Source organism: Mustela nigripes, chromosome 3 (genome assembly GCF_022355385.1).
Source record: "Mustela nigripes isolate SB6536 chromosome 3, MUSNIG.SB6536, whole genome shotgun sequence".
In the NCBI taxonomy this organism is placed as follows: domain Eukaryota; kingdom Metazoa; phylum Chordata; class Mammalia; order Carnivora; family Mustelidae; genus Mustela; species Mustela nigripes.
In genome coordinates this window covers 60,986,460-61,047,407 of record NC_081559.1, presented here as the reverse complement: position 1 = coordinate 61,047,407, position 60,948 = coordinate 60,986,460, and the positions used below count along the sequence as shown (strand labels likewise).

The window sequence follows — 60,948 nt, the reverse complement described above, 5'->3', positions numbered from 1 at the left end:
GTCAAGTAAATAAATAAAATTAAAAAAAAAAAAAAAAGACTGATGAATGACTGAATTCTACTTCTAAAACTAATAATGCACTGTATGTTAATCAACTGAATTTAAGTTTAAAAAAATAAGGGAAAAAAATAAATACTTAACTATTTTCATAATTAGGGTCAAAATAGGTTTAAAACACCAATACATGGGCGCCTGGGTGGCTCAGCCAATTAAGTGTCTGTCTTTGGCTCAGTTCATGATCCCAGGAACCTAGGATTGTGTCCCACATTGGGCTCCCTGCTCAGCTGGGAGCTGGCTTCTCCCTCTGCCCCTCCCTTCCTACTCATGATCTCTCCCCCTTCTCCCCACCCCCCACTAATGGTCTCTCTCCTTCTCTCTTGCAAAAATAAATAAAATCCTGGGGCACCTGGGTGGCTCAGTGGCTTAAGCCTCTGCCTTTGGCTTAGGTCCTGATCTCAGGGTCCTGGGATAAAGCCCCACATCGGGCTTTCTGCTCAGTAGGGAGCCTGCTTCACGCTCTCTCTCTGCCTTCCTCTCTGCCTACTTGTGATTTCTCTCTCTCTGTCAAATAAATAAAACCTTATAAATAAATAAATAAAATCTTTAAAAATAAATAAAACTCCAAGATATAACTATTTCAAATTGGATCCACCTATTAAACTGATCTTTAAAATACACAAGGCAAAAAACCGTTCAATCGCAAGGAGAAATAGACAAATCTATCACATAATAAAGAAATTAACATACTTCCCTGAATAACTGATAGCTCAGGTGGACAGAAAAACCTAAAAGAATATGCAAATTATGATTACAATTAACAGCTTTATCTATTAGGCACACAAAGAACTCCACAACATTTGAAAAAGTCTCTGGATTTTTTTTTAGTGTACATGTTACATTTGTTAAGATGCATTAAATGAAATACCAAAATGCATTTCATATAATTGGTATCAAACAGAGAACACTATATTCTCTAATTCGAATACAATTAGGGGTGCCTAGGTGGCTCACTGCTTAAGCATCCAACTCTTGGTTTCAGCTCAGGTCACGATCTCAGGGTTGTGAAATCAAGCCTGAATCAGCCTCTGCACTGGGCATGGATCCTGCTTAAGACTCTCCCTCTCATGTGGACAAAGGGGAACCCTCCTACACTGTTGGTGGGAATGCAAGCTGATGCAACCACTCTAGAAAACAGCATGGAGGTTATTCAAAAGGTTGAAAATAGAGCTTCCCTACAACCCAGCAATTGCACTACTGGGTATTTACCCTAAAGATACAAACATAGTGATCTGAAGGGGCACGTGCACCTGAATGTTTATAGCAGCAATGTCCCCAATAGCCAAACTATGGAAAGAACCTAGATGTCCATCAACAGATGAATGGATCAAGAAGATGTGGTATATATACACAATGGAATACTATGCAGCCATCAAAAGTAATGAAATCTTGCCATTTGCAACAACGTGGATGGAACTAGAGGGTATTATGCTTAGCAAAATAAGTCAATTGGAGAAAGACAACTATCATATGATCTCCCTGATATGAGGAAGTGGAGATGCAACGTGGGGGGTGGGAGGGTAGGAAAAGAATAAATGAAACCAGATGGGATTGGGAGGGAGACAAACCATAAGAGACTCTTAATGTCGCAAAACAAACTGAGGGTGGCCAGAGGAAGAGGGGTAGGGAAAGAGTGGTAGGGTTATGGACACTGAGGACGGTATGTGCTATGGTGAGTACTGTGAAGTGTGTAAACCTGGCGATTCACAGACCTGTATCCCTGGGGCTAATAATACATTAAATGTTTATTAAAAAAAAATTTTTAATTAAAAATTTTCTAAAAAAAAGATTCTCCCTCTTTCCCTCCCCTACTGTCCCTTCCCCACCTCTCAAAAAAAAAAAAAAAAAAAAAAAACGCAATTAAATTAAGAATCTAACTTTTTGGAATATTTGAGAGCTTAAAAATGTACATCTAGTTTCCAGTCCTAGAAATGGTGAGGTAGCTAATATCAGACCAGTGCTCCAAGAGGTAACAACTACAATTTTGAACAAAATACACTTATCTTGAGGTACTAGAGATTAAACCCCAAAAGCCAGAAAACTGGAAAAGAAATGGCACTAGATGAGCTTCCTGTTTATTATGGCTTTTGTCTGAGTTCAGGACCAGTTAGTAGTGAACTGAAATTCAGATAAAAATCTGCAGTCTTACTTACTGAGAACTCAGAGAACAGAGTTTAAAACAACCATAGCAGCTGAAGAATTACAGAAGCATAGGTGGGAAGCCCCAGATTCAGCATATGAACTGAATTATCTGGCTGATTCTTGAACTTTGCATATGTGGTCTAGATTTAAAGCAGTCGTTGCCAAGGCATACAGATTCAGAGTTTCCAGTTATTGTCCACTTAAGAAGATAGAGTCTAGAGTTAAGTTCAGCCAATATTCTTCAGAGGAACAGAGAAGAAACCAGATAATCTGCAAGACTTCTTTCACAATACTCAAAAGAAAAGGCAAACAAAGGAGGCCCAAATGTTAAGATTTAATAGGCAGGAATTCCAAAGGGATTTAATTACCATCAAGAATTGTAAAGGAATACATGCTCATAATGAACAAGCAGATAGGAAGTATCAGAAGAAAAAAATACAAATTATAAAATGAATCTAAAGAAATCAGATGGGAAATTTGAGAATTGAAGAATATAATATCTGATATAATCTAGGATATTAAAAATATGAGAAGAAAAAGGTAAGGAACCTGAAGATCAATAGAAATTAACAAATCTGAAAATACAGTTCTTTATAACTGAAGAATATTAAAAGAAATTAAATGAAGGTTCCTTTTTCTCCACATCCTTGACAACACTTGTTTCTTGTGCTGTTGATTTTAGCCATTCTAACGGGTATGAGGTGATATCTTACTGTAGTTTTGATTTGCATCTTCCTGATGATTAGTGATGTTAAGCATATTTCTATGCGTCTGTTGGCCATCTGTATATGTTCTTTAGAGAAATATCTGTTCATATGCCCATGTTTTAACAGAATTATTTGGTCTTTGGTGTTGAGCTGTAGTTCTTTTGGATATTAACTCCTTATCGGATATTTCATTTGGAAATACCTTCTCCATTCAGCAGGTTGTCTTTTAGTTTTGTTGATTGTTTTCTTCACTGTGCAAAAGCCTTTTATTTTGATGCAGTACCAATAGTTCATTTTTGTCTTTGTTTCCCTTGCCTTGTATCTTGAACTCTTACATTATGATACCTCCAGTTTTGTTCTTCTTTTTCAAGACTGCTTAGCAATTCCACCATTGGGTATTTATCCAAATACAAATTCATAAAGATACATGTACCCCTATGTTTATTGCAGCATTATTTACAACAGTCAAGATATTGAAGCAACCCAAGTGTCCATTGATATATGAATGGATAAAGAAGATGTGGTATACACATACAACAGAATATTACTTAGCTATAAGAAAGAATGAGATCTTGCCATTTGTAACAATATGGATGGATCTAGATAGTATAACGTTAAGTGAAATAAGTCAGTCAAAGAAAGATGAATACCATATGATTTCTTTCATATGTGGAATTTAAGAAACAAAACAAATACAGAAAGAGAAAAAGAGACAAACAAACAAAAGACTGTTAAATATAGAGAACAAACTAGTGGTTGCCAGAAAGGAAATGGGTAAGGGGATGGGTGAAACAGGTGAAGGGAATTAAGAATACAATTATCTTAGTAGCACTGAGTAATGCAGAGAATCGTTGAAACACTGTATTGTACACCTGAAACTAATATAACATCATATGTTAATTATACTGGAATTCTAGGGTAAAAAAAAGCACAAGTCTTATTTACTAAAATATACACAACATTGCTGAAAACAATTAAAATTCTAAGTATAAAATTTTTAAAAATTTTTAAATGAAAACTAGAAAAGAGTTTGATAATAGAAAATCACTACACCGTAGTAATTGTGAAATGAAGCTAAAGTGGTACTCAGATAAATTTATAAATAGAAAATGAAGATGGCTAAAACTTAGTGAGCTTGGGGATAATTTAAAAACAAGAGAATAATTTCAAGGCAATTAGAAGCAAGATGATAGAAGGAAAACTTCATGAAATTAAAAAATATGTATCAGAATGAAAAAAGACAAAATGAATAAAAATAAAGTTGGTTCTTAGAATAAAATTAATATATTTTAAACCTCTGGCAAGACTGACCAAAAAAAGTAAACAATATGAGTAATAAAAAAGGCACAAAATCACAGGTATTGCTGAGATTACAAATAATAATAATGGAATAGAATGCAATAGACTGCTTTACACAAAAGTTTTGAAAAATAGGCAAAATAAAAACATTCGGAGAAAATTAGCACAGCAACAGTGAAAGTAAAATAGTAACAAAAATATTTGTAAAATTTTTAACTTTTAAGAAGTTTAATTAATAGTTAAAATCACCCCCCCAACATACAGAGACTAGACACATATGGTTTCAAATTGTAAGCAAATTTCAAGTAAAAAGTAATCATATAAAAACTCTTCCACAGATTAGAAAGAGGAAAAAAAAAAATGCCCAAACCCATCTTAGAAGCTAAACTGAATGTTGATACCAAATCTAGACAAGGACAGCAGCAGAAAGAAAAATTACTGGCCAATTTTACTCTTACATATATAAAAAATATATAAATATAAATATATATATATTTTTATATAAAACCCAAATCCATCAATATATTAAAAATGTAAAATAGATGTATTTTTTAGAATGTCAGAATAAGAGACTCAGAGGACTCTCCTACTAGCAAAACAACTATCTGAATGGCAAAATTTATTAAGAACAATTATTTAAGTTCTGGACATTTTCTTAAGAGTATACAGTGAAGTGAGACATTTCTTCAAGAAAATCTACTAAATATCATTAAGAACAGTGATGGTCTGTGGCATTTGAGCCACAACTCACTGTCTCCCCTTGCTCCCAGTTCCATGTTACAAAAGCTTTCTCCTGGGCACTCCAAGAACACAGGACTCCCTCTACCCCAGTGCCCCGTCAGAGGAGGAACAAGCTGCCTTCATTTCTCATCCCCATCCTCATTCCCACCCCCAGAGACATACTGCAGAAACTCTATTCCAAATAGGCCTGAGAGGACTGGGTAGCCCTTCCCCATCCCAGTCCCATCTGCACTGCAGAAGCACTACTCCATGCTTGGCAGGCCAAAATCCTAGCATCCGAATGGTCCCCATTACAGCTTATTCACAGGGTACTGTTTCCTCTCCAGGAGGTTAAGTCTTTATAAGAGGCTGTCACTCACCATAGAGTGCCCACTCCTCAAGCAGGACTCTGCTTTCAATTCAGCTGCAGTGGTATGGGGGTTGTGTCCAAAGAAGGAGGAAGGAGACAAAGAGCTCCATTTCTGAAAGGACTGACTTTATTTGGGACAGAAAGTGCAGAACTCCATGTCTAAGAGTGTTACAGAAGACCAAGGATACCTTGGTGGACATTTATTAAGAGAATGCTAGTAGATCCATGTTATTAGGAGCTAGTTGGACAGTTAAGTAGTCAGGGCCAGGGTCCCTAGCAAGAAAACATGGAGTCAAGACAGCTAACAGACTGTTTTGCAGCTAGACAGGATCGCACTAGCATTCTGTTTTGCATCCTCTGCAGAAACAACTTGTGTAAAACATCCTAAAATAAGATAAAATAAGACAATTAACCACAAAGCATTTGCTAATATCATGAACATAAGCCCCCAGATGACAGCAAAAAAGACCATCGTAATGTAGACATTAACCTAACAGGTAAACAGATACATGACCAAAGCCCTGATTGCATGACTTAGCATACCCTGACTGCTTAAGATAGTTCCCCAAAAGAGCTCATAAAAATTGCTACACTTAGAAACTCCAGGGGCAACCCTTTCAGGGCACCCTCCCTCTCCAGGAGCTTTATACTATGGCTCAATACACTTTGCTTTGGTGCCCACGGCTCTTTGGCCTACCACTTCATTGTTTGAAGCAGCCATTTGATCAGTAACTGGTGGCACTAAAGGCACAGAATCCCTGTAACAACGTTACAAGCAAAACAGCAAAACAGCCAGAAGTTTAATAGAGTGAACCAAGAAAAAGAAAGCTGATGCAGAACCTGGGTGGCTCAGTGGGTTAAAACCTCGGCCTTCAGATCAGGTCATGATCTCAGGGTCCTGGGGTTAAGCACCACATTGGGTTCTCTGCTCAACAGGAAGCCTACTTACCCTCCACAACCCCTCTCCCCCACCCGCCCGCCTGCCTCTTTGGCTACTTGTGATCTCTGTCAAAGAAATAAATAAAATCTTTTTTTAAAAAAAGAAAGAAAGAAAGCTAAAAAGGACCGTCTTGAGGTCACAGCCAATTCTGTGGGTCAAGAAGGCTATATGCATGCGCTAAGCTTAAGTCATTCAGAACAAATCTGAACAAGACGTGAGGCAGACATTAAAGCACAAAAACCCATCAACATGGGACACAAGGTTCACCTGCTAAAGGGTTTTAAATACAACCTCTGACCAAATACCGAACAATAAACTATTCTAACTCAAGGGTGATTATTGTTTACTAAAAATAAATTCAGAATCATTCCTGGCAGTCTGAAAGACTTTGTGCATGTCCAAGGTTGTACTCCCTCAGGATAAGAGAGGAGAATTTCAAGTTACTAGTCCCTGTCTGAACATGAAGCCCAAACCCCAAAATCCCTGAACAGGGACAACAGCCTAAGCCACATATGCATTCAACAGCAAAGAGTAAAAATCTAACTGGATAAGGGAGCCTAACTACAATCTTTGATTAATAAGTAGTTAATGCTGACCCAAGGGCAACACCAAGGTATCCAGGCTAAGAAAGAAAAATAAGGGAAAACAATCTGAACAGGAAAATCAGAGACTGCAAACTAAAGAGGAAATAGACTTTACAAAACTTGCTCAGTCAAATTTTTAAAAATAAAAAACAAGCAACCAAACAATAACAACAAGCTCAGAGGGCAGGAGGGATCAGAAATCCTAGATTGGAAAGGCACAATAACTAGAGTGAAAAATTTATTCAAGGGGTTCAACTGAGTTTCAGTTTCAAGTGAATTCAACTGAGGTTCAGATTCAAGTGAATCTGAGCTGGTAGAACAAAAAGTCAGCACAGTTGATTAAAGATCATCAGCAATTACACAAACTGAAGAGAGAGAAAGAAATGTCAACAGCCTCAGAGAAATGTGAGACACCATTAAGCACACCAACACCTGTAATGGCAGTGCCAAACAGAGAGAAGAAAGAGAAAAAAAAAGTATTTGAAGAAATAATGGCTGTGAACTTTCCTAGTTTGATGAAAAACATTCATCTACACATCCAAGAAGACAAGTATTGGCGAGCACACAGTGAAATTGGAACTCCTGCACAATATGGTGGGAATGCAAGAGGTACTACTGCTATGGAAAACAATATAAGTTTCCTCAGAATATTAAAAATAGAACTATTAGGGCACCTGGGTGGCTCAGTGGGTTAAAACCACTGCCTTCAGCTGGGGTCATGATCCCAGGGTCCTGGGATCAAGCCCCACATTGGGCTCTCTGCTCAGCAGGGAGCCTGCTTCCTCCTCTCTCTCTGCCTGCCTCCCTGCCTACTTGTGATCTCTGTCAAATAAATAAATAAATAAAATATTTTTAAAAATAGAACTATCATATGATCCATCAATCCCACTTCTATTTACCCAAAAGAATTTAAATCAGGATCGTAAAGATATCAGCACTCCTGTTTCCACTGAAGCACTAATCAATATAGCCAAGTGGTAAAACAACCCAAATGTCCATTGACAGATGAGTGGATAGAGAAAATGTGGTGAATGTGCAGGAATGAAGTTCTGCAATATGAGATAACACAGATGAACCTTGAGGACATCACACTAAGCGAAATAAAGGCAGTCACAGAAAGACTAACACTGCCTAATTCTACTTTTATGAGGTATCTAAAAATAATCAAATTCATAGATTCAAAAATTGGAACAGTGCTTGCCAGGGTCTGAGGGAGGGGGGAATAGGGGAGTTATTAATCAACAAACAGTTTCATTTAAACAAGACAAATAAGCTCTAGAAATCTGCTGTACAACACTGTACCTATCATCAGCAATAATGTATTATACACTTCAAAATTTGTTAAGCACACAAATCTCATGTTAAGTGTTCTTACCACAATAAAATAAAATTTTAGAAATAAATAAAGTTTGTTCGGACCTTTTAAGTGACATGTACAGTTGATCCTTCAACAACACAGGTTTGAACTGCATTGAATCTGTGGAGGCCAAGAAAAACAGGGCTGCACCCACCTCAAGTCTAGCCCTGACAGAAGTACAGCCATCTTGGCAAAGCAAAAGCTGGTACCTTGCACCCCCTCTCCACCCGCTCCCCTCCCCCTGGCAGTATGTGTGACATTCCTCAGCCTCCTCTAACTGCCCTAAAAAGAAAACAAATAGTTAACTTGCAGAGATCACAATCCTGCAAAACAGGAGTCTCCCTTGGTTTACAAATGTCCTAGAGATCTACAAAGAAGCTATCTAACAATAGCACAATTTCCAGAGGCAAATAACTCAGTTCCTCAAGCCCTAAATAAAGTTAAATTTCTTCTAAATCCAAATCTCACTAACAAGGACGCTTGACAAGAATGTGACATTCCACCAGGAAACTCCCAATTGTCTTCATGCTAGTGCCTCATTAAAGCAGAAAACGGCCTTGGCTTGATAGTAACCAGGCCTTCAATATCCTGACAGTCTTCTTTACCCTGAGAGCCCTTCTGAAAACCCCCTTTGTCCTCACCCACCTCCGAGTCCACCCCTACTCTGTCTTTAAAAACTCTAACTATAATCTGGCTTGGGGTCCAAGTCCCTACTCCGCTGTGTCGGGTATACTTGGGCCCAAGCTTAAGCTTGTCAAATAAACCCTTGTGTGATTGCACCGATGCTTGGCTCCCTGGTGGGCTCTCAGATGCAAAGACTCAGGCATAACAGAGTTCACTTATATGCATCGTTTTCCTCTTAAGTGCAGTATAGTATTATTTATAAATGCATTTTCTCTTCCTTATGGCTTTCTTAATACCATTTTCTTTTCTCTAGCTTACCTTATTGTAAGATTACAGTATATAATACCTATAGCGCGCGGTTTTATATCAGTAAGGCTTCCAGTCAACAGGAGGCTATCAGTAGTTAAGTCTTGGGGTCGTCAAAGTTACAAACAGACATTACTGAGGGGCGTGTCAGGGGCTCTAAACCCAGAGCTCTTCACAAGTCGAATATAGTCTTTTTCAGTAAATGATATGCATATGCTTAAAAACAGTGGCTATTCCGCTATTGTCTATTCTGCTCCGGTGAGGTAATGATCTACATATTTAGCGTTTAATCAACTCTGGTTTTGGTCTGCGTATTCTATTAGTTACCGAGAACAACAGGTAAAAATTCCTACGCAATTATTAATTTCTCTCTTTCTCTTTTAAATCTGGTCACTCGCACCCGGTCCAAGATTCAGAAAAGCCAGAAGAGAGGTTCCAGATGGTGAGTGAGATGTGGGAGAAGCGAGTCCTCGGTGACACGGAGCTCCATAATCAGCCGGATCCAGAACCCCGGGTCCAGAACCCAAAGAAGGTAAAGAAGGAGACCTGCCTGGGGCTGGAGAAGTCACAGGCCCCAGGGATACCCTGCGCCCATAAGTGAATCAGCAACACGCCCAGTTCAGCCCCTTGCTCCAGGCCATACAGCGCCTTCAGAGCAAAATATGGCAGCCTTACCTTTGCGCGTGTGCAATGCTGAGATAAGGGCGTACGGAGAAGGGCATTCTGGGAACTGTAGTTCTAGCTTATCTAAATTCATTCTACATAAAGCCACAGTACGCACCCAAGGAAGGGTCCAGGACAGTTATGATACAATTGTAATTCATTTGATTCAGGATGCTAGTTGAAAACCACAAAACTATAAGAGACAAAGCATAACCGGGGTCGCGGGAGGGGGTGGGGAGATAGAATTGAGGGAAGATTATGGTACCAGCCCACTACCATTATCAGCTATAGCCACGGGGGCGGGGGGGGGGGGGGGGACACAAAACCCACAAAATCCAACAGTCTTATTTTTTTAGAAACAGACTTTATTTAAAGGAATAAGAATATATGTAAAATATTGCTGAGAATTTGCAGCAAATGTAAACACCCCTAATGAATTAACTTGATAAATTTAGGTATAATGTATATGGCATACATCCATACTGTCTAAAGGTAAAACAGGTTTTTTTGTGGGGGGCTGCAATTTACAATTATGCTGATAAGGCTGTTAAAACAAGGCGTAAAGACATTTTTCCCTTTCAAATATCCATGATGTATAACAACAATATTCCCAGGCTCAGGCTGTGTTTGGGTTTCCAAAGATCATTAATATTTAAATCATTTCAGAGAATTGGAGAACTAGAGACAAAGTTAAAGTTAACCCAAAAGGGGTAGGGAAATGTGAAACTATGTACCAGATGCTAGAAAAATCCTTGTGATGTGCACATTTTTGTTTATACAATAACGTTTTAGGTGAGTGGCTTTTGGATATCAGCATTATGTAGAAACGTAGCAAAAAAAAAAAAAAAAAAAAAAAAGAGCGAGAGACACAGAGAGAGAGAGAGAGAATATTAAGGAAATTACTAGATAAAGGGAAAATGAGGTGAGAATTTCCTCAGAAACGGCCCCTCCCCCAGCTCTCAGAAGGTCTTTAGCTAAGAGCAGCTTCCCGGAGGACACAAGGTTGTCATGGAGACAAAGGAGGCTTCCTCCTCTGCCCTGGAGCAGAAGCAGCAGGGCTGGTTGAACAAGCAAAGGAACACAGTGGTAAGCCCTTTCCTCGCTCGCAGTGGACACCAAGCAGTGACCTAATCCACTGAAAGAAAGAAATGAAAAAGAATGCAAATTCCACACTCTCCCTACCCCCAGCACACACATCTGACACAATGATTTTAGGAACAATAAGAATACTCTTTGATCACCCATTTCCTTAGCTAAAATTTAAGTAGATCAAAAAGCTATTTCTAGAAAAGCCATTTATTTCTTCTAAGGTTCAATAAAAGCAAAACTATTACTATTCCAGTATAACTCAATCTTTCTATACAATAACAAGTTATTGGTAATAAGAATAAACAAATAATGTTATAATAACATGTAAATTCTTCAAGAAAGTTGCATACCATTTTAGTTACATGAACCTTTCAGTGAATACCAGTAATGTGTACAGAAAGACAAGCATAAGTTAACAAATTTCTTAAAATTAAAAATGACTAAAACAGGCATAAATAGAATTGTAGATTCAATACTTATAAAGAATCTCTTCTATTTTATAAGATTGTCCTAGTTATATTATGAAACAGAGCAAATTAATTCAACTGGAATTCAAAAAGTAATTAAAAGTGAAAATGTGAGTCAGTGATATACAATAGCGTTCTTTATATTTCAATTGTCTGAATATATATAAATAACATTATTTCTTTTATTCTGTAAAATATATTTAGGTATTTCTAAATATACAAGTATTATTACTTAATACTTAAGTATTATTAAGTACAAAGGACAGTTACTTTGTCTAGAAAATCTACAGTCACACCTTTGGTTTACTTTCATATCCTGTGTCCTTTAGCAGAAAATGAGAACAGGAAAAAAGTGTGTAAATGAAAAAGTTAATAAACAATAAATTTACATGTAATTGATTCTTTCAAGCTAATTCCCTTCTTGGATTTTTTTAAGTCCTTATATAAAATTGCTGTGAATGCCTTGGTTTATATATTATTCATGAACTATATACATTAAAGTTACTAGTGTGGTTTTTTTTTTTAAACATTTATATGATAGATAATACAGATGGAATTTTTGACCTTTAAATAAGGAAACAGATATTTATTCACTGGAGAGTTTATGCCTCTGGATTCTGAGAGCACAATCAAGCATATAAATAGAAGAATTTATAACATCATGCCATCCTGTTTGTTTCTGGAAAAAAAAAACATGGAAAACAAACTAGAAATGAATAAATGTTACATAAAAATGGATATTAAGCTATGAAAAGGCAAAATAAACTTTTTAAGGGATACTCATTCTTGCCTAACTTTCTGAAAAGTGGTATCAATATTTAAGTTCTTTCTGACTTTGGTGACATATTACGACAATACTATTAGTCATCACAATAAAAGACCAATGTAAATAGATAGCAGCTTATCTTCAGCAAATTAGTTGATGTTCCCGGACTTTTAGGACTACCCTAACTTTTTACTTTGAAGGTTGAAAGAATTGAAAGTTTTCCTTCTAGTTTCTGTTTATTCCCTCTGTCCCCCTTTATCTCTCTTAAGGACTATGTGTGTGTATGTATACATATACTTATTTATACAAACATTAAAGAGAAAATACATGTATGTACATATACACATACACATGTATATAATGTGTATAGAAAGAGAGATGAAATAAAAATATATATTACACAATAGTATTGGGCAATATAAAATACACACACACACACACACAGGGTCCTCATGTTTTCACAGAAGAAATTCCAAACCATTCTCCCTGAGAGAAAAGTGTGGGCAGAGTATTGTTCTGTTCGCTTCTTTGGTCCTTCCAGGGGAGGAAGAGTGAGATACATGATAGGGGTTTAAAAGAAGAAACCATGAAAATGTACTTCCACCTTCTCGGCAATAATCCTGGGTCTTCCTGCCTACAGAGAGATGGTCTGATTTGCTTCTAGCTGCAGTAAGTCTCATGGGCTGGCCTTACTCCAGCCAAGAAGACCTGCAACTCTCCAGCTGTATCTGTGACGAAGGAGAGCAAATCTGGCCCCCAAACTCAAACATGTGTGTGTGCGTGTGTGTGTGCGTGTGTGTGTGTGTGTGTGTGTAATTTTTCCCTCTCTTTATTTTCAAATTGTACTTCAAGAAGTAAACCCAGCTTCACATATTTTATGATTTCTCAATTTGTAGTTATACAGGAAACAAAACAGCAGAACTTAATCAACTCTCCCAGATTCTATTTTTAATTAATTCTGAAACAGAGAATGCCATAGAAATTGAACACTAGAATTAAGCTAGTTGTTTTGCTTGTATTATGTGCAAGATTATTTTGAGTTCTAATTTCCTCATTTACATAGAGATATAACGATAAAGCTCAAGGACCAGATTTTTCAGGCACTTCATTTCCAACATCGGTCGTGACTCCAAATAACATGATTTCAATACTGCTTTTTTTAAAAAAACAAAAGTACATATATTAAAAGACTTCATTTCCAACTTTAAATATTGTGCTTTGAAAAGTATATCATTAAAGCAATCATTTTCTTTATAATAAAATGACATATCCTACATTCCAGTTTAAAATGGCCAACTCTCTTTAACTTAAATAGGAATTTCTGTAACTCATTTTGAAATTGGAACTTCTAAGTGGCCAGCTGATTGAAAGTAGGCTATTGGCAGAGTTGTATCCTCCCAACATTCTGGTCCAGTCTCCGATTTCTCCATCTCTGGAAGCTGCAACATAAAATTCATTTGTTTATTGTACATACTCCTAGATGCCCAGAATTATAAAAGCCTGGAGAGCTTTTATACTTATTTAATATCTCTTTTTTGTAAAAGAAAATACACCAGTAAATATATAGGCATGATATATGAATGTGAAGAATCTTTTATTTTATCTTAACAAAGGCTATAAATTGGTGAGAAAGAAAATAACAAAACAACTACTATAGACCACTGTACTATATGTCCCACGTTTATCAAATTTTATCCTATTTGTTCCTCACAAGACCCCCCAGTGAAGTGAGTAATATTAGTCCCATTTTAAAGATGGAAAAAACTGAGGCACGGGATCACAAAGTCAACAGCAGCACCAACGTTTAAATTTAGGTTGGCTGATGCCAAACCTGTCCAAACAAGCTCTACTTAGTACATTGCCCCATTAGACATGTTTGCTGTTCCACTGCCATCTTTAGTCAATATTTTCTCTGAAATCACATTTTCTATTACTTAATATTTATTGAATATACTGTTATGTAGAAAATCAGAAGGTATGAGAGATGAAAAAAAACTGTAGCTCTGTCCTTGAACTTAAAATAATTTAATCTTGGAACCAATTGTTTTAAGTTTAAAGCCTTGATCACATGAACTGTTCTGTTATGGACATGGGGAAAGATGGATTAAACAGACAATGTCTTACCCAATTAGGATCAGGCAGCATGGACATATACATAGAAGAAAATGAACCAAAAATATAAACAGGAACAGTAGAAAGGTCAAAGCAATATTCAAGCAAGGTGATGATTAGTTCAGTTAACATATACATTGCACACCTACTGTGCGTGGCACAGTGCTAAATGCTGACAAAACATCAGCCAGGGATACACACGCCCTGCTTTCATGGAGTTTACTGACTAGCAGGGGATACCGAGACAAACAAGCAATTCCAGCACTGTGCGAGAAGCTAAGTGAAGGGGGACGTACAGGGTTCTCTGTGAACAAAAAGTGGGCACTTAAGCCATTCTTCACTAGTTTCCTGTACCAAGGGAAATGTACGTGAACCTGAGAAGTAAAAAGGAGGTAACTAGGCCACAAGACTAGAAGCCACATGAGGGAACAAAAACAATACCACAAGGCCCAGGGCCAGGAGCAGATCCCTGGCCAAAAGTGACTTCCCAAACTAACCCAATAAATGAAGAGAGAGATCATCTCGATTCAACTAAGGAAGGGATGATAAGCTAGCGTAAGAGCTTGGGTTTGAGGGGAGGGTGCTAAAATATTATTTTATTTTAAATCTGCTTTTGATATCTTAAACTCAGAATAATTTTCTAGCTTTTCCTATTACAAACAATGCCACAATGATTAATCTTATACTTCTGAAATAATGTTCTTTTGCAGGGTATCTGTGGGATAAATTCCTGACAGCATAGATTTTTCAATAAAAAGGCATGATATAAAATAATATTACTTTATGATCTGAGTCTGGCGAAAAAATGCACAAATAATTTACGCCTTTGTATACAGAAACATACATAAGCACAAACATACATGTATGAGAATATCTATGGGTCAGGATTTAAAAGAAACTGGTACCATTAGCATGTACATGCTTAGAAGAGTTATTTTTTCATGTTTATTTCATGTTTCTGATTTTTTAAAAAATTCCTATAATGAAGCTCCTCAAAACACACAGTCACACCAAAGATGTATTTAAATATGCAAGCTGACATTGATGAATCATGATTACCAGTCTGCTGAAGAAAAAATATACTCAATGTTAAGGTTTTAGTTAAGTTAAATAATATATATACCAGGGCGCCTGGGTGGCTCAGTGGGTTAAAGCCTCTGCCTTTGGCTCAGGTCATGATCCCAGGGTCCTGGGATTGAGCCCTGCATCGGGCTCTTTGCTCAGCAGGGAGACTGCTTCCTCCTCTCTCTCTCTGCCTGTCTCTCTGCCTACTTGTGATCTCTCTCTCTCTGTGAAATAAATAAAATCTTAAAAAATATATATAAATACCCCCTGTTCTGACAATGATTATTTTAATTGTATATAAGAAAGGGAAAACTACCCCTCATAAGAGTATAAAAATGGAGGTATTCTGGGGTGCCTGGGTGGCTCAGTGGGTTAAAGCCTCTGCCTTTGGCTCTGGTCATGATCCCAGAGTCCTGGGATGGAGCCCCACATCCGGCTTTCTGCTCTGTAGGGAGCCTGCTTCATGCTCTCTCTCTTAGAAGATAGTTGAATACACTCCAAGCTACTAGAAACAGAACCAATCTTCTAAGAGCATTCTTTCATTTGACCAAGTCTATTACCCCTATTATCCTAATTAACAACTTCCCAAGTGTGAGGGATCTCTTGGTAATACTTAAGCACCCAAGAGTATGAGATGGCAACAGAAATGGGATGCATGCCTACAAATGGTTTCTATTTGTGAATAACCAAAGGTTGGCATCTAAATAAAAAAGACTAGTTATCTTTCAAATAGTGGAAGACTATTATAACTGGCGACACTGTTAAGAAGGAAACCAAGATTATATATTCTGTAAATGTTTTCAAAAGTTGCTTTAATTGGCAGAAAGTTTTCCTATCAGCTATGGTTGTTTACCTAAATAAGGGCAAATTTAAAAATTAGAATTACTACTACTAATACATAGAAATGACATTTCCATTAAAAGTCTATTCCAAGGGGCGCCTGGGTGGCTCAGTGGGTTAAGCCGCTGCCTTCGGCTCAGGTCATGATCTCAGGGTCCTGGGATCGAGCCCCGCATTGGGCTCTCTGCTCAGCAGGGAGCCTGCTTCCCTCTCTCTCTCTCTGCCTGCCTCTCTGTCTACTTGTGATCTCTCTCTGTCAAATAAATAAATAAAATCTTTAAAAAAAAAAAAAAGTCTATTCCAGGAAAAGATATTTTACAATGGAGGCTGGGTGCTGCCTTGTCAGTTGGCAAGAGGGTCAAACATTTTAGCCTTGGAATTAAGTATTAAATGAGACCTGGAGGGGATGGTGCTTGTTAAGCCACACTCATCCCTACCATTTAGACCAAGGTTAGAAAAGATGCACTGAAGCATATTTTTGAAAGGGTAGTGGTAGTCTTTTAGTCTACACAGTTTCTTCATTGCTTTTGAAATGCAAATTTTGTTTTGAACATTTTTCCTGCTTTTTGTCTCTTCATAAAAGAAAAGATACAAACTTTACCATACTTAGAGATGAAGTACTCAAATCTACCAGTGAAAGTGGTAAGATTTACTTTGTCCAGCAGAGGAAGTTTTAATTTGTTTTTCCTATGTTTTTCAGTTTTGCAAAGATGTTGTATCCATACTGGTTTGTCACTCACATACAGTGCAAGACTTGTTCTTCACTTGATTTTAGAGCTTGTAGTAAAGATTAAAGAGTGGTAAGAGGCTATTGAGTGTGTGGTATGTTAACATCTTCTTGTGAAATGGCCTACTAATGAGTAAAAATTAGGATTAAAAAAATGTAATGATAAGGGCATTCTTGGGAGGGTTGTCCCAAGAGGGCAAGAGACTTCATATACAAGCTCCAGACAGCTAGTCTACAAAGTTTATGATTTGGAATCCTACCCAGGCAGCAGTTTCTGGACAGAGACACAAACAAGGTCACCAACATTGAAGTGCAGCCTGGAGAGAAGCTTATTCTCTTGCAATCCAGCCTTCCTCTGTGCTCTGTATTTCTACTGGAATAACTGGTATATAAAACTGACGTGACTGTGACAGCTGAGCAAAGAAAGAGAAAGTTCAATTCCAAGAAGCTCAAGCTGGTGAGATTTTAAAAGGATAAGCTGAATTGAAACCATAGAAAATATTGGCTAATTTTTGCCTATCATGAAATAACAGCATAAAAATGAAATAGTAAAAATGATAATAACATCTAACACATAATAAATTCTACTATTTGGGAAGCACCCTGTTAAGGCTTGTTTAATTGGGTCATTTAATCCTCATAAAGACCCTATAAGGTAGGGGCAGTTGCCACCTCCATTTTACAGACAAGGAAAATGAGATTTGGAAAAATCTAAGAAATGTCTCTCCAAGATCACACTATTTGCGAAGACAAATTCCTTTTACCCCTCCTGTTGAGAAGGGGGTCTATGAATCTGTATGAGTTCTGTGATTGCTTTGCTCAGGAGATCACAGCAGAAGTGATAGTGTGCCAGTTTTTTGTACTGGAGCTCACGTTCCTATCTCTTAGAAGACTCTTTCCAGGAAAAGCCAGGCACCATGTTGGAGAATCAACCACCCTAAGACTGTTACGCTGTGAGGAAGCCCATGCTAGCCAAATGGAAAGGCCACAATGAGAGCAAGATGCTCAGTCTTCCTTCACCTGTTCCAACCCAATCTCCTCAAGCAGACATGTGAGGGAGTGTGATGGTTAATTTTATGTGTCAGCTTGACTGGGCAAAAGGATGACCAAATAGCTGATTAAACATTATTTCTCAGTCTGTCTCTGGAAGAGATTGACAATGGAATCAGAAGACTGAGTAATGAAGATCCCCTCAAAAATTCGGGCAGGCATCATCCAATCTTTTCAGAGGTGAAGAGAGCAAAAAGGCAGAGGAAAGGTGAATTCTCTATTTCTTCTTGAGCTAAGATGGCTATCTTTTCCTGCCTTCAGACATCGGCGCTCCTGGTTCTCAGCCTTTTAAACTCACACGGGGACTTGTACCGTCAGACCCCTGATTTTCACAGACATTGAATTTCAACCCTGACGTTTCCAGTTCTCTGGTTCACAGGTGGCAAACTGTGGGCCTTTTCAGCCTCCATAGCACGGGAGCCAATTCCAATAACAAATGTCTTCCTCCGTATATCTATACATATCCTATTGGTTCTGTTTCTCTGGAGAATCCTGACTAGCACAGAGAGGAAGTCTTTGGATGACTCCGCCCCAGCTCACGACCTCAAGTGTTTTAGAAACCTTCAGTAAAAACCTCCCTTCTGAACTGAATCAATTCACAGAATTATGAGAGAAAACGCTAAATTGTCATTTTAAGCCACTAATTTTTAGATGGTTTTCTACGTGGCAATAGATAACAAGAACACTGTAATAAAGTGTTAGATTTAGACAGTTGCACACAAGACCTCTGCAGGGAACCTACCATTTTCATAATACTAAGTCACCCAATAATGTAATATGATATTTGCCTTTTTCACTATGTTGACATTTGCACTGATGGTGCCAAACCATTGGTAGATAAAACTGGGTATGTCTTAGCCTGAATCAACGGAATGACACCAAATGATATGAATAAGCATTATGTTCTCACTCAGCCACATATAACTTTTTAATTTTTTTTTAAATCCAAGTTTACTTAACAATGTGCTAGATGAAAGAGTCAAAATTATTAATTTTATAGAATCTTGACCCTTGTGTATATGCATTTTGAGTATTGCGTGACAATATGGGAGGACCCAAAAAAGTCTCTGCTTTCTACCTGCCATTTTGAGGAAAAGCAACTGGTGATTGAACATGGAGATAAGCTAGCTGCATTTTTCATGAAACACCATTTTCACTTGAAAGAACAACTGACAGATAAGCTATGGTTTTTCAGACTTGGGTATCTGACAGGCATTTTCTTGGAAAGGAATGAAATAAGCTTGTCACTTCAAGTCAAACAACTGACACTATTTTTGCCAGAAATAAAATTCAAAATTTCAAGCAAAAATAAAAATTTTGAAAAACTTGTATCTGCCATAAACCTGGCAGCTTTACAATACTTACAAACTTTTCTGATGAGTTCAGTGATGTTATAAACACATGTGATTTTTTCTGTATTAAATAATGAAGTGTGTTAATATAGGGAAGGTCTGCCTAATTCAGTGAAGCAATATTTTCCAATTGACCAACACATGATAACAAAAAAAGGTCGCATAGGAGTTAATACCCATTCAAAATACAATATAGTTCAACAACTTTTAAATGCCAGAGAGTATGCAAAATTTACCAATTTGTTTTCAGAGCCCACATTGCAACTAACCATAAGAAATACCCACTTGTTGAGTTTTAATGTAGTATCAAAGAATTATATCCCTGATTATCTGAAAGGCTGTTAAGACACTCTTCCTTTTCCAATTATTTGTCTGTATGAGGGCACACTCTCTGTATACTTCAACCAAAACAACAGATTGCTATATTTTGAACATAAAAGTGGATGTGGAAATTTAGCTGTTTTCTATTAAGTCAGGCATTAAAAAGATTTACAAAAGTTTAAAACAGCACCACTGTTCTCAGTGAATATCCTTTGTTTTGGAAAATAGATTGTTTTCACACACATACACACAGACGCACACAAATATGCTATTTATGTTACCATGTATTGGCTGTATTATTTTTATTTTAAAATAAATACATATTTTTTAAAAATTCTTAGTTTTTACTTCTCTTTTTTCTCAGTTTTAACTTCTACCGTGGTAAATAGCAATACCTATCTAATCCACATAAATGAAAACACATTGAGGTTTTCAATAACTTCTTTTTATTAAGATTCTCCTATTTACTTATTTGAGAGAGAGAGCACGAGAGGGGAGAAGGTCAGAGGGAGAAGCAGACCCCCCCCCCCTCCCCGGAGCTGGGACCCCGATGCGGGACTCAATCCTGGGACTCTGGGATTATGACCTGAGCCAAAAACAGTCCCTTAACCAGCTGAGCCACCCAGGCGCCCTAGCTTTCAAGAACATAAAGGAGTCCTGAGAACAATTTGAGAGCCACTCCTCTAAAATAAAACATCACTTCACTCCATACACGTTTGATCTGATTATACATTTACTATGAGGTAAGAGATCATATGACCCAGGCAACAAAGAAATGGGCCAAGAATCAGAAACGGGCCTATTAAAAATCATCTACAGTTGGCATCATAAGAGAAATTACAAGTGTATTCAATGTAGAACAATGTAGAATGCTCTGATGGTCACATATCAGAGGCAAACCCAGAGTAGTGCTCTTTAATTTGTTGCATCTACAATGCTATTGATTGCTGATAAGCTCTTTGTACTAATTATACACAAAGACTTCATAATTTATATTTATACCCAGAAACATACAGTATTATGTCACAGAGTTGTTATCGGATGTTAACCCAGAAATTTTATATTTTGTTGTACCCTATTGTCAGTAAGCAAGAAAACTAGATAATAAACCTCTCCTTCACATTTATAGCAATGTCATTCTTGGCTTGACAGCATGTCTCCTGAAAAATGTCACCGTTAGTTCCTGTCTGGAGAGTGGATTTACTATTCCCTGGCTCCAGACACTTAATGTTCCATAACAACATCTTTATGACATTTTTACAATCTTATTATTACATGAATGGCAAAGTAAGACTACCAGTAATAGGATGTATGGGGAAAAAATTAAGTACTTAAAGAAAGATATTAGAAAAGGTACAATTCTGTGTTATACTTGGATTCTTCTTTAGAAAAATTTCAAACACCAATTTTCATCTGAAGCTTTTCTGGAGCAGGGCCCTTGGTGAGAAGTCTGTTGGTAACTCAGAGATTTATTTTTAGTCTGAATTATAGATAACCCCTTTGTTCTGTGTACAGCCCACACACTCATGAAACATTCCCTCTTTTCCTAACACAAGAATCAGTTGCTGCAGTGCTCTGGGAAGAGAGTCATATTGTCACTACCAGAAGCATGACTCATTTTGATAAGGAGCCTGCAGCATTTCATCAAGATAGTGTTGTCATGGCAAACAGATACAGTATCTAGTTCCATGTGAATCAGGGAGCACAGAATTAACACCTCAAGTGTATAAGGAGTTAGACTGACATAAATGCATGCATGCATGCTAAGTCAAATACTACTAGAGTTATGTCTTCCTTCTCTAAGGGGCTCAAAGGAAATGTTATCAAAACAATTTTTTTTCTGGTTGTTTGAGGAGTGTCAACTGTTTCCCAAAATGATGAAATAGCAGTATTTTAAACATACATTTTCTTACTCCTTCTGGCAAGTGAAGAATATTTCTTACTAATGGTACTTTCAGACATGGAAAATGACATACCTTTAAATATTTTATGCTCCTTAAAAATTCCCTTGACTACATCACCCACTCTGCTTCAAATGTGTACTTACTGAGAGACCCTTTAGGCTAAAAGCTTTACTAATTTAAAAAAGAGTTTTCCTTTATTTTTTCAGAATAAAAAATTGTTAATGAGAAAGCACGGACTAAACTTGTGCTCAAAAAGAACTGTATATTAATTATGAAAAATTGGTACTGTTTATAACTTTAATGTTTCTTTGAGATCATTGTAAGTATTAGTCCCTATCTGCTTTCCCACGGGTATATCCACAGACATTAGAAATTGAATTTGGTTCCCTGGGAATGTTAAATAGATCCAACAATGATATGGTTCAGATTATCTATGAAAGTAACATGTGAAATAATAAAACCCCGGAAAGTAACTTTCTCCATTAAAAATATTGCTTTTAGGGGTGCCTGGGTGGCTCAGTGGGTTAAAGTCTCTGCCTTCAGCTCAGATCATGATCCCAGGATTCTGGGATCTGGCCCCGCAGGGGCTCTCTGCTCAGCAAGAAGCCTACTTCCCCCTCCCCTCCCCCTCTGCCCGCCTCTCTCCCTACTTGTGATCTCTCTCTGTCAAATAAATAAGTAAAATCTTAAAAATGATCTCTGTCAAATAAATAAAATCTTTTTTAAAAAAAAATATTGCTTTTAATGTAAATAAAGTTGCTACATTTTGAAATTAAGGTTTGTCTCAAAAAAAAAACAGGAATATAGTTATTTCTTGATTCCCTGAGGTAATGGCTATAAGGGAGAGCCAACAAACTTAATATACTTAATATAAATATATTTGGTTGAAATTTAGATATATCATTTCAGTATATGTGCTGCCGAAGCGAGCACGAGATATATCATTTCAAAACACATTTACAGCTCTATAAACATTACACCAAAAAATAAAAATAATATGGCAGTTTAAGTACACTCATTATCGCAGAAATTATTTTTAAAATGGCCAAAAGCTTACTATCTTGTCCCAAGTATTCTGTCATTCTTTTTTACCTTTTAGCTTTTTTGTTCTTATGGGTCCACTTTGGTCTCGGGTAAATTATCTTTCCTTAGCCCTTTCTCTGGAGACTAATTTCCCCATCTTGACTCTGCAGTGTTTATATCCACAAGGACACAATCTCCGCTTTGCCTTCAACACACATTCAGTCCCAGGGTCTCTCAAAGTATTGGCAGAGAGCTGGAGCTGCTCAGCTGCAACTAATTTGAATGGTCAGAGAATAACTATTCTCTGCTGCAGTCGACATAATGTAGCATCTGTTGATCACTCTGTAGTCCCAAGTAATAGACAGATCTTCAGCTGTTGATGATTTGGGGTCTTAATTTTAAATGATATGTCGCCAGATTGTTGGAATTGAACCCAAATAGATCATTCCATTAATTCACTTATACATTCATTTGGCATTTACTGAAGGTCTATTACATGCCAATCACTAACTTCAGTGACGTCTTAGGTAAATCCACACATGAATATCAATCATTTTACGTAATGTTTAAATGTCATATTTAAGGTTTGGGGGGGAAGGGTTTGAGCTTTGGTTGCAGAATAATGGCAATCAATTCCAGATAGCTCAAGCCAAAAAAAAAAAGGGGGGGGGGGAGCAATTGATTGGAAGCATAGTGAAGTGGCTCATAAAATTAAAAGAAATGTTGAACAAGCAAGTTTCAGAAAATAGAGAAACCAGAACAACCCAGTAATCAGCAGGGGTGTGTATATGTCCCTTTGAGTCAGCAGCCTCATAGCTGACTCATAGCTCAAAATGCCCCATTTCTAGGAGAGAAATGCTGATTATTTTATTTGAGTGGACAAAGTCAGGTGGTACAAGCAGGGCTGTTAAAAACCCATCTGGAAGACCTAGTTGTATCTGGGCATGATCCCTAAATACAAAGTAGCCACTTGAAGATCAGAGCTAGCCCTGGACAAACATCAATACGCAGAGAAGAGCCACAAACAACACAGCCTGGGAGTAGGGGCTTGGGGCCCCTAACCAGAGGAACTGGTTAGTAAAGACGACTGAGTTTAGAAACACCACTGGCTGAGTAGTAGTTTGCTAGATGGTTCATGACATTTAAAAAAAAAAAAAAAGGCATTGAGAAAATGAAAAATATAGCACTTCTGAGAACACTTGGTTCATTGAGTACTTGTTGAAGAAGTGGGGGGATTGTTAGGATGCTATGAAGAAAGTCAAAAATATATTTGCACATCCTAGAGCATTTGCCCAGAATATACTTGAAAGAATCCTCGTACCCATCCTCTTGGCAAACTTAAGCTAATCTTTGAAACCCAGCTGGAATCCCCACACTGTGTACTGGCTTCACAGATAAGCCATGTGCTACCTATATATACTTTTCATTCATACCTTTTATTGCACTTATCATGTTTTACTGTTATAATTCTGTTTATACGCCTATCAGAGTAAACTATGGATGTGTGAATGGCCCAGCATATAACTTAATTTCTTGTATACAGAGGTATTCACCTAAAATTTTCTATAAATCAACTGAAGACAAAGGGGAAATCAAAGGATTATGAGATGGGTCTGACAGACTCCAATTTGTATGAAGTTCTGTGGTCATAGATTAGAGCAGGGTAAGACTGAAGACAAAAGAAGAGGTTTGTGGAAGAGCCTGCATAAAAATGCCGCGAGCTACAATGAATGCAATCGAGAATGGTGAATTGTGAGTAAATCATATTAGAGCTTAAGAGGTAAAGAAATGCAGATTTCAGAGTTGGTGAGGGGATAAAAATGACAGTAACAATGTTTAAGGTAGCAAATATAAGTAAGGGGGCATGTGGATGAGGAAAGCAATAGGTCTCATTTAGGAAATGTTGTATGTGGGATGTAACTGGGACATCCTAGCAGATTCAAAGCCAGACCAACTGGTTCCAGAGGGTGTGCTTATAGCCCCTAAACTGTGCAGTTTAATTCCTAGGGATGTTGTGAGCGTTAAATGTGTTAACAGTTATAAAGGGCTTAGTATAGAGTTAAGGAATTGCTTATTGAAAGTTTGCTGCCATTGATCTTAAGAGTGGGAGGCTGTAAATCTTCACCAAAAATATCAAGATTGTGTTTCCACTGCTCAAAGCCAGCTTTTGATGACTTTGATCAACAAAGGACATGATGGGACTTCTTTAAAAATCTGGCCCCAGCACACAGCTCAAAAATGCTTTCTCTTTTACCTTAAGTTAGATCCATCTTCAAGGACAATGAAAAGCTTATCAGGTCAGAAGGTGTGACCAGAAAAAGAAACTCTAGAAATGATGAAGTTATTTTTATAAAGCTTTTCCTCACATGATATTTCTATTATATTCTAGAAACAGGAGTATTAAGCAGTTAAGCATAAACATTCAAATATAAGATCTAGGAATGTGGCTCAACTAAAATTTTCAAACTTTTATAATCATTAGTTTGTACTGAGATTCTATTTCACATTTATAAAATTCAATGATGAGAAATAAAATGAATGATCAGTCAATCTTTTCTTGGAAGCAAGGTTTATGTGTTATTCATATTAGTAATTCTAGTGTTGGCACATAGCTATCACATAGTGGGTGCTCAAAAAATTGTTTCTGAATTATTACTACAGAAATATTTTTGAAAAGGCCCTTAAAAAGTGTATCTAGCTAGCTAATTTGTTATGCCCTGCTTCTTATGGAAATTTTGTCTTAAAAGTATAGAAGTTCAAATAATTGGGGTGATTGGGTGGCTCAGTGAGTTAAGCCTCTGCCTTCGGCTCAGGTCATGATCTCAGGGTCCTGGGATTGAGCCCCACATCGGGCTCTCTGCTCAGCGGGGAGCCTGCTTCCTGCCACCCACCCCCCGCCTGCCTCCCTGCCTACTTGTGATCTCTCTTTCTGTCTAATAAGTAAATAAAATCTAAAAAAAAAAAAAAAGTTCAAATAATCTAAACACATAATAACTAATAGTATAACTTTGTTTGTCCACCTGCTAAAAATTATCTAGTTAACAGGGGACTCAGGCAAATTCACATCCTCCTGCCATTGCCATGGCACTCACATAAGAATAAATAAAAACAGGCAAAGAAATACTAAAAACTAATAAATGATAAACATAATAGGCCATGTCCAGTTTGGTCTGACATTGATCACAAAAAGAAAGAAATTTCTTTGATTTTGCCCTCTTCTTGCCCCATAGATAATAATAAAAGAAAAGATGGTTAATCAAACTGGGTCGGCTTGCAGGGGGCTGAAAGCTATAGCCTTCTGCAGGGTCATATAAGGAAATGAGTTCAAAGTCTACATTTTCAATTAATAGCTCCAGCAATTATTCATTAAACCTGAGTTCTGAACCACCTGAACCAAAGCAGGCACCAAAAAATAATCCATAAAACGTGATAAACAAGATTGATCCATTTTATCTAGCACAATAATTCTCTGAACCATCTTTGACTTGCTAAGCAATAAGAAAAAGTATTTAAATCATTTCTCATAAACACTGATGTATAATAGCATTTGTGCACTATGATGACCCAGATTCTCAGATCTGCAAACCTTACCTACAAGCTTCTGAGTTTCTTCAAAATACAAGTAAAAATTTTTTAATGTGAAATATGTCCTTTTGCTTTTCATTTTCTGCAAAACACTGTGGTACGAACAGTCTAATATTCAATGCGCATTCATTTCACAATCTAAAATAGCTAAATGCAATTAACTCTAATATGTTTGGTGAAGTGTTTTCCCAAGCGGAACAAATATCATCCTACAGATTAAGGGATGTAAAATGAACTACCAACCTTACACAGAAATATGCTGATTTGATTTTTTTTTAAAGTTTAATGGCATTTTATTGTAGTACTAATCCTTCCTCCTTTTATTATCTTTAAATATTTAACTGTCCACTGTCATGATCTCTCCAAGTTCTTTGAGCTTAGCCTCAGCGCAGCTGGGCCACTCTAAGAGCTCCCAGTTGTATAACTAATGAGTAAAGACTATGGGAGCAATGATCTCGGGAATATGTTGGTCTGCTGAATAAAGAAAATAGGCTCGAGCTCTCTAGGTACCTATTTCCTTTCCACAGTACTTTCTGGACTATTATATAAGGAAGAAATTTAGGTTTAGAACATGAGTTCAAAGGAATCCAGGCCAGGACACTGTCTTCAAAAACCCTGAACTTCGTATCTATTTGCCCATATGTATTTCTATCTTATGTCATCATCTCTCCATCTATAGAACTACTCTACTAGCAGAGTTCCAATATCTGATACATTCTGGGACAATGCCTACATTGTCCCTATATAGACAGGCAGGTATTACGTAGATACTAAAGTAAATAAGATAGTCTCTGCCATACATGGCCAGGGTCTAATGTGGAAAACTGATGTAAAAAAAAGTCACAATATTTTACAAGATATAAACATAGTCTTTACTGTGTTCCAAAGGTATCCATTTTTCTTCTCATCCTAGAAAAACAAATCAAAACAAAACAAAAAAACTAACATCATCTATAAAGTCTTCCTCATGAAAGAAAAAGGAAAATAAAAGATCTCCCCGATCTAATGACCCATCCACCTCTCACCGAGATTTTAATCACTAAACTAAACCCATTGATATTCATGGTTCTGTGTATACTTTAACTTTGTAGGGTTTTTGGTCTTATCTCATATTTGCTCACTGTGCATATGGCAAATATATAGCATGACAGTTAAAAACTGAGTCTCTGAAGTTTTCCTCTCTGCTTTGAAACCCAGTTGACCATTTACTAATTGTGTTCCCTTAGGAAAATTACTTAGTCTGTCCATGCCTCCATGCTCATCTGAAAGTTTGTATAATAGCAATTCCTACCTCATGAGGTTGTGTGTTAACTGTGTTTTAGAAAATAATTTCCATAGTTTAGGATACTTTGACATCTTGGGACCTAGTGCACCCAAGATGGGGCTGACTCTCCTAAGGTTAGCTAATTCTCTGAGAGCAAACAACTTCCCTGTGAGCACAGCTTTGATATGCAAACCAGCAAATCACAAATCCATCCATACCTCCACCCACATCCTTTGATCAGGCTCCTGCCATCCAGGACACTATCTGCCAGCCTTAAAACACCACAGGGCGAGATCCTGAACAACTAGGAATCACCCCTAGAACCCACAGCCTATAGAAATCATTCAAATTCTCCAATCCTAAACCTGCTCAGTCTGCTTTACCTTGCCTTGCCCATTATTCCTGTGAAAACCGTGATAAAGGCTGTTGTCCGTGCTTTCCCCTCACCCCTCTGCCTCCTGACTGGCCTCTGTACTCTCTCATATGGCCCTGAGTGGCACTGTGTACTCCTTCCCTCTGGGAACTGTGGTAACCAGCTATCCCATCAATGACACTCATCTGATCTGTTGGCTTCACAATACCTGAATAAAAATAAAACCCACATTTTAAGTAAGTTATTAAAAATATTCAAGGGGCACCTGGGTGGCTCAGTGGGTTAAGCCTCTGCCTTCAGCTCAGGTCATGATCTCAGGGTCCTGGGATTGAGCCCCGCATCGGGCTCTCTGCTCAGCAAGGAGCCTGCTTCTCCCTCTCTCTCTGCCTCTCTGCCTACTCGTGATCTCTGTCTGTCAAATATATAAATAAAATCTTTAAAAAATATATTTAATTATATATTATATTCATTGCATATAAACATCTTAGGACAGTGCCTCACATTATAAACACTCAAATATCAACTATTTTGCCCGGTCTTATTTCTACAGCAGTACATGCATATAGATATTAAATAGCCAGCACTTATTTTCATTTTACTCAACTTACATTATTCAACATTTCCTATTCCCAAGAACTATCTTGGGCATTGAGGCAAAACAGTGAACACATGGTATGGTCCTTACCCACATGCTTACAATCTTGTTAACAAATGTAATATTCTATGCTGTTTTCCTCTTGTTCCTTAGTAATAATTTCTAACTGCTGGGTTGATAGTCCATGCTTAAAAACTTTTTAAAAAATCAAATCAACTTTAAGGATTACATCTTTCTAAATACTCCTCTTTGTATTATTCTAAGTACTTTTTTCACAGTATTAATTTCTGTTGTTCATCTCTATACCAGTCTTTTTCTCTTTTACCATTTGATGATAAGGAGAGGAGCCTAGAACAATATGGTAAATGATAATCAAGAGAAGTAGTTATGGGGCGCCTGGGTGGCTCAGTGGGTTAAGCCGCTGCCTTCGGCTCAGGTCATGATCTCAGGGTCCTGGGATCGAGCCCTGAGTCGGGCTCTCTGCTCCGCAGGGAGCCTGCTTCCCTCTCTCTCTCTCTCTGCCTGCCTCTCTGCCTACTTGTGATCTCTGTCTGTCAAATAAATAAATAAAATCTTAAAAAAAAAAGAGAGAAGTAGTTACATAATATCCTCCCATTCACATATTTCAGGCATTGAAATTTCAAATGGCAACATTATGCCATTGGTTCACAGCTAGTCATCAAATAGAATCCAAATAATTTTGAGCCCTTATTTTTGCATGGTCAGTCTCCATTTGTATAGTTTGATTTTGTTCTTAAATGTCTGCTATGTTATCTGTCTGTGAACTTCTCAGCTCTTCCTATCTGGTCACCAACATGTTAAGTATACTTTAGAGTATCTGCCATGCCATTCCCAATGTCACTAAGTCTCCTAAATGACGGTCACTCCTGCTGAGTAAGCTTCACACCCAGTAACCTTGATAACTCCATCCACAGAGATGAAAACATGATGCAAGATTAACCAAATCAGAACCTTTCTCTTCTCTCCCCCTCTGTCTCACATATACAAAGACCACAGCCAGCTGGTGCTGGGCAACAATTGTGTGTAACCCCTAGACTGGCAACCATGTTCATTTATTCAAAAATATTTACTGAGCACATGAGCCATCCAAACGCTTTCCTGATGAAGGAGAGTGATCATAAGCAAACAACTGGAATTATTTCTGGATCTAGATGGCCTTGCACAAAGGAGAAGACTAAGAAGGGATGTAAAATGACTGGACCTGGGATACGTTTTGCATTCACGCCTGTGTGCTTTGAGGGAAGGAACTATAGAGAAAAGATCCCTCAAAGCAGTAATTCCAAGCTTCAACTTAAAAAATCATAGTTGCCCATGCAAAGGGGGAGGGAATGAACAGTTTAGGAAGGAGGCACCAGATGTGTAGAAGCTCTGAGATAGGAAGGAGTTTGTAACATGAGTAAAATGGAAAACCATTCCACCAGGCTGGACCCTGCTGAGGAATGGGCGGACCAAGCCTTGAAGGCAGGCAGGGGCCAGATCAAGACCAAGACCAAGATCAAGACCAATCTTATAAGCTGTCTTAAGGAACTGCAACAATGTATAAAAATATGAATCAGTAGAAAAATAATAAGGAAGAATGAAGCAAGTATAAGAGACCATGAAGTCCCTGAGCCATGCCCACCTTCAGTTCTCTATAACCTCTCCTCTTCAATCTACTCTCCACGCTACCACTACTGTGATCTTTGTTAATACACACCTTTTTCTTTTAAGATTTTATTTATTCATTTGACAGCGAGAGAGAGAGAGAGCAGCGCACAAGCGGGGGGAGTGGGAGAGGGAGAAGCAGGCTCCCTGAGGAGCCAGGAGCTGATAGGCAACTCGATTTCAGAACGCTGGGATCATGACCTGAGCCGAAGGCAAATGTTTAACTGTCTAAGTTACCCAAATATTCCTATAAATACACATCTTCCACCACTTCCCTGTTTAAAAAGTACGATGACTGTCCATGTCTTAAGGATATAGTCCCAGTATACAATACACTTTTCTAGAATCACCTTCTGCCACTTCATCCCCTACACACCATGCTTTAGTCATACCAGGCTATTCATTGTTACTTAAAGATGGCATTATATCTCTTCACTTTTGCTTATGCCCTTTCTCTTGTATGTCTCGTCTACCTTGGAAGTTATCTGCAAGGATCAGATGGCATCTCATCCATGAGGTCTTCTAGACTATATTTTCTGTACTCCAATAGCATTTTATCCATGTTTTTATATGAAATACAGCATTTTAAGTTTATGTGCATATTCTACCCTCAAACTATGAGTTTTGCATGTTTATTTCATGTTGCTTTTTCACTGTACCTAGAAACTAGTCCATAGTATTCAAAATGCTTAATGAATGAATACAGACATCTTTTGGCTAAAACCAAGACTTTTTATGCATTCCCAAACTGAGTTTTATATATAATCATGATTAATGACCTTTTTCCCACTGAGTCATCCAGTCACTAAACATTAAGACGCAATAAGAATAAAGAGAGCTCTAAATTATATATTACAGATACATAATTTTTGCTGGTTATAGATTTTTCTTACCTAAACTATGTGACTACATTGAAACTATTTATATATTTAAAACTATGAGATAATATATGAAAAATGTTAATGAATCTCTTTCTCTAAAATAAGTGGTTGAAGAAAAGTAGTGAAGCAGAAGATAGGTAAGAGATAAAGAATATCATTTCCCTTTCATATTTAAGGACAGAAACAACAGAATATCCTGGGGATCTTTAAAGACAATAAAAGCTACCTATCCAAAATAATCTTAGGAAACTTCTACCAATGGGAGTTAAAATGCAATAAATAACCTTTAAGGGGTCCTAGCAGGCCTCTGATACTTAGATTGTGAGCCCTTTCAGAAATCAAATACTGGGGTGCCTGAGTGGCTCAGTACGTTAAGCATCTGACTCTTGATTTTGGCTCAGGTCATGATCTCAGGGTCACAGGATCAAGCTCCATGTCGAGCCCCATGATGAGACCCCAGTTTGGGCTCCCCACTCAGCAGGGAATCTTCTCTTCCCCCTCTGCACCTTCCCACCTACTGCCCTCCTGCTCATTCTCTCCCTCGCCCCTCACTGAAATAAATAAATCTTGGGGGGAGGGGGAGAATTCAAATATTGTCAGAACCAGGAGACCTTATTCTGGACACAGTTCTGATACATATAAATTCCTGGATCTTGGAATTCACCCATCTTTCTCAGACCAATTGTCTATTTGCTAAGTAATAAAGACAGATTACACAAAATTACTTATAGTTCTTATATAGCTTATGACTGTACATCTCAAAGACAGTATTTTTGTAAGACTCAAATATAAACTACTTTCCATTAAAATACTGATAAAACTGACCATAGAATATTTTGATACTGTCTTACACATACGTACGATATTGTAAGACACTATCCCTTTTGAAAATTGACCCTCTTTGGCGTCGTCATTCCACATTCTGCTAATGCCCACTGGTTGTAACATAAACAAAAATGCTGACACTTACAGGCAAGCTGTTTCAGTAGGAATGGCCTCTGTGCACATTTGTGCCACTCTTTTTGAAGAATTCCAATAGCAAATTTTCCTTCCGGCTTAGCATCTTGCTGACCCAGTTTTCCACACAATACTGCCTGCAGCTCCAGTCTGCTGAAATAATGATTGTACCCCTATCACCTTTCCCCTACTAAGTGAGGAGCTCCCTCTCTGCGAGGGTTGCTGTTAATGAGAGGCAACGATGTGCGTATGCGCTCCCACTTCCCACAGCGGAGGCCGACATCTTCAGTCGATCTTTTACAGAGAACTATACCAGACTTCACAGTTCTCCTTAGCAGAGAGAGCCACTAATAATCAATTAGGGTTGGAATCTGCGATGGAACTTGCCACTGTAGGCCAGATGGTCTCAACATCTACCTCCTACCTTTAATCTAAAATAACTGGAGAATAGATTTTAGAATCTATTCTGAAATCACTGAACAAGTTCAGAAATATGTTGAAAAAACTAAGCCTAATTTGAGCTGGTTCTCCTGGTTTCATTAAATGTGTATAATTAGAGGCTATAGGATATTAAGAAATCTTAAAAAGGGCTATCTTCTTTTCATTTTATAACACGGACTCAGTATTGGAGGAAGATAAGATCCAATTGCCTTCCTTTCCTTCCTTAATGATACTATTATTGACTATATAACTGCCTTAGTCCATAGGTCTAGTGCAGAATATCTAAAATTTAGCAACAGCTATGGAAAATTTAGGCAAGTTTCTGATATCCATTAGGATCATGAAACATGACCTAATCCTAGTCACCTGGGATATAGGCAAGTGAAACAAAAATTCAAAAGCATTAAACTTAATCTACCACCATGTTGTATTTCTTGTGACTAATAACCTCTCAGGCAAACACTTTTCAGACCAAAAAACAGGGTGACCAAAAAATAAAGGTTGCTCTCTAGTCCAGAATAATTTGGGCTACATATATACCATATATATAGACTACAGACTACAGACTACATATAAACCATTTTTTTAAAGATTTATTTATTTTTTAACAGTATGGAGTTACCTCAAAAAAGTTGAAAATAGAACTATCCTATGACCCAGCAATCATATTCCTGGGTATTTACTCTCAAGATACAAATGTAGTGATCCAAAGGGGTACATGTGCCCAAATGTTTATAGCAGCAATGTCCACAATAGCCAAACTATGTTAAGAGCCCAGATGTCCATCAACAGATGAATGGATAAAGAAGATGTGGCATATATATATAATGGAATACTATGCAGCCATCAAAAAAAAAAAAAAACAGAAATCTTGCCATTTGCAACGATGTGGATGGAACTAGAGGGCATTATGCTAAGTGAAATAAGTTAACCAGAGAAAGACAATTATCATATGACCTCTCTGATATGAGGAATTTGAGAGGCAGGGTGGAGGGTTGTCAGGGGAAGAAAGGGAAAAAATGAAACAAGATGGGACTGGGGAGGGAGAAAATCTCAGGAAACAAACTGAGGGTTGCTGGGGGGTGGGGAAGGGAGGTATAGGGTGGCAGGGTTATGGACATTGGAGAGGGTATATACTATGGTGAATGCCATGAATTGTGTAAGACTGATGATTCACAGACATGTACCCATGAAGCAAATAATACATTATATGTTTAAAATTTTTTTTAATTTTTTTGGAGAGAGAAAGAGAATGAGTGGGGAAGGAGCAGAGGGAGAGGAAGAGAAATCTCAAGCATACTCCCCTCTGAGCAGGGAGTCCAACACAGGGCTCAGTCCCAGGACCCTGAGATCATAACCTGAGCTGAAATCAAGAGCCAGCCACTTATCTGACTGAGCCACCCACCCAGGCACCCCTACATATAAACCACTTACAAACAAGTGAGCAGTAAAAAAACGCCCCAGGATTTTCTAGCTGCCTACATTTTGGCTTGGTTTCCCTCAGCAAAGTGCTTGAATAAAACCTTACATATACACCAAGTTGTTGATCGATGTTGATCAAATATGATATACACTAATACCCTTTTACTTCATCAAAGAACTCATGGATTTGGAAATTTTGAATGAGCATGTGAAATAAGAAAGATGAAAAACTATCATTATTTTCTTGACAGAGAAAAAAAACAATTTTTGGAGGTACCTATATCTTCTTTAACTTATTCCAACACCAGTATAATGCTGGGCTGTCCAACATGGTAGCCACAAGCCGTTTGTGGTGACTGAGTTCTTAAAATATGGTGAGTACAAATTACATGTTGGACATAAAAGATACACACTGGATTTTGAAGCCTTATTAAAAAAAAACAAATATAAATAATGCAAAACATTTATTGAACTCTCAGGCTTTAAGATCATATGCTACATACTTGTCAGATCTTAACAACCCCATAATAAAGTGACCAGTGGTCCCAGTGTATCTGAACTGAGGGGTTTTTTAATATTATTTATTTACTTGAGAGAGAGAGAGAGCATGAGGGGAGAAGGGTCAGAGGGAGAAGCAGACGCCCCATTGAGCAGGGAGCTCAATGCAGATTGGATCCTGGGACTCCAGGATTATGACCTGAGCCACAGGCAGACACTTAACCAATGGAGCCACCCACACACCCCCTGCACTGAGGGGTTTTAGCATGTGAAAGTTCAGGTGCAAAAAAAAAAAAAAACTAAAAACATCCAGAGCGAAACAGGATGAGCTGATCAACTTACCCATACATTAAATATAATTTACCCCACTCTACAGATGACAACAATTGAGGTTCAGAGAGTTTCAGTGATTTGTGCAAATTCACACTACTAAAAAGTGGCAGATAAGGGATTCCTCTTGTGCCTGGTCTGCATTATACAGTACAAAAAATGTATTATACTCTCTTCCCATCAGAGAAGATTGCTGTGTTGTTTTTTATTCATTTCTCCAGTTTACACATGTAAAATACATAATGTGAAGTGTTATGTCAAAATCTGAAATAACAATAGCTAATGTCAGGGTCTGTTGATTTATTAACTTCTTATTAACTCTATGAGACGGATATTGCTATTACTCCCATTTTACAGACAAGGAAACTAAGGCACAGAGAGGTTAAACAACTTCCTCATATTACAAAATTTCCAGCAACTGGATTCAACCGAGATAGTCTGGCTTCAGGGGTGTTAAGCGGTGTTGTTAATATGGCCCTTCTGAACTGCTTGTCAGTGAATAGAGCAGCGCTGCCAATCTCCAGTACTGCAAAGGGACTGGAAGAGCTAGGGGGAGCATGGAGATGTATCATGCTAACCTGGACTCCAAATCCAGCTGTAAACACTACATCCAATGGGATTCATATGTTCGGGGTCCACAAAGAATAAGGGCCAAGCTCTAAACACTTTTCATGTAACATTGTCATTTTTTTCTTTCTTTTTTTCTTTTTTAAGATTTTATTTGTTTGTTTGTCAGAGAGAGAGAGAGAGAGAGGAGTCAGTGTGAGTGTGCACAAGCAGGGAGAGGGGCAGGCAGAGAGAGAAGCAGACAACCCATGGAGCAGGGAGCCCGACTCAGGACTTGATCCAAGGACACTGGGATCATGGCCTGAGCCAAAGGCAGATACTTAACCAACTGAGCCACCCAGGCATCCCAGGCTTTTTAAATTAATTTTGATTTGTCTTTTGGTTCACCGATGTATATTTTTCTGTTACTTTTAAAAATACATGGATGATATCTTTTTTGAGAATTTGTTTATGTGAAAATAAATTTTGCTATCTTTATTCACAAAAGAATTGTTTTTTTATAAAACTTTTGCATTAAATCTTTTTCTCTCTGGGTTTTATAGAAAATTAGTACTAAGTTGGTTGTTTCATTCTCTTCCTCCCAATATATACATAATAGAGGAATCATCTGATGTCATCGTGATTTTTTAAAATTTAAAATCAGTTAATTAACATATAGTGTATTATTAGTTGCAGGGGTAGAGTTTAGTGATTCATTAGTTGCAATGAACACCCAGTGCTCATTATATCCCCCCTTCATGTCCATCACCCAATTATCCTATCCCCCAACCCCTCCCCTCGGTCAACCCTCAGTTTGTTTCCTAGAGGTAAGAGTTTCTTATGGTTTGTCTCCCTCTCTGATTTTGTCTTATTTTTCCACCCCTTCCCCTATGTTCACCTGTTTTGTTTCTTAAATTCCACATATGAGTGAAATTGTATGATATTTATCTTTCATCATTTTCATTGTTACAGAGGAGCTACCTTTTATGTCGTCAACACTTTTGAAGTATTCTGTAAATTTACTGGAATTTTTTTAAAGTATTGCCAAAATGTGCCTATCTATAGATTTCTTTGTATTGATTTTTGTCTGGAACATGGAGAATCCTTTTAACTGCCATTATCAACCCAGGACATTTTTCAACAATTACCTTTTATGGGTGTTTCTGATCTAATTATTCTAGTCTCTAGAACATGTATAATCTTGAGATTGACTTTCCATTCTTGGGTTGTCAGATCTATTATTGCCCTCCTCATCTTTTTTACTATTTTGCCTTTTTCTGTACATTGGGAGAGAGTCACTCATTGTTCACATTACTAATTCAATTTTCTGCAGTGTCAAATCTGTCTTTTACTGTCTCCAGTGTGAATTTTAATCCAGATAATGAATTATCATCTCAGCTGGCATATATATATATATATATATATATATATATATATATATATATATATATATATATATGCGGGGCTCCATCCCAAGACACTGAGATCATGACCTGAGCCAAAGGCAGACACATAACTGATGGAGCCACTCATGCAGACCTCTCTGCAAGGTCTTTCTTTCCCAGGTAGTTTTTCATAATTTCTAAGATGGATTTCCTTTTCTCTTCAGTTACTCAACACTGAGTAATTCATGTCTGTCTAGACTCTCAACATGTATTGATAGAAAACATTTAGTTATTGCAAATGAGCAAATTAACCCTTGCCCCCGCCCCAGCTCTGTTCCAATACAATCTCTCTCTATGATCTATAATGTTATGGCAAGTAGATAAACATGTTCTTGGGCCCACTCTCAGTATACTAGTAGCTTTTAATCTCAGTATACTAGTAGCTTTTTATACTAATACTAGTAGCTTTTAATCTTTTAAAGTAGTAGCTTTTAACCTTTTAATGAGGTCCCTCTGCATTGAAGTGGGACTTTCCACTACCTGTCACATTCACTAGCTCTCCCATCCTCTTCACAGTGGAGTCAAGACACTATAGGTCACAGAAAGGAGTGATACCAGGTCTCCGGGCATCCTTTTTTGCAGGACTTGACTTGTATGGGAGCATGGTTGCTAGAACGCAACATGAAATCTCCAGTAAACACTGTACACAACCACTCTCTTCCTGCCTAGTATCCCTTCGACTGCCTTTACCATGTATGTGGGACTTGGGGGGTGACAAGAAGAACAGTGTAGCTCTGTCCCAGGTTTTTGTGGTTCGGACCCTCTCAAGGGAGTGCACCTGGAGGGAAGAAGTGATAAGGTGACCTGAAGAAGAAAAAAAAAAATCATTTCTCTACCCCTTTCAAGGAGATAAAATCAGTAAAAATCATAAAATTGCGAGTCTATTTCCCACACTTTAAAATCCCTTCTCACCGTTCTTCCAGTTACCAAAACTTCCTCTCAGATTTTGGCAATAGGTGAAGTTTTGGTTTCATGCCGTGGTTGCGTTGTGAGAATTCCTCTTCATCTGTGCCTTCACAGGGACTAAGAGTCAGGAGCATCTGCAGGCGAGGACTTTTAAACAAGAACAGCTTTAGTTCAGCCAAGACTTCGCACCTTTTATTTTTCAAGAGTTCCTGGTATTAAGTATAAAATAATTTTCATTTAAATTTTTTCATGATTTTTCTTAGACTTTGAAGTTCAGTAGAGTAACAACTCACAAAGCTTTTGATCTCTGATGTGGCTGTACAGTGACTCTTTGAACACTCTGGGCTAGATAATTTACATATCAACCTAAATATCATCAAAGATTCGTGAAGCATTTTTGAGTGTTGTACAGAAAGTTTATGTGGTTTTGACACCTCTGCTGAGTCATCTAAGATGTAATTGTGTCACCTGAAAATGGCTGTGGTGACACATGACCTTGCTGCTGTGTTTATTAGGACAGTCACATCAGAATAACTAACTTCTACAGTAACTAACTTCTACAGTAAAGTGTTTCCCCCCACCCCCAACACTATTGAATTTCACCCAACAATGTGAAAGCAGTACTGCATGGACAGAGCCATCCTAAGCAGACGTCAGGGGCCTACTTTGCATTGGCAGGAGATGATGTGAAAGGACATTTCCATCTCCGCCATTACAAATAAAATATTTGCATTAGCAACATTATACATGCGGATTCTGAAACAAATTCAGCTTAAAGATTCATCATAATTAGAGGCACTGTGTTATTAGCTACTGTAGTTTCCTGTAAATTCTCTATGATTCAGCCTAAATACTACTTCTAAAATATTATACTTTTTCCTGATTCAGCTGTACCTGCAGCACTGCCATCCGAATGGTCCTCTGATGAAATCTTCTCTTCTTGAGAATATGTTTAAACATCAAATTCCTAGAATCAACGTGCATTATTTTAAAATGTTTACATTGTAATACCATTCTTATGTAGTACATTCCTCTTGAGACCAAACATTTTCTCCAGCTTCTTTTCACTAATGTGAAGTTTCCGTGAATTGAGATCCCAGTACCTCAACCACAAATACCAGATAAATCATGGTATTAAGTCTATGATAAAGGCTTTAATTCTATTTTCTTTTAATTAAATTGATTGGTATATAAATACGATTTTGGTTTTGTTTTTAAGAAAAGGAGCATAGAGAAAAACTCATAGATTAGTTGTGGTCAGTAGAGCTACAATATTTCTAATAATAAATGGAACAAAAATTCAAGTGGTTTTTGTAATATGCTCACTGATGCATATCTACTGCCAGTAAAAATATTATGAACACCATAAATTTGGCATTTTCCTAACTACACTTTAGAAAATTGACAAATATCATATGTAGCACTATACTAAACAACCTAGGAGATTGGAGAAATAAATTTTAAGCAGCATATACGATGCAAATGTCTGGATTTAGTTTAAAAAAATAATAGAACTTTTTGTAGTATTACCTATTATAATTCATAGTTTAAGTATGTACCATAATTATCTCCTTGCAGTGATTTTATTTTTTATTTTGTCATTATTTCTCAGATTTTCTAAATGGTACACATTTTCTGACTATATCTCTATTTGATTTGTGAGATAAGTGTACCATTTAGAAATACAAAAAGTTCCATTATAATAGAGCACTTCTATTAGTCAGGTATTTTATTCATACACATCGGTTACATAGATATATCTCATATATGGATCTGCATAAGGTTTTTAAATCTTCTAAATATTTTGCAGTGTTTAAAAGTCCTTTATATGATGAATCAGCAATTTACATGGAGGTGAAATGAATGACTCCTGGGCATTTATAAGTTTCAGACAAGCTTCCCACTCCTACCCCACATGCTCCTTGCTTAACTACCCTCACCAAGAGTCCAGCTGGTGGGTATTTGGGAAATAAAAGTTAATTTTAAAATTTACCTAGGCAGAGCATTATTGGAAAAGGAGATCTGCCAGCAAATTCATAAAGTATGTCCAAAGAAGTTTTGCGTTACTCACTACTATTTCAAATTATATATTTCTCTCTTTTTTTTCTTTTTTGTTTTTTTTAATTTTTTATTTTTTATAAACATATATTTTTATTCCCAGGGGTACAGGTCTGTGAATCGCCAGGTTTACACACTTCACAGCACTCACCATAGCACATACCCTCCCCAATGTCCATAACCCCACCCCCCCCCCCCCCCCCCCCCCCCCCCAGCACCCCTCAGTTTGTTTTGTGAGATTAAGAGTCACTTATGGTTTGTCTCCCTCCCAATCCCATCTTGTTTCATTTCTTTTTCTCCTACCCCCTTAAGCCCCCATGTTGCATCACCACTTCCTCATTTCAGGGAGATCATATGATATTTGTCTTTCTACGCTTGACTTATTTCGCTAAGCATGATACGCTCTAGTTCCATCCATGTTGCCGCAAATGGCAAGATTTCATTTCTTTTGATGACTGCATAGTATTCCATTGTGTATATATACCACATCTTCTTTATCCATTCATCTGTTGATGGACATCTAGGTTCTTTCCATAGTTTGGCTATTGTGGACATTGCTGCTATAAACATTCAGGTGCACGTGCCCCTTCGGATCACTACGTTTCTATCTTTAGGGTAAATACCCAGTAGTGCAACTGCTGGGTCATAGGGCTATATATTTCTCTCTTAATTGGTAATGTTTCTATTTTAAGACAACTGACAGCTATGGAGATGTCAAACATTAATTTCACATACTACTTTGAGTTTGAGTGGCTCATTTCATCAGAAAATCAAAATTATTTTCACCATCAATTAAAAAAAGAAGGTATTTTATGGTGGTTACAGTTTTTATCATTATTGTATAACACACATTCTATCAAAATCTTATCCATACTTCCTTTTCAACATCTGCTTCTAGAATATGACTGAATTTTAATTTGTTGCCTTCATTTTACTAAGAAATTTTAGCAAAATGTAGAACGTAAAAATGTTGAAGATAGCACAAGAGTATTATATTTTTGTATTATTCTCTGGATCTTTATTTTCTGAATTTTTAATGCTTTGACACATCTTGCTGACACTGAAGGAACTGATCTTTGAGGGTTAGCTAATTCCTAGAGATAGCAAATAATTTGCTTGGGACAAGCTTTCCATATGCAAACCAACACATTTACAGTCCATCCCTCCCTGACAATCTGCCAACTACCTCCTCTGTTGGCTTTCCCATTCTGGGCCACTACCGCACCCACCCCCAACGCAGGGACATCCACTACATCAGAGTCTGCTGAAATCATTCAAACTAACCCATCCTAAGCTGACTTACCCTGCCTCACCTATCCCTCCCCACAGAACCAAAGAATGGCTCATGACCACATTTTCCCCTGTCCCTCTACCTCTTGACCGACCCTGGGGCTTCCCCAGGTGCCCTCTCCTCTTGGAAACCCAGCAATTATCCTTTCAATGACAATAGTCTCCTGAATTATTGGCCTGGCCATACCTGAGTAGCATAAAACATGCACATATTAAAACACATTTCACCTACATGTCAGTTTTTTGTTTATAAAAATTTCCTATTCGTTAAGAAGCTCATAATGTGAAATATTTTTTTTTAATTAAAGATTTTTATTATTTATTTGACAGACAAAGATCACAAGTAGGCAGAGAGGCAGGCAGAGAGAGAGGAGGAAGCAGGCTCCCTGGCTCAGCAGAGAGCCTGATGCGGGGCTCGATCCCAGGACCTCAGGATCATGACCTGAGCTGAAGGCAGAGGCTTTAACCCACTGAGCCACCCAGGCGCCCCTCATAATGTGAAATCTTGAAAGATCTTCAAGGGCTGAAACATTCCCCATCTTAATTCACTGCCATCAACAACTCTTTTTCTTTAAAACATTTTTTAAAGATTTTATTTATTTATTTGACAGAGATCACAAGTAGACAGAGAGGACAGCAGAGAGAGTGAGAAGAGGAAGCAGGCTCCCCGCTGAGCAGAAAGGCTGATGTGGGGCTTGATCCCAGGACCCTGAGATCATGACCTGAGCTGAAGGCAGAGGCTTTAACCCCCTGAGCCACCCAGGCACCCCACCATCAACAACTCTTAAAACTATTTGTACTCCGTATCAAAACAGATGATTGTTACTCTGTAGACAGCATGTCCTTATTCTAATTCAGATCTGTACACTAGAGTTTCTCAACTAGTGTGAAGCAAATGGGTTATAGTATGGGAAGAGACCCATCTCTTTACCCCTCATGACTCCAGATGGGGCCCTGAGAAGCCAGGACTCCTGGTGAACTCTGGCTATCAATACCCTGCCCAGGCTTTCCCAGTTTGCTATATAAATATTAGTATTTTCTCTGTGTGTAGCATCTTGAAAAAATTGATAGTACTACTTTAAACTAATAATCAGTAAGGAGTTCGGACTATGGGGTCCACTTCCAGGTGATTCCCCAGGCAGATTTAAAAGGTAGACTCCAGGGGTGCCTGGGTGGCTCAGTGGGTTAAAGCCTCTGCCTTCAGGTCATGATCCCAGGGTCCTGGGATTGAGTCCCATATCAGGCTCTCTGCTGAGCAGGGAGCCTGCTTCCTCCTCTTCCTCTCTCTCTCTCTGTCTGCTTCTCTGCCTACTTGTGATCTCTGTCAAATAAGTAAATAAAATCTTAAAAAAAAAAAAAAAGGTAGACTCCAGTGTATTTTCCATTTTCATTTTAAATATTGATCTACAATAATGTTTTCTTAACAACACCAATGCCAATGCCCAACAGATTTTTTGCATTAGACTTAAAATCTCTTAGGATCTTTCCACATGCAAGATAAATTGTAACTCTTTACATGGCCCAAAAGGCCCTTCATGGCACCACCCCTGTTTCTCTTTGCAAACACTTCCCAGCAAGCCCCAGCATTTACTCTTTGCCTGACTGAACCCCTAACATTTCACAAAAATACCATGCTTGCTCTTTTTGTCTTTGCTGCTCCATTTGCCTAAATGTCCTGCTCCTCTGTTGACCTGGCATTTTCCTATATTTTTCAAGATTCCATGTAAACATAACATTTATTAAAAAAAAAAAAAAAAAGATTCAATGTAAACAGAAGTGTCACTACCAAGGCTTCTTGGCAACTCCTGTCCTTCCCTCCATGTGCACTCCTCTCACTTCCTCTCTCCCAATTCCTGGGAAAGTTGGTTCATCTTCTCTAAGATCCCAGATAACTATGTGAAAACTTCTACTGTTGCACCAGTACACTGTATTAAAGGTGTCAGTTTATAAACCTTCTGTGTTATGAGATATTCAGCTCTTTATAAGATCGGAGTATGTCTAACCCACTTTTTCTCAAACTACATAGCAAATGTACCAACTAGTGGTTACATTTAGTTTTATTTGCTTAGTACTCCCCTCCTTGAAATCAACTGCACCACCACATTCCTCCACTGTTCCAGAACTGCTTTCTTTCATTTCTTTGTTTTCATGGCCACAGGATTTGGTTTTTGAATATGTATGTGGCCTAACATTACCTCTCCTGGGATATAAATATCAGTAAATTAGAAGACTTTCCTTTCTGTGTAAACTAGGAAGAGATGGTCCATACTGAGAGTCATGGGTATAAGACACAGACCTAAAGATAGTTCAAGAGGATGAAGCATGATCACAGAAGCAGAAATAAGAGGGAGCAAAAGAGTCCTGGTGCACTGCAGACCTTGGTTTGGGGTTATTTGGGTCTACCATGAACAAACTTTTTTTTTTTGCTTAAATTAGTTCAACTAGACTTTTATCATGACCCCAAAATGCTAACTAACAGAGAAAGAAAATCAACAAATGTGAGAGCGCTGACAGATGAAGGAGAGAGAGAAAGAAAATTAAAAAGTCAGATGTCACAGGAAATCCTTTCAACTTCACTCAACTCACTCAGTATGCAAGTTTTCCAAACTTCTGATCAGAATTATTAGTGTTGGGTGGCAATCATGTGTCAAATCTCCAGGGTGAGATAATAAAAATCTTTGTAATAAACACAAGAATTTACTATCCAAATGATAAAATAACAATCAGAAGAGACTTTTAACACTCCATGGTTTTAAGTTAAAACTTCCCTATTTATAAATTCAGAAATCTTCCAGAACTAAAAAAAAAAAAAAAAAGACTAACATTATGTGGTTATGTTAATCTCGCCACTAATTTCTAAAAGTTTTTGACATTATTATGAGAGAAGATTAAAGCAAACTGCAAATTTTGCTCTCTAAATTGACCAACAATTGAAAATATTGAAAGGTTAATATAAAAGGCTTTTAGAGTCTGATGGATATTTTGCAAGCTTTGAAATAGATAATTATTCTATATTGATTTTTTTTTAAATTTTAGAGTCTAGCAAATTTGTAGGATTTTCAAATATATACAAACAGTACCAACCTGTCTACACTTCCTCTAAAAAATATATATTCTTTCCATATTGACCCGTCAAATTGACAACCCATTGTATTTTATCTTTATGGAATATGCACTAAGAGCACTAAGCTAGATGCCGCAGGAGCTGCTGATCCAAAGTAATTTTTCAAATGGAAATTAATTCAGCAATCTAGGGAAATACTACCACAAAACAATGCCTTACTGAATCTCATTAAATCAATTTGGAAAGGCATATGGGTGGAAAGGTAAAAATAAATCAACAAGATTAAAGAGGAAGTAGATTGCTTTGTAACAAAGAGAGAGGAGGTATAGTATCCGGTTGCCAAGAAACAGGATTTCAAGTAGGAATTATTTGTCTTCCTTATAGAATGAGGCAATTTTGAAGATTAGAGCAAAATACTGTTTGCATACGGTCCAGTTTATACAAACTGCCTTTTCCTCAACAAGACCTACTCCATCTTTCAAGAGGGAGATGAGCTTTCACTGAAGGAGCCATTGCCTAGCAACAAGATGCTGAGAAGGCGAGCTGAGTCCTCTCCAGAAAGAGCTCCCTCTCTCTCCTCACTGCACTGCAATGACCTCTAGCATAGACTGGTGCCCTTGAGAGAACCACCTTAACAACCAGAAAGCTACGGGAGAAGAGTTTTGCTAAAATCACTACAAGGTCTCTGGCTTCTTTTGTTTGTAAGCAGGTCACACAGTGCTCATGCTTCTGTGCTTAGCACTACACAAAGCATTTTAGCAGACATGCTTTTACTCCACGTAAGCCCCTGGCTCTTGTCGGGATTGAGGCATATGACTAACTACCTGACTAACTACAGGCCTCAGGTCTAGCTGGTCTTACCTCACTGCCAGATGTTTGCTGAAAAGAACTGAATGAACTCGATTTAATCTTTGCGCTGGCCTCAGTGTTACACCCACCAGCCCCACCCTACCAGACACAGGGTAGCCAAGCTTCTTTTAACCCCTTATTCGCAGTGTGACTAGTCCTCTGCTCCTTCTACCCTTTACTCCCACCTCCTTGATAAAGATTTTAAGTTTTTTTTTTTTTTTTAATTGGGCCCTAATAAGCACACGGTGCTGGATGCTGGAGATAAAATTAGGAACAATTCATAGTTCCCGTGGGAACTTCTAGGACTCCACGGGAGGAAACAGGAGAAGCAGTGGGCAGGGTGCCTGGAGATGATACCTCCACTGTGAGACCTAAAAAGCCTGCAGAAGCTAGTGGGGCAAAAAGGTGAAATGGGCTGGAAAGTGAGGTGGAGTGGAGGTGGGGAAGAAATCAGGCAGACAGAACAAAGGCATCAGGAGATATGGATCCCGAAGCCAGGGAGGTACGTTACCCTCTCTCCTGATAGCTCAGTATTTGTAAATTTTTAGTTACAAGTCAGATTGACTTAAAAACTTCTTATTGCAACCTAGCCTACAACCAAAAACAGCTCACAAATCTAGTACAAAAGCTGTCATATTTCACCAGTCTCTTATTCAAATTACATTTCATCAAAATGTACACCCACATGTTTCCAAACAGGGGACAGGGCTTGGAATGCACTCAACGTAATTATTCTTAAGGCTACAGGACAGTAGAACAGAGTATTCACTCCTAAATCTTTTGTCAAATTGTAAACACCCAAGAAAAATCAGGAAATGGATTCTGAGCCATTCAGGCACTACCCTTGCAAATGTCTGTATTCACGTGTACTTACCTACTCCTAGACGCGGGTCTTATTTTTCTTTCAAAAGGAGGAAAATAGACATGCCAGTTGGCTAGGATTGTTTCAATAGATAAAACGTTTAATTTCTGAAGGAGTGTTTCTGAAAACACTACGCCCAAAATTAGAGCTGCAGGCTTCTCTCATGGGCTCTTTGGAGCCGGGTGTCTAATCTGCCTCTCTGCTGCCCCCATGTGAGTTGACAGAACACAGCAGCACAACAAACCTTGCCTCAGAACAAACCTGCCAAGCCATAGAACTTCAAGAAAGGAGGCATCACGTGACAAACACAAGCCTTTCTCGCAGATTCCAGGAATCTGGATTTTGTTGTGACTCAATCACTGTACAGATGGGTTTCTATTGACTAATATTTTCAGGGATCGTTTCAAAGAGAGGAGAATTTTTCCAATATCTAAAGACAGCTCAAGATATATATTTAAATAATACGAAGAAGAAGGAAGGATTTAATTGGCTAATTAAAGCTCCAACTTATATAATTACAGAACAGTTAGTGCACAGCCAAGAACTAAACTTCACTGTTGTTTTTTTTTTTTTTCCACCCTAGGAATGCTACACCATTCCTTGCTAATGGAATGGTATACATCAAGGACTTCATCTAGCTTTCTTATCTTACTAAAGCGAACTATATGTATTTCCTTCTAAAATAAGCTATATTTGGTAAGTTGTATTCCATACAAAATGTGAAAGAAAAGTTCTATTTTGGGGCTGACTTTTCTAGAGTGTCCTTCAAATATGCCAATCCTCTCATCTTTATTTCTATCCTGTGCCTTAGATATTACAAGTATTCCTAACCCTTCACATAATCATTCCTTGGCAGATGGTCTGCAAATGGTTCCCTAGCTTCTCTTATAGACTAGAAACTAACCTTTCAATGTTTCACCCATTTTAAATTAAAATAATTTCTTCTGCCCCCAAACTTTCTTCCATACTGATTTTCCTAAACTTCGGGTTTCCTTATCTTTCCAGTGTGAAGACTCCAAAGCTATTTTTGAATCCCTTTCCCCTCTCCTCTGTGTTCCTTTTCAACCTGTCAATGCTAGGAACCCTGCCACAAGCCTGCTTAGCACTGACTGGAGATTCCTGATGAAAAGGAGATGCTTAGTAAAGATTTTTAGATGGATTTTTGATGGATGGATGGACTGATAAACGTATTGGGAGAAAAAGATAATAGACCATCAAAATTTTGGAAAAGAAAAAAGGCTAAAAGGAGGGGTATGCTATAACAGGGAGATGGAATCTAATTCAAGATACAAAAGGGACTGGTTATCATGATGTGATTTTTAAGCTAATCTTTGTAAGATAAGAAATTGTGAATCAAGTAAAAAGAAGGAGGAAAGGATTCCAGCCTGAATGGTCTGTTCTTAACCTCTGAGGTAGGAAGGAGCTTGATATCTTCACATAATTGCAACATGTGCAGGGGAGAGAGGAGGGCAAGACGATCAAGTATCCAAAGTGGAGAGCTGGTTGAAGGTTTTTTTAATCCCCCTTTGGCATATTGGTAGCTTTTTTTAGCAGGTGAATCATACATTCATGCCAACTGCCTGTTCCTCATTTGAGATTTGAAATCTGAGATTGAAATTGGGTCTTACAGCACATGTGATTAGATTTTATCCTAAGAGCAAAGAAAGCTGTGGAAGAGGTTTAACCAGGAAAGTGACACATTCTGATTTGAGCTTATAAAGTACACTAAAACCCTTCCATAACACCATAAGTGTGGTCCAGAATTTTCATTGCCACAAAAATGTGTTGTTTTGTTACAATGAGGTCAATGAAGTGTACTGGTTGTGCCTACTAGGACAGTAGTGGGAGTCCGGAAGTGCTGTCCAATTTTCTCCAAGTTGGGGCCTGGGTCCCAACCTCATTCAGCACCACCTTGTGGCAACTGTTAAGTCTAGGTTAAATATCGGTTGGAATGATTCTGCTAAGTGCTACAGCTGGGATTTCCAAGACAGTAGCTGTTATGTCAAGAATCTCATGTTTTACTGACACCACATAGGGACGGCTGAACTGGAAGAAAACTGGAGTGGAAGTTCTCATCCCAAGACCATCTATTCCCAATCTATTCCCAAGACATGAGCTCCTGATATTTCCTCAATGGGCATTACCTTCCTTTCTTTGGGTCCCTCCACCAAAAGATGAGAACTTCAGCCTCCTGTTTGGGAGTTGGGGAAGGATAGAGAATAGCAACCAAGCAGAAAATGCATTAGATCCAATTTCTCTGAATTATTGGTGCTTGTTGTGGACTTTTATGGTAACATTCCAACTGTTCTATGGAAACTGGATTATAGGTGTAAGAGAGGTGGTTTAGTTAGCAGATCAGCAGGAGGCAAGTGCAAGAGCTCAAATAAGAGATGAAGGTTTCCTTTTCCTTACCTTTCTATTTTTTTTTTAAAGTTATCTCTATGCCTAATGTGGGGCTCGAACTCATGACTCTCAGATCAAGAATTGCATACTCTACCTACTGACTCAGTCAGGCGCCCTGAGAGATGAACGTTTCTTAAACTAAAGGGGCAGCTGCAGAAATGGAGTAAGGTGGAAAGTTTGAGGTATTTAGAAAGCAGAATCGGCTGGCTCAGTGACTGGCTAGATGTCAGGGGGTAGAGGAGTAAAGTGTCAAGAAAGACCTGCAATCACCCAGGTTTCTACCCTGAAAATACAGGCAGATGGTGGCTTAGTATACAGATATACTTGGGAGGAAACATTTTCAGGAAGAGGTCATGAGTTCTGTTTTGAACATATGTTTGAAGTCCCCTGAGACGCTCAAGTGGATCTGTTGCTTAGGCAAATGGCTCTGCATGTCTAGATCTCAAGCAAACGGGTCTGACGAGAGGTAAAAATTTGAGACCTATTGCTATGGAGAGGGTAGTTGAAGTGATTGGAAAGAATATGACTGCATAGCAAAACAAGGTAGATTAAAAAAAAAAAAAAAAGGACTAGGACTCAGGAATGAGAAAAGTAGGGAGAATATGGTGTTCTAGAAGCCAGAAGAAGAAAACTTCCCAAGATGGGATGAATAGGAAACCATGCTGAAAGTTGTTCTGAAGTCAAGCAAATGCAGACAGAAAACGATCTGATCCATCGATTTGGAGAGCAGGGTGACCTTAGCAAGAAGGGTTGTGTGGAAGATGACAGAATAAAAAACAGCCCAGAGTTATTTGCTAATCTATTGAGAATTTTAAAATGAAAAATGATGTGTTTAATTTTATATGGTTGAGGAGATATAAGCAGTTAGCCTAAGTCAGCCTCGATATTTCTTTGAAGCACTTTAGTAGTAAAGAAAAAAAGAGGCAGGGCTAGAGGTGAGAGGAAATTTTCTTTTTAAGATGGGATAATTTGAGAATATTGAGAGGAAGGTGCCAAAAATGGAAGGAAGCAATGACAGAGGATAGAGAAAAGATCCAAAATGTAAGATTCTTGAGGAAGTGAGAATGTGTGGCATTGAGAATACAGGAGAGGTTGGTCTTTGATCAGAGAAGGAAGGGTTCTACTGTTGCCTAAGAGAGGAGGGATACAGATGATATCGGTCTCACAGAGTCTGTGGTTGGAAATTCCCACAACCTGGGTTTAGACTCTTTTGTTAACCTCCAAACTCTTTTGTTAAACCCTTTTGTTAACCTTGCATTGGACCACTTTCTGTCCCACAACTTTCAGCACAGTTTACCCAAGCCTTCACAGACAGGCACCCTCGGTGATTATATCTAAGAGAAATTAGCAGAGTACCTTTCACATTACACACACACACACACACACACAACACACACGTGCACGCGCACGTGCACACACACTCACACATTACAGATATATGTAATATTTTGCAACAGACATACAGAAAATTAAACAGGAAACAAGACAAAAGGTCTTCAAGAAATCACTTCTGTTACGGCATCATGCTTAAACTCATAGTCCCATTTGCACACAAATGTTCAAAGCATATTCTCAATGGAAATACAGTCAAAAGAAGCCACTTCAGAAAGTCAGAACAATAAGCTGAATCCTGTGCCTTAACTAATTGCAAAACTTTGAGCAATCTCCTTTGGGTCACAGGGTCCTCACATGTACAAAAAAGGAAATAGATCAAATAATCTCCCATTTTTCCTCTGGTATAACATTCTATAAATCCTTTTTTTGAGAATGAGGCTGATTATGGGTGAATAGGCATTTTAAGATTACAGAGATAGCTACCACAGAGTGATGATCTTACAATTCATAGTCCTTTTTTTGCATTTATTATGGAAGGAAAAAAGTGCTGAGTGGTGATTTCATTCTCTCTGAGCCACATCGTCCTTCCTAGGGAAAGCCGACTACCACATTTAGAATATGAAGTGATTTGACTATAATATTCTTCAACTGCTTGCAATTTGAGGCAATGTTTGATGACGAATGATTACATAGATAGCCTCATGGTACCACCTAAGATGAAAAATCTGCTTTTAGATCAGACTCTAAGCGTCAAACTATTCCCATAAAGAAAAAGAATTCAACATCCTTATGGTTAAACAGCAAATAATGACTCTAGTGACAATAACAATTATTTTACCCTTGCAACTTAGAGCAATTTCTGTGTTAAATAATCAGCTCACATTTTGCTGAATTCCTTGAAAAGAAGCAACACTTTAAAATAAAACATACACATAAGACTCAGTTTATTGATTACATGAGGAATGGACTCTTGAATAAATACACAGAACTAAACCCTACTCACCTAGTCACTAATAAATATGTAAACAAAAACTAAGATTAGTAATTATGTGGTTAGAAATTAAGGTCCTGACTCAAAGAACGATAGCACCTGAAGGAGGGAGGTCATTCTTCTAGTGTCATAGGCATAATGGTGGCTCTTTGCTCAGCAGGGAGCCTGCTTCTCCTTTCCCTCTGGTATTCCTCCTGCCTGTGCTGATCTCCCTCTGATAAATAAATAAAATCTTTAAAAAAAATTTTTTTAATGAAGAGATTATTCTGGTGGTTTCAACATATTCAAAAGGACCCTTATAAGAACAAGGCAGGAGGGGCAGAATCAGGGAAGGTGATGGGCCAGTAGAACCAGAGGTCAGAGAGATGTGAGCACATGAGACAATTATTTGCCACAAACTGTTTTATCTCCCTTCCTCTGTATCAATTCTACACACAGCTTTTAAAAGAGGTCAAGGAACAAATGAAAAATTACGTGAATATATTTGTATTACTTTTTAAATGGCTCCGATAAGTCTTTTCATGGTTACTTCTAGGTAAACGTATTAGTTTGCTCTTGTTGCTATCACAAGTTGCCACACATTTAGTGGATTATAAATACTGCTTAAGATTTTTATAGAAAGAGTCATAGTGTTTTTTACCGTGTGCATGTGTGTGCAGAAAATACCTGAAGTTCTCACACAAGTGTGGTTCAGTCCATGTCAACAAATTCTTTCATCATTCTTATAATATCCTGAATTAAAGCCTCCTCTAGATGTTGTTAAATAGAGAAAAATGAGCCATTCACATCCACTTATCACCAATAAATAATATGCAATTTTCTTCTGGATAGAAATAATTCACAGCTGTCAATTTCTGATGGGATCCCACGTTGTGGTTGGTGCTGTACACAGCACTAGGAATTCAGAGTCAAGGATGAAGGCACTGCTAGTCTCAAGGAACTCGGGCCACCCTATAGGAGGGGGCGATTTCAATTGTTTTGTAATTTTTTATCAAGCTAGTGTATCAGGGTAATATTTCAAGCTATTTCTATCCTACAACAGGTAACAATTTATCTGCCTCAAAATTTCCTATGTGCCATTATAGGTCCACGTGGACTATTTTATTTAGAGACACACTGTATCTTTGAATAAAAGATTATAGCTCCTAATAAAGATATAATCTTAATAGAGCATTAATTTTTAAAATGCTTTTTTTTTAAAGATTTTGTTTATTTGACAGAAAGGACACAGCAAGAGAGGGAACATAAGCAGGGGTAGTGGGAGAGGGAGAAATGGGCTTCCTGCCCAGCAGGGAACCCGATGTGGGGCTTGATCCCAAGACCCTGGGATCATGACCTGAGCCAATGGCAGATGCTCAACGACTGAGCCACCCAGGCACCCCTTGAAAATGCTTCTTGACAGTGCATGACTTTCTTGCATGACTGCTTATGGAACTCATTGTTAAAGCCTCATTTAGTCTCCAAATGTATAGTGGAAAATATTTACTTCACTTTTTTCATTAAAACCACAAAATGAATGTTAGCTGCCAAGAGATACTATGTACCAGATCACCCAAAGATATCAGGTCTCTCTCATTTCCATGGAGCCAAGGGTTTTATGGAATCTAGGAATCTGTAAAAGAGCTTCAAAGAATTTGTTAACCCCTGGAAACTGCAAGCAATGGTGTGTGTGTGTGTGTGTGTGTGTGTTCCTATGCACACGTGTGCACCTGTATTCTTTCAATTATAGGGTCAGTAAATGTCATCAGTGCTTAAAGGGGTCTATAAAGAGAAATACTGCCTCTCTAGTAGGTATAACACTACTCCTGTTATACCATGGTCAAATCATTGAATCTTTTATTGATTCACATTTATCCTTCCTAAAGCAGTCGAAAACTGATTCCCTTCAGCCCCATATTCCTTAGGGCTCCACTGGGATACAGATGGAGGAAATAAATCTCTGGGCCTCACTCTCTTCTCACCCTGACCTCATGCCAGAGCTCTGAGGAGCTGAACCTAACTGTAAGCCAAAGTGTAAAGCTGCTTGGTGATCCCTCCTCACAGCCTATCCTTGCACATCTATATGCGGAGATGCATATAGAGAGTAGATCTCTATAGGGAGGAGGAAAGAGGGGGAGGCCTGGTAAGTAAAAGCAAGCTATCTGGCACCTGTCCTGGGGTACGAAGTTCTTAAAGTAACATGTCCTAAAATGTGGTCTTTACATCCACTTTTTCACCTCCTTCAAATTCTTATCATACACCTTCTCTTCGGCGAGACCTTCTCTCATCGCCCTATTTGAAGTAGCAAATCTGCCTGGTATACCCCTGCCTCTGAGTCCCCATTCCCCTGCTTGGAGTCCAATGGGAGCACTATCACCATTATACAGGCTTTGCACCTCTCCTGGCTACTTTTATTTTTTTCCTATTGTCAGCCTTTCCCCCACTAACCCATAAGCCCAAGACAGCAGGAGATACTTTGTCTCTTAGAGCAATGGCCCTCGTCCATGCTGGCATCAGCAATGTCCTGTACCCAGTATATATTCAATATATACTTATTAAATAAGTGAAGGAGAGTGTGAATCAACTTTGGAAAGCAAATCCTTGTGCTGTGTTTTAAAAATGGAAACGGGCCTATTAATACCAAAACTGTTTTTCTTGTTTCAACATCACTACAAAAGCCTACTGCTAGTTGTCTCTATCTGAACTTGATCTCCTAAATCTCTCCCTTTTCATATTTCACTTTCCTTATTTAATCAGCTCAGATACCTTTTCTATGTAGTCTTTCCTGTTTTGTCAAAAGTGATTGCTGTGTCTGATGAGCTTCTTGAGGAGAGTATCTGCATCCTTCATAACTCTCCCCATAGTTATTTGCATGCCTATCTTATCAGCAAAACTGCATTGCCATTTCCTCCAAGGAAGGGTCTGTGATTATGCACCATTCATATTCTACAGCACTGAGCACAGTCCACTGCCTGTAATGTGCAGAAGAGCATTAGCCCTGGAGTCGGAGGACCTGCACTCGACCCCTGCCTCTGTGCTCCCTGCAACACACTCCCATTTTTAAGGGCTCTAAGCTATGTCATGGGGTAGCTATGGGGGCTAAATAAGATGATACATTCAAACCATTAGCCAATAAATGCTCCACAAAGCGTACCCATCAGTAGCTTAGTATGCGTTCAGTGTCTGATAAACAAACGAATGGTAGCAGTAGGATATGGAAGAATGAAATCCATACAAGAAAAAATCTTCTCATGGCCTTTTTCAGTGATGTATGGTGGGTCCCTTATGTGAACTAGAAAAGAAATCTGTGCAAAGAGTGCAGGCTCTTGAGTCAGATGGCTAAGGATCAATATCATCTTTCCTATCTGTGTGACCTTGACCAGGTTCTTCTTACCTGGTAAGTAAAAGCAACTCTACCCTTGAGTTTTCTTACCTATGTACCCATTGAGAACAGAGCCTGGAAGCATTAAATGATCACTATCATTAATTATTATTATTTTTTAAGATTCTGTTTACGACAGAGAGAGATAACGAGAGAGGGAACACAAGAAGGGGGAGTGGGAGAGGGAGAAGCAGGCTCCCCACTGAGCAGCGAGCCCAGTGTGGGGCTCGATCCCAGGACTCCAGGATCACGACCCAAGTGGAAAGCAGACGCTTGATGTTTAATGACTGAGCCACCCAGGGACCCAATCAATACCATTAATTATTATAGAACCTAAAAGAGATACCACACTGGAAAAAAAAAAAAGTTTTTTTTCAATACGACATGCTGTTAGACATTCACAAATTTTATAAGTTTAGTTTGCATGCTAATAAATAAAGAGCTATAATTAATCCTTTTGGAGCCTCTCATTGCCATGGTCTTTTCATTTTAAGATGGGATTATACCATAGACATTTAAAGAGAAAATTACTTCAAAACAAGCAATGTTCCAAGGAGGTAAAATATAACTTCAAAAATCCTTTTATGTATTTGTTAAAAGTAATCCTCAAAGCAGCTGTTATTAAAACTTTCTACATTCTTTCATCCAACAGTGTTATTTCACAATCATTAATAATTAATCATAGGCCTCTGATTCATTCTTGTACACTCTAAAAATAGAATACCACGAATAGGCTTAGAACCTTAGCAACAGAATATTGAGTATGCTATCAGCCTACCCTAGGTACCTACTCACATTTTGCAAACAGATCTGTCCCAGAATTGCTAAACTATTAGGTATTTCGTGGCAAAATCAGACAACATGTTTTTTCCTATTTGCAGTTATTTCAAACTCGTCTCACTAAAAGCCTCAATCTTTCTTCCACTCTCTCTCTGCCTGGCAGTAGAAACAGTGAGCTTGTGCTACCACCTTGAGACCCTGAACGTGGAACCCATCAGATATGAAACCTACTAAATCAGTACCAACCTGGCCAGTCACCTGATGGAGATTCTGGTATCTACCACGTGACAGCTATTTGAACGAGCTCTGATGAATGAGTAAATTAAATGAGAAGTGTCATTAATACTGGTAACATCTAATCTTTACTTAAATTTTAATTTAACTTGTCCAATAAGAAGTGTAAAGCATTATTATATATTTTTTACAATTATGAGTTCATTTAACCTTCATAACAGCCCCATGGAAAAACCAATGCAAACGTTAAATATATCTCCAAGAGTCACACATGTAATAAATGGGAGATCCAGAATTGAAACTCGGGCAGCCTGAGTCCTGAATCCAAGAAACCTAGGCCGTAAGCAGTCCAATGAACCAGTAAACTACAGGTCTGGTTAATAAATTTCTATTTAGCTCTTGGCTTAACAGTGGGACAAGTATGGGGGATGGGTTTGGAGTGTGTTTAATGTGAGTATATATGTGTTCCTTAGGTTCAAAATATTCAACTCATCAAGTGGTAGTCTATGTATGGATTTTATTAATATGAAAGAGTACAAAGAGTTAAACATAAATGTGGATTTCATAATCTGATACAAAGCAGCAGAGGCAACAACTGAAAAGACTCAAAACTTTACAAGTAGTCTTGAGCTCACCTAGGAGTAGAAAAGAGCATTTCCTCTTTTTTTCCTCATGAAGAAGTAGTCACTTGCTCTTTCTCAGACAGACGGATGGATAGATAGATAAATACATAGATAAATAGACAGATGATAGATAGATAAACAGATAGATAGATAGATAACAGACAGATAATCCTTACTTCTTCGTGCCACCCAAATTTCTCTTCTGTTCTTTCTCTCTCCCCCAGATAAGATAACTTCAAGCCTGACCTCATGAATGTCTCTTTGGACACCTGCAGTGTCCAATATAGGAGCCATGAACCATAAGTGGCTACATGAAGTGATTAAAATAGGCAAGTAAAAATAAAAGTTCCCCAGTCCATTCACCACATGTGGCTGGTAGCCATCACTGGACGGCACAGTTACGTGCCATTCCATAAAGACTCTGCTCTAGAGAAAGATGGGAGCCACTCTCAGTCCCATCCCTGAAAGTGGTAGTGATTTCTCTTTTCTGATTTACCTTATTTTTGTGTCCTTACAGAACTACACAACTAAGTTTAAGAAACCATCTACTATAAACACTGAAAATATTTGGCAACATTTACTTTATCAGCTACTTCGTTTAGTCTGCCAACATTCTCTGATCAAAATCATTGGCAAGATTCCATGGATTTTTAAAGTTTTTTTTTTTTTCTTACATGACATCCTTCCAAGTAGCTAGAATTAGAAAGCTTAGTATATGTAATTTTTTAATCAAAGAAAATACAATGCATGGCTTATTGTTTTCTTTACTTAAAAGTTTCATCTAGCCTCATGCATTATTAGGGAAAAAATTACCTCTACCATGTTGTCTATCTTGATACATGCTCACCTCACTCTATCTCTCAGAATTGTACCCAAATGCATGAAACAATTTCTGTATTTAATCTCCATAATATATCACTGGTAGACTGGCAACAATTAAGCCATGAGTTAGCAAGTAATAAAATTTAAACATGATTATTTTACCATAAATATTATAGTAGTTCCCATCAAATGATGGTGACTGCTTAAATTCACATCTCTGCTCATCTTCTCTAAAACCTCACAGATCCAAAAAGGAAGCAGATAAAACCATCCATAAACCATGCCTACTATATGACTGGGAGACAAAGATTGTGACAGATTTCAACTTACATGTAACTAGGGTATAAGTATCCAATCTGGCATAGGCCAGATCAAAAACCAGAAGATAGTGGGGTACAGCAACCACAGAACCCACAAAGATATATAACATCACTCCCAGGAGAAGAAAGTTCCATGTGGTCTGGTCTGGAGAAATGTTGGGAACAAAGATAAGACCTGCTAGATCAGAGCACTGGGCCCTGGAGAACTGAAAGGATGGGGCAGAAAAGTGCACAGCAGTCCTGGAGAAGGTATGACCTCTGGGGGAAAGGGAGGGCTCTGGGTGGGCACATCCCTCGGAGACTAGGTGGTAAAGGGAGCAGGAAGTGTTGAAATTAAGGAAAACAAAGAAACCAAAGAGAATCAGAACCAAAAGATACACCACCTTGCTTCTCCACAAAGAGGAAACTGTATTTCTCTATCCGATAGAATAACGCGTTCTCAAACAGAAATCTCAATAAGCCTCTCAAATACCTCGCCTTTGCATGAGGAATCAAGGTGATGGAAAATAACTTTAAACATGTAACAATCCAGAGAACACAGTCCTGTTGAGCTTTCCCCGAGGAATCTACTAGAGGGAGACCTTCAGCCAGCTGGATATGAATTGAAAAACTTCAGCAAAAGAACCTTTGGTGAGCACTGAAGGTACTTAACATTTAAGTACAGATTTAAGACTATAATAAAGGTGGGGGAAAAGAGGAAAGAATTGTTAAATATTCTGACAGAATTTAAAAATATAGCTAAGCAAAGGGGAGGAAAAACAGGGAAAGGAAGGGAAAAAATGAAACATTTTCTGAATACTGTATAGTGATATCATCTTAAGCTGACAGATCAAATAGTAGAAACCTAAATAAGGAATAAAGGGACTGAGTTAATAAAGGTAATCTTTAGAAAAAGTACAAATTTTCTTAAGCCAAAGTAAATACTCTGTCCATTCCAGACCCCTAAAAAAAAAAAGAGCAAGGAAGCAGACCACATGGTGAAGCATAGTAACTATAACAAAATATACAGTAAATATAAAAAAAATAACAGAGTTGATTACTGATGTGACCAAACATATTAGTCATGAGTCATATCAATATATGTAAATAAGGGTGGGTCACCTGGGTGGTCATGATCAGCTCAGGTCACGAGCCCAGGGTCCTGGGATCAAGCCCCATGTAGGGCTCCCTGCTGGGTGAGCCTACTTCTCCCTCTCCCTCTGCCTGCTGCTCCCCCTGCTTGTGCTATCTCTGTAATAAATGAATAAAATCTTTAAGTGTATATATGTAAGTGAGGTTAATTTTCTTACTAGAAAGATTTTCAGATTAATTCACAAAGTGAAACCCAACTGTATGCTACATACTATCAATATCCTTAAGGGGTTTAAGGAACGTTAAAAATAGAGACAGACAAAGTTTTATTGGGCAAATATAAATAATAAAAATGCAGGGTTCCCTGCAATCCTTGCAACCCTGCCAGCATGGCTCAGGTTGAGTCTGACAAAGCTGCTGAGGATGCTGAGACCTCAAAACCGAGCCAACAGATGATGAGATGCCCTTCACCTACAGCCACTAAGAGCCAGCCACTGTGGGTGACACAAAACACAGAGCAGCCTGGGCTGCTGGATCTCAAAGTCAGACCAAGCAGGATGCCTGCAATCAGCTGAAAGGGGCTTTCAGGGAAGAATCTTTGAAAGCTTGCATCAACAAAGTAGAAGATCTGAAGAAAAAGTATGGGGGCACAGGGGTGGCTCAGGTCTGATCTCCAGGTCCTGGGATTGAGCCTCACAGCAGGCTCCCTGCTCAACTGGGAGTCTGCTCCCTCTCCCCGTGCTCATGCTCCCTATAGCGCGCATGTGCGTGCGCGCTCTCAAATGAAAAAATAAAATCTTTAAAAGAATGAAAGAAAGAGAGAGAAAGGAAGGAAGGAAGGAAGAGGGAAAGCAGAAAAGAAGGAAAGAAAGGGAGGAAGGAAGGAAGGAAGGCAGGAAGGCAGGCAGGCGAGCGCCTGGGTGGTTTAAACCAAATTAAATACTCTGTCCATTTAATCTGGGGTCAAGCCTCTGCCTCCGGCTCAGGTCATGATCTTGGGGTCCTGGAATAGAGTCCCGCATCGCATCAGGCTCTGTGCTCAGCAGGGCACAGGGAGCCTGCTCCCCCCCACCCCCGCCGGCCTCTCTGCCTGCTTGTGATCTCTCTCTCTCTCTGTCAAATAAATAAATAAAATCTTTTTTAAAAAAGAAAGAAAGTATGGATAAGGGACTGGATTTGGCTGCTAGCAGTTCATTTCATCTAAACTGCTATAATGCCTTGTTTTCTGATACTGTGGATGACATGAAATAATGAAAATCACCTGTTAACCGAGGTCCTGAAGATGATAAAGGATAAATCTCTAACAGGGTAGGAACTGAAATGGTTGCTGGCCTTTGCTGAGTGGTTTTCATCTGTAGATCAAAAGTGCATTTGTTGTTTAGTGGTCTGTAAGCTGTGATTATTATTGTTTATTTTGATGTGCCAACTGTCTAAGATTGCACCACTGGCCACCCCTTCAAGCTGGTTTCTCTGTCTTTTCCACATGTCTCCATTATTTGAGTATTGCTTTCTGGTATAAAAAAAATTAAAAAAGAAAAAAATGTGCATTTGTTACTTGAAATACACACATATATACATACATAAAGGCAGAGTTGACATCTTATAAATCATTACAAAAAGCATTAAATGAAACAAGGAAAGACATGTTGAAATAACAAAGGTCATAATTCATAACAAAGATAATATTCTTAAATAGCCATGAATATAGCCACCACATTTATAAAACAGAAACTCCAGGAAATACCAGGAGAAACAGTCAAAAACAAAATAATATTATAAAACTTTAATGTACCCTCCCAGATCAAGAAACTCAAGTGGACAAAAAACAAGAAAGGATGTAGGACACTTCTTACATCACAAATAGAGTTGATCTTATGAATCTATATTGAATTTTACCACCAATAATAATTTACATACCTTCTTCTCATGGTCATATGGAATATTCACATAAATTGAGTATATATTATATCATATAGAAATCCTCATTTTCATAATAGAGAAATAATTCAAATAGTATTTTCTGATCAGAACATGATATTAATAGAAATGAACAAGAAAATATCTAAAGTGTCTCTTCCAGGTTTACTGCAAAACTTTCTAGTGAACAACTCTTTTAGTAAAAGGAAAACGCTAAATTAAATTTCAGAACTTTTTAAAAAAATAATGATAATAAAAACAGAATGTATGGGATATAATTAAAACTGTAATTCAAAAAATTCATAACCTTAGACACTTAACATCAATTAAAATGAAACAGTAAAAATAAATGAATAAAATTCCCAACCTGAAATCCTAGGAAAAACAAACACCCAATATTGTAAAGCACAAGAAAGGAAACGGTAAAAATAAAGCAGAAATTAATTATTAGCAAGATATTAGAATTAATAAGTTAAAATGCTTGTTCTTGGGGGTAGAAATCACTTGGTAACTTATTCAGGGATGAAAAGGATTAAGGAAAAGCATAAATATACATAATAAGAAAGAATCGCTAAAAGAAAAGGAATTAAAACACTGAAGAGACTATTTTATACAACTCTATGCAAATAATACAAAGATGAAATCATAATTTCCCAGTAAGTTTAATTGATCAAAACTGAGACCATTAAATAGAGGTTGCTTAAGTAGACTAATTTCCATAGGAAAAAGAAAAAAGAAATATTATCCAAATCCTACCCCCTTAAAAAGGCAACAGGCCCAGATGGCTTCACAAGAGAATTCCACCAAACCTTCAAACACCAGATGATTCTAATTATGCTTAAATTATTCCAGAACACAGAAAAAGAAAGCATACTTCCCAACTTTTTTTTTTTTTATAAAGCAAGTAGAACATTGCTAATTAAACCTAATGAAGATGATACGAGAAAAGAACAGTTAAATCCCTCACAGCCTCGAACACGAGATTGTACTTTCCCAGCCCCAAAGCTCAGGGAAGGAAAAGTATGGAGAGCTCTGAGGTCAGCTGTCCACAAGCACCAGGTATCTACACTGCCCTTGCTTGTCCTTCTGGGGGGAGACCTGAGCCAGCTTTCAGTTCCCGCAGGCACAGGGCCTGGCATTGCAACTCCGAAAGGAAATGAAGGAAAATGTTTTTATTTTAGCCTTCTACAACCAGGCTGAGCTGCCTCCTGTCCCAGGCCAGATCTACCACCCAACGCGAGCTCTAAACAGTTCCCTTTCCCCATCCCTCAACTCAGGGTTTGCTCACTGTTTCCTCTGTTTTTCTCTCCCTTGTTCTTGGCTGGGGAGTGGAAGGGGCAGGGGGGCAGGGTGTGCAGTTATGGGTGTGCAGGAGGGGAAAAGCCAGTAGTCCTACTTGGTCCACCTCTTGGGTAGAAACAGAACTTCAGCAGAGAAAGGAGATTTGACTAGTTCGACTAAAACTCAGAGTTCTTGAAAGGAGTGGTGGAATGTAAAGTTAGAAAGTTTTTTTCAAAATAAGGAAGGTGGTCAATGACTTGATTTAGGTTTTAAACTAGATTTGGTAGATCCCTG

At 38.1% G+C, this 60,948-nt stretch overlaps 1 long non-coding RNA gene across 2 annotated transcripts; it reads right to left on the bottom strand.

The window, feature by feature from the left end:
• Positions 1-13,467: 13,467 nt before the first annotated feature.
• On the bottom strand, positions 13,468-38,362 carry LOC132012982 (uncharacterized). Of its 2 annotated transcripts, none has more exons than XR_009402832.1 (3): positions 38,288-38,362; positions 37,400-37,540; positions 13,468-13,530 (listed from the first exon to the last, which is right to left on the bottom strand). It is a non-coding gene; the product is annotated as an uncharacterized LOC132012982 (long non-coding RNA). The 2 variants fall into 2 exon arrangements; XR_009402830.1 differs by lacking the exon at positions 13,468-13,530 and adding an exon at positions 37,228-37,291.
• Positions 38,363-60,948: the final 22,586 nt, after the last annotated feature.